Source organism: Arachis stenosperma, chromosome 5 (assembly GCF_014773155.1).
Source record: "Arachis stenosperma cultivar V10309 chromosome 5, arast.V10309.gnm1.PFL2, whole genome shotgun sequence".
NCBI lineage: Eukaryota > Viridiplantae > Streptophyta > Magnoliopsida > Fabales > Fabaceae > Arachis > Arachis stenosperma.
In genome coordinates, this window is record NC_080381.1 from 138,167,555 (window position 1) to 138,239,643 (window position 72,089).

General features: G+C 34.9%; 3 protein-coding genes and 1 pseudogene across 5 annotated transcripts; 3 read left to right on the forward strand and 1 right to left on the reverse strand.

Moving 5' to 3' along the window:
* The first annotated feature begins 348 nt into the window (after nucleotides 1-348).
* Nucleotides 349-6,692, forward strand: LOC130983289 (uncharacterized). Of its 2 annotated transcripts, none has more exons than XM_057907507.1 (7): nucleotides 349-837; nucleotides 923-1,156; nucleotides 3,823-4,400; nucleotides 5,256-5,448; nucleotides 5,708-5,772; nucleotides 5,866-6,076; nucleotides 6,159-6,692. In XM_057907507.1, exons 2-7 carry the CDS (start codon nucleotides 1,010-1,012, stop codon nucleotides 6,510-6,512), a joined length of 1,548 nt encoding a protein of 515 aa, XP_057763490.1. In that variant the 5' UTR covers nucleotides 349-837; nucleotides 923-1,009; the 3' UTR covers nucleotides 6,513-6,692. The 2 variants fall into 2 exon arrangements, with proteins under 2 accessions (XP_057763490.1, XP_057763491.1); XM_057907508.1 differs by having other exon boundaries at nucleotides 353-837; nucleotides 3,826-4,400; nucleotides 6,159-6,688.
* Nucleotides 6,693-12,486: 5,794 nt separating this feature from the next.
* LOC130979792 (uncharacterized) lies at nucleotides 12,487-17,006 on the forward strand. Of its 2 annotated transcripts, none has more exons than XM_057903336.1 (3): nucleotides 12,487-13,118; nucleotides 13,204-13,440; nucleotides 16,078-17,006. In XM_057903336.1, the coding sequence occupies exons 2-3, from the start codon at nucleotides 13,294-13,296 to the stop codon at nucleotides 16,609-16,611; spliced, it is 681 nt and encodes a 226-aa protein (XP_057759319.1). In that variant the 5' UTR covers nucleotides 12,487-13,118; nucleotides 13,204-13,293; the 3' UTR covers nucleotides 16,612-17,006. The 2 variants fall into 2 exon arrangements, with proteins under 2 accessions (XP_057759319.1, XP_057759320.1); XM_057903337.1 differs by having other exon boundaries at nucleotides 12,492-13,118; nucleotides 16,081-17,006.
* A 14,059-nt stretch (nucleotides 17,007-31,065) lies between these two features.
* On the reverse strand, nucleotides 31,066-32,496 carry LOC130979022 (uncharacterized). Its single transcript, XM_057902365.1, has 5 exons — nucleotides 32,246-32,496; nucleotides 31,939-32,185; nucleotides 31,469-31,552; nucleotides 31,326-31,380; nucleotides 31,066-31,222 (listed from the first exon to the last, which is right to left on the reverse strand). Exons 1-5 carry the CDS (start codon nucleotides 32,419-32,421, stop codon nucleotides 31,203-31,205), a joined length of 582 nt encoding a protein of 193 aa, XP_057758348.1. The 5' UTR covers nucleotides 32,422-32,496; the 3' UTR covers nucleotides 31,066-31,202.
* A 39,086-nt stretch (nucleotides 32,497-71,582) lies between these two features.
* Nucleotides 71,583-72,089, forward strand: part of LOC130980006 (receptor-like protein EIX2) — a 2,208-nt pseudogene continuing 1,701 nt past the window's right edge.

Below are 72,089 nucleotides of genomic sequence, written 5' to 3' on the forward strand. Positions count from 1 at the left end.
TTTCCAACACAACCTAGCATACTATAAAACCATTTCAGCTGCTAATTTTTTAGTATAAACAATGTCTCCATACTAATGGAGATAAAAGTCAGTTGTGGCCATAACAGCATAACTAGCCAAATTCCTGAGATGATCATATATATATATATATAACACAGTATAGAACTCTCAGGTCTGCACCGCTAATTCTCCAACTTCTATAACTGTACAGTTCTAAAATTGTGGCCATCAAGTTTAGTTCACAACGCCATCAAAGTCACACGTACCCTTTTGTCCTTTCTTTATTTCACTTCATATATCTATCTATAATTCTATATATCTATCTTTCTATCTATGTCAATATTAATGTTAAGGTGGCCTTTCGTATTCATAATATAAACAACAGAGTAGCCTATCTCATGCACTCCTTTTTCAATTCACACACACCCTTCTCCTTCTTCTCCTTCAACTCTCTTCTCAATGATTTAATCATTTCTTTGAGTCCCTTTCTTTTTGTCACATGTAATTTCCCTTCTCTCCCCCATTTTCTTTTTCTCCTTATCAGTTATGTACATGTGAATCTCGAATCTACCCTCTACTTTGTTAAAAAGTTTTATCACTTTTTTCTTCTCCTTCATATTCTCACACCACACAGCACAAAACAAAGAAAAAGAGGGAGATAAAACCAGTGGTTCTTAAATCTCTCTCTCTGTCATAACGATCAGATAGCGAATTTCCACTACTCAATCATGTACTCAGTTCAATTCCCTATTTCTATTTAATTCTTATTCAGCTACCATTTCCCAAAAGGAAAAAACAGAGGAAGAGAAAAACAGGGCTCCTATTTCAGCTGCAAAGGTATATTTTCCATATCCAATTAGCTTAAACTTCATTGACCCAATTGAAGGTTCATTTCAAAGTTTCCATCTTTGAACCATTTCAGGTACAAGGGAGCTCCAAGCTCGAAATCTCAACATAGGATTGGTGTTGGTGTCTTGTGTTGAGTGTGTGACAAAAAAACAAATAAAACATGAGAGATACCAACATCCTTGTGGTTGGTCAAGACGGGATTTTGCGGCCGTTGATGAAGACCGCAACGAGATCCACGACGGTTCTAGTGTTCTCTATGCTCTTCATATTTGGCGCGTTGGTATACACGCTCCTTCTCCCCTCGCATGTAAGTCTTTGTACTCTTCAAAGGCATATATTTACTTTTCAAAGCTTTTTTTTGTAGTTTTTATTCAGTCATAAGTATATGAAGATATGAATAAATTAACAATTTTAATGGGCAATTAAATAACATCCTTTTACCCTGTTTTGGTGCAAATGCTTTGGTTGGTTGTGATTGTGAGTGAGGTTTGCTATTTTTAACGTTTCTTTTTGTTGAGAACGTTACCCTTGTCTCGTACCAAGATTGTCAAGGGTAGAAATAGTTATTGATTCCCCCTTTCTCACTTTGTCGTTTGCTTCAATATTGGTTTCATCAATAATTGATTGATTAGTGGGATTTATAAGAGGATTTTTCTTTAGATGGGTCATCTATATGTGTTTTGGGGTAACCAAGTTACCATGCACATTGTTTATTGATAATGCATTAATGTTAAAGTTGAGTGAATGATTGAATATAACTTTAAATAATTTGATTGATTTGACTATATTTTTATCTAATAATTCTTAATTATTAATTTTACGTAAAGTTAAATCCAACTGATTTTTATTGTCAACTTGATACACAATAATCTCATCTAAATATTTTGTTAACTTGTATTCTAGAATATATTTTTATTGAAATGATAGTAATTTTAAGTTATTAATATATTTAATATGTTAAAAGTTAAAAAAAAAATTATTTATGGATCGGAGTATTTGTTATTATATTAATAAAAAATTTTACTATAGAAATAAAATTTAAAATAAATTTGACGAGAAATTGTGTATTTAGTGATCACAAACACTTGAGTCTCAAAACAATACATTATTAAATTAGAAATAATGTCCACTCTATTATCGGCTTGTTATAAAGTCGTGAGATTTCAAAATTAAAGCAATACTTTTTCCATACTAGTTTATTATTGGAGTAACAAACTAAGGGAGGTAGTAAATGCTTATATATAGCATATGTAACAAAAAGAGAAAAAGGAGAAAGAGAAGGGAATATACCATATAGAAGTCCTTTAATCTATAAATACTTGTCCTTTTACATGTGTGTAGTTTATGTAGACCCAAGGGCCAACAACCCTGTATCTAGGTTTCTTGTGACTTGTGACCTGTGAATTTGTGATAGAATAAGTGAGGCTCTTACACATAAGTAAAGGTAAGTGTTAAGAATATGATACTTGATTTGTCAAATAAAAAATAATTAGGTGTGGGTTGATACCGGCTGAAAAAGGCAAAAACAAAAGAAAGTTTATTTTTTAAAAAAGTAATTAATTTTGGTGTATGATAATAAAAGAAAGTATATGATTATTCAATTAAATTGTTGTATTTAAATAGTTTTTAAATAATAAATTCAAAAATCATTTACTTTTATTAATGTAATAATATATAATTAATTTTTTTTTACAACGTCTAGTATACAAAAATTAAATTATGAGAATATTAGATTTGTGCATTGTCTGAAAAGCCCATGAGGTAATGTACCTTTCATTAGGCAATTTGATTGAATTATTGTAACACTATGATAATACTAGCTGGTAAGCACTAAGCAATGTAGTTTGACAAATTAGAAAGACTTTTTTTTTTTTGGGTATTGAGAAATTAGAAAGACTTATCAAGATGTTAGAAAACTCCAAGTCCTAATTCCTAACAAGCGCCGCTTTTGTCGGGTAATGTCACAAGGAATTGAATTGAATTCCAACACATGAGAGAGATAGACTTGTATGCCACGTGTCCTTATGTGGGAGCCACTCATGACTTTGATAGTCATGCATGGAATCTATCCTGGATCCATTAACTTACGTTTTAAGTTTTAACCCTAAAAAAATTGTTATTTTTTAACCGCACTGCACCTAACTGGGACAGGTGTTCCCTTCTTATACTACATGTACTTCTTTTCTTGGTTATCTAACATCAAACATAACGTTATGGCGTTTACCTTTGAAACAATTCTCATGCTAACACTTGCATGCAACTTAGGTAGGTGACATTCAACGTTGTTTTCAAGTTGAACTATTTAGTTACGTGTTTGAGCTGTTGTTTGTTTCTTGATTAATAATTTCTAGTTGGCTCTTGGTGTTTGTTTGACTATTTGGTGTTATCATTACTAATTGATTTTCTAGTATTATTTGAGTTATATGCCCATAAATGTAGATAAAAATCAGGGTAGAAGTGTAATTTACTAAAAACAAAAGTTATGTATATGCTTAGAGAAGTATTAATAAGCTAGTACCTAACCTTGACTAATTTGCCTTGTTAATCATCATGATGTATTGAAATTATGCATTGAAATCTAATAGGTATTTCCAATGAGATAGGTACAACATTTGCATGCATTGAGTTGGAAGGAATTATACTTGTCATTGATTAAAATAAAAGAGAGAGCATTTAATTTATTTTTCTTTAAAAAATATATTATTTATATTCGTTTTTATTTCATACACTGAATTAATATAAATTCTTTTGTTATTAGATGGATAGTAAAATTATGTCATATAAATTTTGCATCCTATTCAAAGACAGTAATTTTGTTACTCTCTAATTGATAATGTCATTTTTATTTTTTTAATTTATTTTAAATAAAAATTTTAATTTAAAAAATGCACAAAAAAATCCATTATTAATTTTGTTTTCTTTTGGTTAATCTTAATTTATTTCTTACGATTTGGTGTTGTGAATATTTTTTAGCAGTTAATTTTTGGAGGCACACCTTCCAAATCAATACTAGCCACAACAGAAAACAACAATGTGCCCAAAATGCCCCCAAAGCAAATAGAGATTCCACTAAACTGCACTGCATACAATCTAAACAAAACATGCCCCAACCATGAAGAAATCCCAGACGACAATCAAGACCGTTTACCAAGCTCCACGTGTCCAGATTACTTCCGTTGGATCCACGAGGATCTAAGGCCATGGGCCCACACAGGCATAACAAAGGAGATGGTAGACAAGGCTAGAAAAACAGCAAATTTCAAATTGGTGATTCTCAAAGGGAAGGCTTATTTGGAGACTTATGCAAAAGCGTTTCAGACAAGAGATGTTTTTACAAAGTGGGGGATATTGCAATTGTTAAGGAGGTATCCTGGGATGTTGCCAGATATGGAGTTCATGTTTGATTGTGTTGATTGGCCTGTCATTTTGGCTGAACGTTATGGTGGTTCTAATTCTAATAATGCTAGCAATGTTCCTCCACCACTCTTTAGATATTGTGCTAATGATGCTACATTGGACATTGTCTTCCCTGATTGGTCCTTTTGGGGTTGGTAAGCACATTTCACTTCATTTTGAGGTGGAAACTCAGGTGTAGTCGATTTCACGTGAAATTGATATATGAGAACTGTTAGATGATTTGACTAAATTTTTATCTAACGGCTCTCAGATATCAACTTTACGTGAAGTCGACTTCACCTTATTATTGTTACCATTCAATATGTGTTCAAATTAGTTATATTCGTAATCAAATTCATCATGTTAGGTAGACACTAAAATTAATCACGTTATAAATACATATTTGATGTTTATAAAATAATTCATTTATTTTGCCTTACACAAAAGTTTGTTATAGTATTTTGTTGTGAAATATCTAATTCTTTTGGTGGTGGTTGATTATTTTATTAGTATGAAAATAACATGTATGAATCTATATATAGATACTAGTAGTTAATTTTTGGTATTTATTGAACATTTTTTATTTGTAATTCAACTATATTATGTATACACAAAAAATAAGTTATTAAATAAGTTATCTATATATAATATACTATGAAATACAAAATACACATTGAAAATATATGAAACAACACATATTTATACACCTATACAGTCACTGATTTTTTTTATATGCATAGCATTTTTGTTCGCCATTACTGTTACTTCATATATCAAGTAGATACACATTTCTTTATTATTGAATGAAGCGTAGATCCTATCTAATATGAGTGTCAAACCTGATCTAACAGTAATGTAATGTGTATCGACTCAATTTATTAAACAAATCAATGCACTAAGTATTTATATCTGTATACAATTCTAGTATGATGAATTGCTGGTTGTATAGCAGGGGAATGAGATGATGCTAAAGAAACGTTTGAATGTTGATTTGTGTTATGTATGTATAGGGCTGAGATTAACATAAAGCCATGGGAGATTTTGTCAGGAGAGATGAAAGAAGGGAACAAGAGAACAACATGGCTTAAAAGAGAGCCATATGCTTACTGGAAAGGTAATCCTGATGTTGCTGACACAAGAAAAGACCTCATGAAATGCAATGTTACAGATCAACAAGATTGGAATGCTCGTATTTATAAACAGGTATTATTCTTATTATTATTAATCTTACTTAACTAGTGCTGTTTTTTCCTATATGATTTTGTCAGCTAAGTGTTTCAGGATAGAAAATACGAATACAGAAAGGAAAGATATTTTGCTTATTTTTGTATTTGTCTCAATAATATTTCTTTAAAAAAATGAAACTTTTTGTTAAGTTCAGAATCAATAGAGTGATATAGAATTCAGTTTCATCCTCTTTCAATTTCTCATTCAATCTCAAACTTCATCAATTTCGTTTCAGGATTGGATAAAGGAATCAAAAGAAGGGTACAAGCAATCAGATTTGGCAAGCCAATGCATTCATAGGTCGGTATAACATTCATACTTTAGATTCATACTCACACATTTATCACTAAAATGTGTTGTTCTTTCTAATTTCCAAATCATGATTCAATGCAGATATAAGGTGTACATTGAAGGTTCTGCTTGGTCTGTTAGCCAAAAATACATTCTAGCATGTGATTCTGTCACACTGCTTGTAAATCCACACTACTATGATTTTTTCACAAGAGGGTTGGTTCCAATGCAACATTATTGGCCAATTAAGGAAGATGACAAATGCAGATCCATTAAATTTGCTGTGGAATGGGGCAATACTCATCAGAATGAGGTAACTTCAAACTCAAATTCAAAGTTGAACTTGTTCACTAAGAAATACTAATGTCTAAGTCAATAATATAATAATTCATCAGGCTAATAGTATTGGAAAGGCAGCAAGTGATTTCATCTATGATGAATTGAAGATGGATTATGTGTATGACTACATGTTTCATCTCTTAAATAGTTATGGTAAACTATTTAGATATACACCCACTTTAAGTTCTGAAGCAGTTGAGCTATGTGTGGAGTCAATGGTTTGCAATGCTAAAGGAAGAGAAAGGCGATTCATGATGGAATCAATGGTGAAGGGTCCTGCAATCACCAACCCTTGCACCATGCCCCCACCTTTTGACCCTCCATCTTTGCATGAAAACTTGAGGAGAAAAGAAAGTTTAATTCAACAAGTGGATTCATGGGAGAAGAGTTATTGGGGGAAACCAAAATAATAAATCTTGATGTATATCAATTTTTTTTTGCCAATTGAATTCTAAGGCATATAGTTTTAGATTATATATGTATTATTTTTTCTCCCATATATTAGCATCCTCTTTTGGCAGGTATAAATAGAAGGGCAATTTACCCAAATAAATAAAGTAGATAAAATCTTTACTCAAATACACAAAACAGAAACATGTTATGTGTATGTGCAATTTTTCATTTCTATGTAATCCGTGGGAAGCAACCACGATTTTTAATTTTTACATAAACCGTGGCTGCTTTGTGTGTAAACCGTGGCAAGTAGCCACGGATTACGAAGGGAAGAAGGAAGCCATAAACCGTGGCAGGTTCTCACGGTATATGAAGATGGCTAGATGGTGATAAAACGTTGTGGGAGGGAGAGGAAGAGGGACTGATATACTGATCAGTAGTATCTATTAGAAGAGTTTCAGAATTTGAGTGAAAAAAATGAAAAAAAAAATTAATTTTTTTTATATCTTATTGGATAAAAACATATCTAATATTTCTTATTATTTAATTAATGGTTTTAAAATGATTAAAATGAATAATTAAGCTAAATTTTTTAGATCTTATTCAATAAAAATATATCTAACATATTAGTTCAAAATATGATCTCTTGTAGAATTTTAGATGTGTGGGTTAATTATTAAAACCCTTAAGATTTATTTTTTGAATTTTAAAATTAAAATCTTTAATTTTACTGAATATAATTTTTGGATGTATATTTAAATGATAATCTTTTAATAATTAAAAATGCTAGAACTAAAACAGAAATTTTAAATTTTAAATTTCAGTTTTATTTAGTTTGTATTTTGAATATGTATTTAATTTTAAAAAGATACTAAATCTATTTAAATGTATTTATTTCAATTTTTTTAAATTATTATAATAAAAAACTAAATAAAGGATCACATTTAAAAGATTCCTTAGTCTTCAAAAGTCTCTTTTACCTTAATATTTTACGAATTAAAATGCTTCTGAAAAATTACTAGAAGAAAATATATGAATTTAAACTTCTGTAAATATGAAGTTGATATACAATATATTTCATATTCAAGTAATAAAGTTTTAAATCAAGAATCCTTTAAAGATTCATTATTTAGTTACTATTTTTATTTTATACACGAGTTTATATTAAGCAGAATACTCATCCCAATCCAAAATCAAATCATGTCCCCATTGACAATAAATACCATTGGTATTTAAACTTTATAAAAAAAAAATTCCATTCCTCAAGGCTTCTATTCTATGTAAGTAAAAAAAGTGTAGTTCAACTCATGCATATAGCATGCTAATGGTGCTAACTACTAATGCAAATAAACTTCAATCAGAATTATGTTCTTTCACACTATATTAAGCAAACAAAATTTAATAGGAGCCCACTCACTCATCATATGATTGAGATTCTGTCTTTTTTTTTTCACTCAAATTCTGAAACTCTTCTAATGGATACTACTTATCAGTATATCAGTCCCTCTCCCTCTCCCTCCCACAACGTTTTATCACCATCTAGCCATCTTCATAAACAGTGGGAGTCTGCCACGATTTATGGCTTCCTTCTTCCCTTCGTAATCCGTAGCTACTTGCCACGGTTTACACATAACACAAAATAATCATAATCCGTCTTAGGCAACCACGATTTATGTAGAAATTAAAAACCGTAGTTGCTTTCCACGGATTATATAGAAATAGAAATCGCATTATTCCGACCAAAGGATCATCCTCCGAGGTAATGATTTTGGCCATTCCCCTTGTGATCACACTGCAACGGAAAACCAATTAGAACCGAAAAGAAAAACAAAGAACTCTAAAAGAAATATACCTCAACTTCATGTTGAGTTTTGGATGCTTGCGTTTCAAATCTGTTACCACAGTCCCTGCATATGTACATGAACTTATCGTGCTTGTGGCTAGCATGTTGTTCCAAACGATCTTTGCTAGGGAAGTTTGCCTTTCTGTAATTGACACAGGAAAAACGCTGTTCACCTTCATTCATCATCAGACATTGAGAGAGAGAGAGAGAATTTCAAACGGATTTTGAATTTGGCGCTACCGGAAAGAATTAAATAAGGGAGTAGGGAGTATTAGCAAGCAGGACGGTTAACAAAAATCAATTAATAAAAAAGACTAATTATATCATTATTATTAAAAAAAATTATTTAAATAAAATTTATAAAGAAGGACCGATTTATTATTTTAAATGGACAAAAACGTTATTAGTTAATTTCTAATGATATTTTAAATATTAAATAATTTTTTTTAATTTTTTCAGTTTCAGTTTATTATTCATCTGTTTATTTTGTGTAATTTTAATTTTTAATTTTTTTCACAAAAAAATAACATCAAAATTAATTATTAAAGATAATTCAAAGAATAACCACAACCAAGTCTCAAGGCAAAATGAATTTGTATACAAAAAATTATTCTTAGATTCTCTAAATTACGCTATAAAATTTACTTTGCTAATTGGTGATTTCTTTTTTTTTTGGGATAAATTTCTTCAATTAATCCTCTATTTTTAAGTATAAATAGCGTTAGAGATTTAGATAAGTAATATTTTAGATATTAAGATTAAAAATTTAGAGTTATTAAATTTGGGAATTTAGATAGAGTTCTTTTTATATTTTTTAATGTTAAAAATTGATTAAAGGTATTATTGTCTATTTAAAATAATTATTTAATCCTTTTTCTTGAATCGATTTAAATTGGCCTTTTAAAATAATTTTAATGTAATTAGTCATTCTTAATAATTATTTATTATTAGTGGTCCTTTGGATTAATTTTTTTATTAAATAATTCTAGTTCTTGTAAATCGTGGAAGTGGATCTTCTCTGTTGAAAAAAAAAAATGAATGGTGTCAAATGTTTAATCTAATCATTCATTATATAATTTATTAATAAAAATATATCTTCACAAGAAAAATATTGTAATATAAATAATTTATATCTTTTTTAAAAATAAATAAATTCAAAATATAATTATAATATATTCTCTAAAATATTTTAATATAACATTCATTAAAATATAATATATAATATAAATAATCTATATTTTCGTACATTGTGCGAGTGTCACTCTAATTTTATTAAATTATAATCTAATAATTTTTAACTATAAACTTCACAGAAAGGCAATAGTACCTGAAATCTCACCAACAATTAATAAGCACTAGCGTGCAATTTGCTGTTCTTACAAAGAAAAAGAAAATATTATTTTCCATTTTTAGAAAAGAAATACCATGTGGATAAACATAGGAGTTTGTTAAAAGTTTGTATAAGAGTAATACTTGCAAAATAAAGTGTGACGAATAGCAGATTTTTTGCTCCAACTCCTTAATAAAAGTAAAAAGTAAAAAATAAAAGATAAATACTTGTACTTCACACAAATTATTTACATCTACATATTCAGAAGCATTTCAGAGTCATATATGTGATAGATATGTTATAGTCACTTATAGAAGCATTTCACATATAAACTGCACTACACTATTGTGTTAAGCAACTACTATTACTATATAGTATATACAATAATATTCCTCCTGGTTTAGTAATTGATCATGGCATCCCCATATGCAACTCAATCTCTTCTTTCGATTCTGTCATCATTCTAACAACCTTCCTTCACTTCAGTTTATGCATGGCAAAAGGGCAAAACATGACATGAGAAAGAAAGGAATGCACTCCTCAGCTTCAAGCATGGACTCTCAGACCCTTCTAACAGGCTCTCATCATGGTCTAATGGAAAGGACTGCTGCAGATGGCTAGGAGTTCGCTGCGACAACATCACCGGCCTAGTCGTGGGACTCAATCTCAGCACCCCGCTCAACTTGCCTTACATGGAGTTGAGTGGTGAGATTAGTCCTTCCTTGCTTGAACTAGAATCTTTGATGAGCCTGGACTTGAGTTTGAACTATTTTGTTCATACTCAAATACCAAGCTTCTTTGGCTCAATGAAGGGACTAAGATACTTGGACCTTAGCTTAAGTGGATTCATGGGACTAATCCCTTATCAGCTAGGAAATCTTTCAAACCTGCAGCATCTTAATCTTGGATACAACTAGGCTCTTCAAGTTGGTAACCTTAATTGGATTTCAACTCTTTCTTCATTACAATACCTTGATTTGAGTAGTACAGACCTACATAAAGAACTTGATTGGATTTAAGTTTTTGGTGCACTTCCTTCCCTTTCCGAATTGCACTTGGAGAATTGTTAAATTGATAACTTAGCACCATCAAAAGGGAAAGCCAACTTCACAAATCTCCAAGTGCTTGATCTTTCAAACAACAATCTCAATCAAGGGATCCTTTCATGGATTTCTAATTTGAGCTGAACTCTTGTGCAGCTCGATTTGCGCAGTAACTTTCTTCAGGTGAAGTCCCTGAGATGCTATCAAGAATTCAGAACTTACAGAGCCTTGTCTTACAAGGAAACCAACTAAGTGGGGAACTTCCAGATTCATTAGGCAAGCTTGAGCATCTTGAAGTCTTGGATCTCAGTAACAACACCATCACAGGTCCTATTCCAGCATCATTGGCGAATATCATCCTTGAGATCATACCTTATTATTTTAAACTTGAATCATTTAAAGTTTATGAATTATATCATAACTCAATTTAAAACAAATCAATTAGAATCTCAGATAAATTTATAATTCACATTTAAAAATAAAATAACTAATTGTTTTCATTTCTAATTTAATATTATTAATTATCATATTATTATTAATTATATTTTTGGTATTATTAAAAAATTTAATAATATTCTATTTGAATTAATATAATTATTTTCTTGATCAAATTAAAATAATAATTAAATAATTTTTTAGTAAAGTTTACAATATTTGTTGGTGTGCGACGTATAATTTTAATATTAAATGAATAGTAAATTAGTCATACTAAATTTATTAATTAAGGTTGCCATTAATCAACACTTTTCAATGACCCGATAATATGAAATAATATATTTTTTTAAGAATTCGAGAAGAGCAAAATATGATTCATTTTATCTTTTCAACTCTTAGTTAACCTTTAGAGTATAGTTTAATTATCAAATTTTAACTTATTACCATTATTATTATAATAAACTATAAATGATATAAGAAACTCATTTCTTCATTCTTCCATCCCGTTGGCCAATACTTTATTTATTTTAGTCATTATAATCACAAACTCAACTCATTAAGAAAAGTTGACGAATTTTTTATTGACTAGTAATTAATTTAAAAAATAATTAAATCATACACAATATCTATTCAACTAACATTCTAGAGTATTAATTATTCCGAATTAAAGTATTATAAATACATTGTTAATTATTATGATATTCACAAAGCAAAGAAAACTCTATTACAAAGTTAATTTTAAAAATATTCTATTAACAAATATTCAGTAATTATAATAATTAAAAATTTTTAAAATGTGTAATTCAATGATCATATCTTTATATATAACATCTATATATATAATTTATTAAATAAAATTTATTAATTTTTATCCAATAAAAAATATTATATATATTAATCTATTCGAATTATTAATATTTTTTTAATAATTTTATAATAGAAAATAATTTAAATTAAATTATAAAAAATTATTTATTTCTCAATATTATAATTTTTTCGTAATAATAAATCTTTAAATATAATAAATTTTTTATTATATTAATTTTTTATTAAATAATAATAATAATAATAATAATAATAAAATTATTTAACACATAATAAATTAAATCGTAATCGTACAATTTATTTTAAACACAACCTGGCATACTATAAAACCATTTCAGTTGCTAATTTTTTAGTATAAACAATGTCTGCATACTAATGGAGGTAAAAGCCAGTTGTGACCATAACACCATAACTAGCCAAATTCCTGAGATGATCATATATATATATAAAATACAGCATGAGCTCTTAGGTCTGCATCGCTAATTTTCCAAATTCTGTAACTGTACGGTTCCAAAATTGTGGCCATCAAGTTTAGTTCACAACGCCATCAAAGACACACGTACCCTTTTGTCCTTTCCTTATTTCACTTCATATATCTATCTATAATTCTATATATCTATCTTTCTATCTATGTCAATGTTAATGTTAAGGTGGCCTTTCGTATTCATAATATAAACAGTAGAGTAGTCTGTCTCATGCACCCCTTTTTCAATTCACACACCCTTCTCCTTAGCTTCTTCTCTTTCAACTCTCAATCTTCTCAATGATTTAATCATTTCTTAAGTCCCTCTCTTTTTGTCACATGTAATTTCCCTTCTCTCCCCCATTTTCTTTTTCTTCCTTATCAGTTATGTACATGTGAATCTCGAATCTACCCGCTACTTTGTTAAAAAGTTTTATCACTTTTTTCTTCTTCTTCATATTCTCACACCACACAGCACAAAATAAAGGAGAAGAGAGAGAGATAAAACCACTGGTTCTTAAATCTCTCTCTGTGTCATAACGATCAGATAGCGAATTTCCACTGCTCAATCATGTACTCAGTTCAATTCCCTATTATTTCTATTTAATTCTTATTCAGCTACCATTTCCCAAAAGAAAAAAAACAGAGGAAGAGAAAAACAGGGCTCCTATTTCAGCTGCAAAGGTATATTTTCCATATCCAATTGGCTGAAACTTCATTGACCCAATTGAAGGTTCATTTCAAAGTTTCCATCTTTGAACCATTTCAGGTACAAGGGAGCTCCGAGCTCGAAATCTCAACATAGGATAGGTGTCTTGTGTAATTGTGTTGAGTGTGTGACAAAAAAACCAAATAGAACATGAGAGATACCAACATCCTTGTGGTTGGTCAAGACGGGATTTTGCGGCCGTTGATGAAGACCGCGACGAGATCCACGACGGTTCTAGTGTTCTCTATGCTCTTCATATTCGGCGCGTTGGTATACACGCTCCTTCTCCCCTCGCATGTAAGTATTTGTACTTAAATTAACAATTTTAATGGGCAATTAAATAACATCCTTTTACCCTGTTTTGGTGCAAATGCTTTGATTGGTTGTGATTGTGAGTGAGGTTTGCTATTTTTAACGTTTCTTTTTGTTGAGAACGTTACCCTTGTCTCGTACCAAGATTGTCAAGGGTAGAAATGGTTATTGATTTCCCCTTTCTCCCTTTGTCGTTTGCTTCAATATTGGTTTCATCAATAATTGATTGATTAGTGGGATTTATAAGAGGATTTTTCTTTAGATGGATCACCTATATGTGTTTTGGGTTAACCAAGTTACCATGCACATTGTTTATTGATAATGCATTAATGTTGAAGTTGAGTGAAAGATTGAGTCAACTTGTGTACTTAATTTTAAGTGAAGTTGGTAGTTAAGAACGGATAAATAATTAAACTAATTTGATTAAATTTTTATTTAATAATTTTTAATTATTAACTCATGTAAAATTGATTCTAACTGAATTTTTTATCGTCAATTTGATATACAATAATTTCATCAAAATATTTTGTTAACTTGTATTTTAAAATATATTTTTATTGAAATGATAGTAATTTTAAGTTATTAATATATTTAATATGTTAAAAGTTAAAAAAAAATTATTTATGGATCGGAGTATTTGTTATTATATTAATAAAAAATTTTACTATAGAAATAAAATTTAAAATAAATTTGACGAGAAATTGTGTATTTAGTGATCACAAACACTTGAGTCTCAAAACAATACATTATTAAATTAGAAATAATGTCCACTCTATTATTGGCTTGTTATAAAGTCGTGAGATTTCGAAATTAAAGCAATACTTTTTCCATACTAGCTTATTATTGGAGTAACAAACTAAGGGAGGTAGTAAATGCTTATATATAGCATATGTAACAAAAAGAGAAAAAGGAAAGAGAAGAGAATATACCATATAGAAGTCCTTTAATCTATAAATACTTGTCCTTTTACATGTGTGTAGTTTATGTAGACCCAAGGGCCAACAACCATGTAGCTAGCTAGGTTTCTTGTGACTTGTGATCTGTGAATTTGTGATACAATAAATGAGGCTCTTACACATAAGTAAAGGCAAGTGTTAAGAATATGATACTTGATTTGTCAAATAAAAAATAATTAGGTGTGGGTTGATACTGGCTGAAAAAGACAAAACCAAAAGAAAGTTTATTTTTTAAAAAAGTAATTAATTTTGGTGTATGATAATAAAAGAAAGTATATGATTATTCAATTAAATTGTTGTATTTAAATAATAAATTCAAAAATCATTTACTTTTATTAATGTAATAATATATAACTAAATTTTTTTATTATTTTTTTTTTACAACGTCTAGTATACAAAAATTAAATTCTGAGAATATTAGATTTGTGCATTGTCTGAAAAGCCCATGAGGTAATGTACCTTTCATTAGGCAATTTGATTGAATTATTGTAACACTATGATAATACTAGCTGGTAAGCACTAAGCAATGTAGTTTGACAAATTAGAAATACTTTTTTTTTTTTTTGGGTATTGAGAAATTAGAAAGACTTATCAAGATGTTAGAAAACTCCAAGTCCTAATTCCTAACAAGCGCCGCTTTTGTCGGGTAATGTCACAAGGAATTGAATTGAATTCCAACACATGAGAGAGATAGACTTGTATGCCACGTGTCCTTCTGTGGGAGCCACTCATGACTTTGATAGTCATGCATGGAATCTATCTTGGATCCATTAACTTACGTTTTAAGTTTTAACCCTAAAAAAATTGTTATTTTTTTAACCGCGCTGCACCTAACTGGGACACGTGTTCCCTTCTTATACCACATGTACTTCTTTTCTTGGTTATCTAACATCAAACATAACGTTATGGCGTTTACCTTTGAAACAATTCTCATGCTAACACTTGCATGCAACTTAGGTAGGTGACATTCAACGTTGTTTTCAAGTTGAACTATTTAGTTACGTGTTTGAGCTGTTGTTTGTTTCTTGATTAATAATTTCTAGTTGGCTCTTGGTGTTTGTTTGACTATTTGGTGTTATCATTACTAATTGATTTTCTAGTATTATTTGAGTTATATGCCCATAAATGTAGATAAAAATCAGGGTAGAAGTGTAATTTACTAAAAACAAAAGTTATATATATGCTTAGAGAAGTATTAATAAGCTAGTACCTAACCTTGACTAATTTGCCTTGTTAATCATGATGATGTATTGAAATTATGCATTGAAATCTAATAGGTATTTCCAATGAGATAGGTACAACATTTGCATGCATTGAGTTGGAAGGAATTATACTTGTCATTGATTAAAATAAAAGAGAGAGCATTTAATTTATTTTTCTTTAAAAAATATATTATTTATATTCCTTTTTATTTCATACAGTGAATTAATATAAATTCTTTTGTTATTAGATGGATAGTAAAATTATGTCATATAAATTTTGCATCCTATTCAAAGACAGTAATTTTGTTACTCTCTAATTGATAATGTCATTTTTTATTTTTTTAATTTATTTTAAATAAAAATTTTAATTTAAAAAATGCACAAAAAAATCCATTATTAATTTTGTTTTCTTTTGGTTAATCTTAATTTATTTCTTACGATTTGGTGTTGTGAATATTTTTTAGCAGTTAATTTTTGGAGGCACACCTTCCAAATCAATACTAGCCACAACAGAAAACAACAATGTGCCCAAAATGCCCCCAAAGCAAATAGAGATTCCACTAAACTGCACTGCATACAATCTAAACAAAACATGCTCCAACCATGAAGAAATCCCAGCCGACAATCAAGACCGTTTACCAAGTTCCACGTGTCCAGATTACTTCCGTTGGATCCACGAGGATCTAAGACCATGGGCCCACACAGGCATAACAAAGGAGATGGTAGACAAGGCTAGAAAAACAGCAAATTTCAAATTGGTGATTCTTAAAGGGAAGGCTTATTTGGAGACTTATGCAAAAGCGTTTCAGACAAGAGATGTTTTTACAAAGTGGGGGATATTGCAGTTGTTAAGGAGGTATCCTGGGATGTTGCCAGATATGGAGTTCATGTTTGATTGTGTTGATTGGCCTGTCATTTTGGCTGAACGTTATGGTGGTTCTAATTCTAATAATGCTAGCAATGTTCCTCCACCACTCTTCAATGGTTTGCAATGCTAAAGGAAGAGAAAGACAATTCATGATGGAATCAATGGTGAAGGGTCCTGCAATCACCAACCCTTGCACCATGCCCCCACCTTTTGACCCTCCATCTTTGCATGAAAACTTGAGGAGAAAAGAAAGTTTAATTCAACAAGTGGATTCATGGGAGAAGAGTTATTGGGGGAAACCAAAATAATAAATCTTGATGTATATCAATTCTTTTTTTGCCAATTGAATTCTAAGGCATATAGTTTTAGATTATATATGTATTATTTTTTCTCCCATATATTAGCATCCTCTTTTGGCAGGTATAAATAGAAGGGCAATTTACCAAATAAATAAAGTAGATAAAATCTTTACTCAAATACACAAAACAGAAACATGTTATGTGTATGTGCAATTTTTTATTTCTATGTAATCCGTGGGAAGCAACCACGGTTTTTAATTTTTACATAAACCATGGCTGCCTAAGACGGATTATGATTGTTTTGTGTTGTGTGTAAACCGTGGCAAGTAGCCACGGATTACAAAGGGAAGAAGGAAGCCATAAACCGTGGCAGGTTCTCACGGTTTATGAAGATGGCTAGATGGTGATAAAACGTTGTGGGAGGGAGAGGGAGAGGGACTGATATACTGATCAGTAGTATCTATTAGAAGAGTTTCAGAATTTGAGTGAAAAAAAAGAAAAAAAATTAATTTTTTTTATATCTTATGGGATAAAAACGTATCTAATATTTCTTATTTTTTTATTAATGGTTTTAAAATGATTAAAATGAATAATTAAGCTAAATTTTTTAGATCTTATTCAATAAAAATATATCTAACATATTAGTTCAAAATATGATCTCTTTTAGGATTTTAGATGTGTGGGTTAATAATTAAAACCCTTAAGATTTATTTTTTGGATTTTAAAATTAAAATCTTTAATTTTACTGAATATAATTTTTGGATGTATATTTAAATGATAATCTTTTAATAATTAAAAATGCTAGAACTAAAACAGAAATTTTAAATTTTAAATTTCAGTTTTATTTAGTTTGTATTTTGAATATATATTTAATTTTAAAAAGATACTAAATCTATTTAAATGTATTTATTTCAATTTTTTTAAATTATTATAATAAAAAACTAAATAAAGGATCACATTTAAAGGATTCCTTAGTCTTCAAAAGTCTCTTTTATCTTAATATTTTACGAATTAAAATGCTTCTAAAAAATCACTAGAAGAAAATATATAAATTTAAACTTCTGTAAATATGAAGTTGATATACAATATATTTCATATTCAAGTAATAAAGTTTTAAATCAAGAATCCTTTAAAGATTCATTATTTAGTTACTATTTTTATTTTATACACGAGTTTATATTAAGCAGACTCATCCCAATCCAAAATCAAATCATGTCCCCATTGACAATAAATACGCCATTGGTATTTAAACTTTATAAAAAAAATTCCATTCCTCAAGGCTTCTATTCTATGTGTTACCTAGATTATTTTTTTTATTTGTATTTTTTTATATAGTAGGAGTACATAAGGAGTACATAGTATATAAGGGGTTATAACTCAAATATTTTAATAGGGATTTTTCATTCTTTTCAAAATGAGAACAACTTATTCTTTTCCATCTCTTGGTCCCTTCTGGCCATCAACATCACAGCTTGAATAGCTTAGGGCATGAAATTTTCTTCATGGTGCGGTGAGCGTGGAAAGCAATCAAGCTGTGAATCTAGTTGCCAATTTTGCCATTTTCTTTCTTTTCCTAATTTTTCTTTTGAGATTTTCTTTTCCCTTTTCTTACCTCTTCCTTTAGACTCACCCAATAGAGTTTGATGAGAGGCTATTTCACAAGATTCTTTCTTGTTTGAACATAGCTGTTCCGATCAACGAGTTAGAAGGAAGAAGATCTGGATCCCCATTATTGTGTGATTCATTGATTTCTCAACAATGGCTGACAATCAGAGCAACGCAGTACAGATGGATGTAAACGCACTAGCCAATCTCCTCCATCAACTCACTACTCTTCAGTCTCAGATTTCGAAGAACAACACAAGTCCAATTCAAGATCAATCAAGTCCTTATTTTATCCATCCGGGAGAAAATCCAGGTACACCGATTATTTCAATCGTGTTAACACCTAACAATTATGGTAGTTGGAGTCATGCTATGATTAGAGCACTGAGTTCGAAGAACAAATTGAAATTTATTGATGGTACCATAAGAAAACCTGAGAATAATAATGTTGAATCTGAGGCATGGGAAAGATGCAACAATTTGATTGTTTCTTGGATCAATCTTTCATTAAGTCCTGGAATTCGTGATAGTGTTATGTGGAACAATGTTGCTGTTGATTTGTGGGAGGAACTTAAGCACAGGTACTACCAAGGGGACAGGTTCAGAATTGCAGAACTCCAGGAGGAACTTTTTGCCATCAAGCAAGGTGATCTGACCATCACTAATTATTACACAAGGCTCAAACAGATCTGGGAGGAGCTCAACAATTTCAGATCCATTCCAAACTGTGTCGGATGTGCAGAGTCATGCTCTTGCGGACTATCAAAAATAAGAGAATACAGAGATGAAGATCAAGTAGTCAGACTTTTGAGAGGATTGAACGAACAATACTCTACCGTCAGATCACAAATCATGCTCATGTCACCCCTACCAGACCTAAACACAGTATTTTCTATGCTAACACAGCAAGAGAGACAGTTGACAAACATGGACAACAATAAAATTTTGTTCAATTCCACTCAAAATACAACTACATCACAAGTGCTCAATTCCTCATCTAATAGAGGCAAAGGAAGAGGGCGAGGGAGATCAAGTCAAGGTGGTAGAGGGCGTGGAGCTAAGATAGTATGCTCTTATTGCAACAAACTTGGCCACACAGAAGATGTGTGCTATAAGAAACATGGGTACCCCTCCCATTTCCAGCAGCGGCAGCAACATCCCACCACAATTGCTAATGTACTCAATGATAAACACCCCAGCTCAATTGCCTCCAAGAGAACATTGGAATGTCAAGCTCTGAATTCACTCCAGAACAAAAATTTGCCTTGTTGGAGCTGATCAAAGGCAAAAGTGTGCAGCAACAACCTCATAATGCAAATCAGGTTAATTCTATTCAGACCTCCACTCCAGGTAAAATCATTGTATTACAATTTAATACAAGAATTATGAGTATTATAACTCCAAAATCTGCACTATAGGTCATTGACTCTGGTGCGACAGATCATGTGACTTTTGACTTAAAAGATTTTGCAAGTTTTCAAAATATTGCTCCAATAAATGTGATATTGCCAAATGGAACCAAAACTGTGAGCACCATTGTTGGCACAATCATATTTTCTAAAAATTTTTTTCTCAAAAATGTTTTGTACATTCCCTCCTTTGATTTCAAATTGATTTCTGTGTCAAAATTAACCTCAAATTTACATTGTCAAATGTTAATCAATGATAAGTGTTGTGAGATACAGGATCAATCCACATCGAAGATGATTGGCATTGCTAAGTGCGGAGATGGGCTATATACAATGAGTAGAGAAATAGAATGCTTTCACCTTCAATCCCCTTCGATAAAGCAAGCTTCATTGGCAGCAGCTTCTACCACTACTCATAACATAGCATCTTCACAAACTGAGCATAACAAGATTTGGCATCTTAGATTAGGACATATATCTATGCATAGACTAATTTTAATGAAAAAAGATTATCCTTTTATAGATTGCACTGCTTCAACATTTCCTTGTGACTCATGTCATTTTGCAAAACAAAAGAAGCTATCTTTTGATCTTAGCACAACTGAAATAAATAATTGTTTTGATTTAGTTCATATGGATATCTGGGGTCCCATTTCTGTCCCTTCCAATGAAGGACATAGATATTTTTTGACTGTGGTGGATGGCAAGAGTAGATTTACTTGGACTTTTTTTATGAAAACAAAATCTGAGGCATCACAATTGGTTATTAACTTTGTAAATTTTGTCAAAGTACAATTTGAAAAACAAATTAAGTGTATAAGAACTGACAATGGACCAGAATTCACTCTAAAGTCCTATTTTGCATCAACTGGCATTCTACACCAAACTTCTTGTGTAGAAACACCAGAGCAAAATGGAATTGTAGAGAGAAAACACCAGCACATTTTAGGTGTTGCTCGAGCACTGTTATTTCAATCAGGAATTCCACTTTGTTTTTGGCAATACGCAGTTGCTCACGCTATTCACCTAATTAATAGGCTGCCCAGTATTAAATTGGATAATGTCAGTCCTTATAAGGTTTTGTATGGTACATTACCCAATCTTTCAGATTTAAGAGTATTTGGTTCTCTTGCATATGCCTCCACGTTAACAAATTCAAGAACAAAATTGGACCCAAGAGCTAGAAAAGCAGCATTTCTCGGTTTCAAATTTGGAACAAAGGGTTTTCGACTTATTGATTTGAAGTCAAAAGAAATTTTCATATCTAGAAATGTAACTTTCTATGAAACTCATTTTCCATTTTCACATTCCACAAGCACTGAAACTATGAGACCCACTCTTCTTCCACAATGCATTGACATTTTTCAATATGATACACCATCCACACATCATTTGCCATCACCTACACATACCACACTCACAGATTCAACTGTAGATCTCTCAAGCTCAATGCATTCACCTATTTTCTCACATACCATTGCACCCACTAGCACCCCACACACCAACACTGCACCTGCATCACAAAACTACATCATCCCGCATGACTGCATCACTAGAAAATCTGAAAGGGTCAAGAGATCGCCTGCTTATTTGAAGGACTACCATTGTATGATAACCCACACAACGCATCCTAGCAATTTTGCCAATTCTAACACTTTATATCCTATCTCACAATATTTATCATATGATAAACTAAACCCAGAATATAAGTCTCTTTCTCTAGCTATCACCTCAAATTCAGAACCTAGCACCTATGAGGAAGCGGCTGCACATGAATGCTGGAGAAAGGCAATACAAGCTGAATTAGCAGCTCTGGATTAGAATAGAACTTGGTGTCTCACTGAACTCCCAAAAGGCAAGAAGGCTGTGGGTTGCAAATGGATTTTTCGGGTAAAATTCAATCCCGATGGCACCATAGAAAGGCACAAAGCCAGGCTAGTTGCAAAAGGATTCACTCAAGTGCAAGGAGTGGATTATGGTGATACATTTAGTCCAGTTGTCAAAATGACTACTCTACGAGTAATATTGGCATTGGCAGCGGCAAAGAAATGACATTTGAAACAGCTGGACGTCAACACTGCCTTCCTTCATGGAGATTTGGACAAGGAAGTTTACATGCGGATACCACCCAGTTTGGATGTGTCACAACCAGGTTTGGTCTGCAAATTACAAAAGTCTCTATATGGACTTAAGCAAGCTAGCAGGCAATGGAATATTAAGCTCACTCAGACTCTTGTTGATGCTGGTTATAAGCAGTTTTTTGATGATCATTCTCTCTTCATCAAGAAATCTTCTGAAGGCTTCACTGCCATCCTAGTATATGTGGATGATTTGGTTTTAACCGGTGATAACATTGGTGAAATCAATTCCATCAAGCAGATTTTAGATGACAAGTTTAAAATAAAAGACCTTGGTGATCTCAAGTACTTCTTGGGAATGGAAGTCGCACGCTCCAACTCGGGAATTCACATTTATCAACGGAAGTATGCCATGGACCTTCTCAAGGATTTTGGTTATCTAGATTGCAAGCCTCTCTTCACTCCATTTGATTATAGTCAGAAACTCTCGAAGGAGTCGGGTACCATTTTACCAGACAACACTACTTACAGACAACTCATTGGCCGACTCCTTTACCTCATAAACACTAGACCTGATATCTCCTATGCTGTGGGGCGTTTGAGTCAGTTTTTGGACTGTGCAACCACCTCTCACCTGCAGGCTGCTTTCCGTGTGCTCCGATACTTAAAAGGTAGACCTGCAACTGGTTTATTCTTCTCCTCTACTTCTGATATGCATCTCACCGGATTTGCCGATGCTGACTGGGCTACCTGTGCCGATACTCGTCGCTCTGTTTCTGGTTATTGCTTCATGCTTGGAAGCTCTCTTGTCAGTTGGAAGAGTAAGAAACAAACCACTGTGGCCAAGTCCTCTGCAGAAGCTGAATACAGATCTCTTGCAGCTGCCACTTGTGAAGCTAGCTGGTTGTCTTTCTTAATGGATTTTCTTGGTTTGCCGCTTCAAAAATCTATCACCTTATTCTGTGACAACCAGTCAGCTATTCATATTGCCAACAATCCCATCTTCCATGAAAGAACCAAACACATTAAAGTAGACTACCACATTGTTCGTAAAAAACATCTGTCTGGTCTCATTCATCTTATGCCAGTTCGGTCCCAAGACCAACTTGCTGATTTTCTTACTAAAGCTCTACCACCGGGTTCCTTCTCTACTAATGTTTCCAAGCTAGGATTGTTAGATTTATACAATTCTAGCTTGCGGGAGGCTGTTACCTAGATTATTTTTTTTTAGAGGTAATGACCAAATCAGTACCCGAAAGATTAAAACGCTGACATTGCGGTACCTGACTATTGTAATCGACAAAATGGTACTTGGTTAATTTTAAAAACTGACAAGCGTGTCCATAAGCTTGCCGGACCAAAGTTCCGGTGAGGACAATGCTTACCTGGACACTGGATTATGCTGACAAATCATGTTTTAATTGAGTTATAATTTCTAATTAATTAATTTGTTAGCCTAGGTGGAAATTGATTTCATTTTGCCCCAAATCAAAACTCTTTGCCCTAATCCCAAATTAACAAGCTCTCTGAACTTCTGCCACTTGAATCTCTGCTTCTCTACTTCCAACATCTCGATCTGTATCTGTAATTTCTGTTCTCTGCTTCTCTACTTCCACTTCGAAACAGGAAAGGAGAGGAAGAGGAGTGGCCTCGGTTGTTCTAGGTGGAGTCCTAGCGGCGAACAGGGAGGCGAAAGAGAAGCTCGCCGTCGTGTTGGTCCGGTGAAGAGGAAGCTGTTGGTGGCTGGCGTTTAGGGAACTAATGACAGAGGGAGAGAGAGCTTCGCGGAGGTGGTGGGTCTCGCACAGAGCCAAGGAGAACCGGCGGCGATGTGGTTGGAGGTTAGGTTCTGGGCTCGGCGGAGGTGAGGTGCGGCGATGGTGAAATCGCGGAGGTGAGGCGTCGAAACAGTGAAGGTGTAGAGGCGCGTTGGGTGGTCCGCGAAGGTTCGGTGGTTCTGGGCGGCGCTAGGGTACGGACAGAGGAAAGATGGAGAGGCGGAAGAAGAAGAAAGAGAGAGAGATGTGGTGGCTCTGTGTCGGTTGTGGGTACAGACGCCAGCTGCGGTGGTGATGATTGGAGGCTGAGGCGAGGCTAGGGTTCGGACAGGAGGGGAAGAAGACGGAGGCTGGACGCGAGCTGGAGGTGATATCGCGAAGAGGAGGGTCACGGTGGCTCGGCCAGTAAGAGCGAGGGAGGAGAAAGTGGCCGCCGCTGGTTGGTTGGTTTGGGCCTGGGCCTGGTTATGATCTGTTTTTTCTGCATATGATGTTTCCGTGGTTTCGTGTTTGTGGAGGCTGAAATTGAAGGATCTGACTCGTTCCAAAAGCGAGAATGTTCGAACGAGTTGAGGCTGAGTCAACTCGCCGGGTTCGGCAGTACTCGGCGTTGTGTCGTAGGTGTATTGATGAGTGAGTCTGAAGGATCTAACTCGTTGCAGGAGGGAGGGTGAGCGAGTGAAAGGGTGTTGGAGTTCATGTTCTTGAATTCGGTTGTTGTGGGAGGAGGTGAAGCGGGAGGTGATGGCAATGGTGCCAATGACGAGGTTGACAAAGATGAAGAGGGAAGAAGGTGTTAACCAGCTGGCTATGAGAAGCGTCACTGAAGCTGTTGGTTCTGCCATAGAGAGCTTGTTAATTTGGGATTAGGGCAAAGAGTTTTGATTTGGGGCAAAATGAAATCAATTTCCACCTAGGCTAACAAATTAATTAATTAGAAATTACAACTCAATTAAAACATGATTTGTCAGCATAATCCGGTGTCCAGGTAAGCATTGTCCTCACCGGAGCTTTGGTCCGGCAAGCTTATGGACACGCTTGTCAGTTTTTAAAATTAACCAAGTACCATTTTGTCGATTACAATAGTCAGGTACCGCAATGTCAGCGTTTTAATCTTTCGGGTACTGATTTGGTCATTACCTCTTTTTTTTATTTGTATTTTTTTATATAGTAGGAGTACATAAGGAGTACATAGTATATAAGGGGTTATAACTCAAATATTTTAACAGGGATTTTTCATTCTTTTCAAAATGAGAACAACTTATTCTTTTCCATCTCTTGGTCCCTTCTGGCCATCAACATCACAGCTTGAATAGCTTAGGGCATGAAATTTTCTTCACTATGTAAGTAAAAAAAGTGTAGTTCAACTCATGCATATAGCATGCTAATGGTGCTAACTGCTAATGCAAATAAACTTCAATCAGAATTATGTTCTTTCACACTATATTAAGCAAACAAAATTTAATAGGAGCCCACTCACTCATCATATGATTGAGATTCTGTCTTTTTTTTTCACTCAAATTCTGAAACTCTTCTAGTCAGTCCCTCTCCCTGTTACCTAGATTATTTTTTTTATTTGTATTTTTTTATATAGTAGGAGTACATAAGGAGTACATAGTATATAAGGGGTTATTTGTATTTTTTATTTGTATTTGAGTTATAACCCCTTATATACTATGTACTTCTTATGTACTCCTACTATATAAAAAAATACAAATAAAAAAATAATCTAGGTAACACTCCCTCTCCCTCCCACAACGTTTTATCACCATCTAGCCATCTTCATAAACCGTGGGAGTCTGCCACGGTTTATGACTTCCTTCTTCCTTTTTACACACAACACAAAACAATCATAATCCGTCTTAGGCAACCACGGTTTATGTAGAAATTAAAAACCGTAGTTGCTTTCCACGGATTATATAGAAATAGAAAATTGCACATGCACGTAAGATGTTTCTGTTTTGTGTATTTGAGTAAAGATTTCATCTACTTTATTTATTTGGGTAAATTGCCCTAAATAGAATATACCTTGTGTCATAGATGGTTGAATATAGTATATGTATTTATTTGTAGGGTGTCTAAATCCAATATGATTTAAATTGAACCGTTTATTCAATTCAATTCAAATTGAAAACCGATTAAAATTGTATTAATTTGGATTTCATTGGATTCTATAGATCGGATCGGATTTCAGATTTACTTCTCAAAACCGATCCAATCTAATCCAAATCGCACAAAATACTATAATATTATTATTTTATTATTATATTTACAATTTTACTTATAATATGTTCAATTTGTTATACATTTTTATATTATTCATGTATTATTATTATTTAAGAAATATTTTATATTCAAAATATGATTTGTTTATTTATTTTAGTTAACCTATAATTTTATTTCTATTATTATGTTATCGTTAGTTTTTTAAGATATTGTTAAAACTTATTATGTCATTATTGGTTATTTAAAATTTGATATTGAGACTTGTTATATATATTTAATTTTTTAATTTATAAAATTGCAAATCCAATTCAATCTAAACCGCTCAAAATTGAATCGGATTGAAACGGATTTTTTTAAGAAATTATCCGATCCAAATCGTATCGCAAGTAAAATCAGTATTGAGATCAGATGAATCTTTTATTCAAAATCGATCTAAACCGCATTGCAAACACGACTTCTATTTATCCGTATGTGTAATGTTTTGAATCTTTTCTGGACACTAAACGACAACGCATCAAGGTTTGGAGGCCATTTAATCAAAATTGAGTCGTTTTGTTTGTGTGCCACGCTCGCAGTTAACAGAACACGTCAGCGAACATTAGCCACCTCAGTCAAGGAGATGACGGAAGAACGAACCTGAATATGTTGGTTATCTTTCGGGGACGACTTTGATTAATTTTATCTTTCAGTGACGAAAATGGAGATCGAGGTATCTTTCGAGAACTATTTTGACTATTAACTCAATCTACTATATATGATTGATAGCAAGTATGAAGAGGATTTTTAAGCTTTTAACTTCATCTGGAAATAAAAGAAAATATATAAATACAACAAGAATCAAGACAAAATAATGGCAATATTGACTAGAGAGCTGTGTATAAATCCTTTATTCCATAAAATTTGTTGAATATCAGTATGCAAAATTATGTGGTTTATTACAGCTACTACTACTACTAAAAAATAAAAAAGTAAAATAGTTGCATCTAATAATCTTAATCGATCTGCTACTAAATCCAACTGTAATCATTTCATTTTAAATGAAAATTTGTGAGAAAATTTCAATCATATGTGTAAAATCAAGTTAAATTGTAATTAAAAAAAAAAAGCTAAAATGAAACTAGCATCACAAAGACAAAGAAAGGTGTCTGTAGTGGATACAAATGAACAACCAAAGAGAATACTCAAAGTATAACCAGCAACCAAAATACCAAATCCAAATACAAAAACATGCCAACAAAAGATAGTATTTCTGGAAATGCCTTATTTGAATTGAGGTGAAACATTCTAATAAGAGGTAAAAACTAGAAAGCAGGCTTCAGAATATTCATGATGTGCCAATGTCACCCATCAAGGCACTTTCACAGCAACGTGTTCTTCAGTTTTGCTACTTTCAAGCAATTGCAACATAAATTCTGTCTGCTACCTCATCCACATATCCAAAGCAAGCATACCTCCAATTCTTCTTGAGATACAAAACACCAATAATTCCCCAAAAGCCAGTTGCAAAGCCAACGGCTATGACAAAGTAAGATAATATTTTATCTGACTTGTCATATTCTCCAACTTTATCTTCAGAGCCTCCACCATGAGGATCTTGATGAGAATCATCGCCGGGGCAGATTGTTTTAAGTGGAACTCCACAGAGAAATGGATTGCCAGAGTAAACAAGTGGATCATCAAGAACCTGGAACTGGTTACCTCTTGGAATTGGACCTGAAAAGTTGTTGTTTGACAAGTTCAAGTGGCTAAGAAAAGTTAAACTGGACATGCTACTTGGAATAGCACCAAACAAGTGGTTATGAGAGAAATCAAGAGATTCTAGGGACCTCATATCTCCTATCATTGCAGGTATCTCTCCAGACAGATTATTATAAGACAAATTCAGTCCAAGTAATCCTGAAAGTGAAGATAGTTCTTTAGGAATTGGTCCCTCCAATCTATTGTTTGACAAGTCCAAGTTGGTTAAAAGAACCAAATTTTTAGTGTAATCAAGCTCTCTTCCCTTGATGACTTGCTTGACATCCTCTTGATTCCATTGCTTGGTGCCATTGAACAGTGCCCCATTTGGAAGGATTTTGGTTTCTGAAACCATTCCTGTAATATTGCCAATGCAATGAGGTATCGGACCTCTTAAACCATTGTTAGTAAGGTCCAATATTTTCAATTTAGCAAATTGGCACAAGTTTGAAGGGACAGTACCAGTGAACATGTTTCCCCGCAATCTAAGAATTTGAAGCTTGGGAAATGTGTCATTCTTCCACGACGATATGGAACCCGTTAATTGATTCTCACCAATATCCAAGATCAGCAGTTTTTTGAAGTTTAAGGACAGTGGAAGTTCTCCATGAAGACTATTCTTGTTCAAATGCAACCACACCAATGATGACATATTCCAGATAGAGTTTGGAATGACACCTGATAAGTTGTTTGATGACAAATCAATTTCTTCTATAAGTCCATCTCTTTGGCAATCTGGAATTCTACCAGATAATTTATTGTTGGAAATATCAATAGCCACCAATGCTTTGAGTTTGCACAATGAAGTTGGAATTGAACCATTTATATGGTTATTGTCAAGTGACAAGTACCTCAAACTAGGCATTATCTCACCAAGGTTTTTCTGGAATCGATCCATCGATTTGGTTATTGGAGAGAGACAAGGTGCTAAGACTCTTCATTGCAGTCCATCCTTTTAAATAGCTAATTGGTCCTTCCAAAGAGTTAGAAGAAAGATTAAGGGTATACAGATTTTTTAGTTGTCCAAGACTATCTGAAATGTTCCCATACAAATGGTTACTAGCAAGGTTCATAAATTCTGCATTTTCAAGCTTTCCAAGACTCCAAGGAATGACACCAGTAAAGAAGTTGGATGAAAGATCTAGTGTGCCTAGGTTTTCAAGCTTCCCAACACTCCAAGGAATAACACCATTAAATAAGTTAGAAGAAAGGTCCAAGCATGTGAGATTCACCAGTTCTCCAAGACTATGTAGAATGGGGCCAGAAAATGAATTTGAGCTGAGATCAAGGTAATTTAAATTTTTAAATTTCCCCAACCAGCTTGGTAACATACCACTGAAGTTGTTATAACTCAAATCTAACACCTCCAAATCATAGTTGTTGCAGCCAGATATATTTGAATTACTGGAAAATACCTCCCCTTGAAGCTTGTATCCAGGCAAATAAAATTCTTTTAAGTGACACATATTTCCCAAAATTGATGCTAGAGAGCCCTCCTCTACACTAGTGATATCATTGCTTTCAAGAGAGAAATGGATGAGACTCTTTAACTCACCTAACCAAATTGGAATTGAAGTGAGTTTGTTATCAGAGAAGTCAAGAACTGTGAGGGATGTCAAATTTCTTAGAGCATACGGAATTGATCCGTGAAGAAAATTGTGGGCAAGGCCTAACTTCACAAGGCTCTTACATTTACTTAACCATGAAGGTACAGAACAGAGATTGGTATTACTAAGGTCAAGGACTCTAATGAAGGTCGTGTTTTGAAGATTAGGAAAAAACCTATCAGAACATGAATTGGTATTACTATGGTCGGAGTCTCTAATGGTCGTGTTTTGAATATCAGGAAGAAACCGACCAGAAAATCTGTTGTTAGCAAGGAACACACCAACAAGATTATTAAATTTATCCAACCAATGTGGCAGTGAAGTCAAGTTGTTTCTTGAAATATCAAGAACTTCAATGGAAGTCATGTTTCTGAAAGCATCTAGGATTGGATCTTGGATATCATTGGATGCAATATTAAGGACTTCAACATGTGTCAGATTCGTGAGATTAATTGGAAGAAGAGGAATTGGCATGTTTCCAAGCCCACAATCAAATAGTTTTTTTATATATGGATTTTTATTTTCTCTTTAACGGAAGATTATAATTAATGTCGTGTTAAATAAACTATTTCTATTTAGGACTTATAACCATAACAAGTATTTGTGTTTCAATTCAACATATTGTAAAAGCATGTCAATGAAGAAAAACAGAACACTCAGATAATCAAATTTAAAAAACTGAACTGCTACATGATATCACGAAACCATCTCCCTCAAAAACTTAAACTATTTAAGTAGAGGCACATGAATAATTTTATATCCGTCATGTTTGCTTGCACAAGTCCATCCTACCTTATGCTGAAATCCAAATTTTTAATTAGAAGAATTCAGATTACAAAGATCGAACACTAAACTTTTTGATTATTCAGGTTCTGATACCATCTCGAGGAACATCTCTCCCTAAAACTTTAGCTACTGAATTAAGATGCATGAATGGTTTTATATATAAAACAAGAAACTTACCCGGACACTGTGAGAGGTTATCTGGAGCTTTGCAAAGTGAAGAAAGGGCAAGAGCAAGTGTGAGGCTAACCTTCAAGCCAAGGTCAGGACCATCTCTATCTTTGATGATAAGACAAACGCACTTCTTGTTTTTGATGGCTTCTATGACTCCACTGCAGCAATCTGCTGTGGGAGATTTTGCATCACCACCAACATATGGAAGACATGTTGCAATACCATTTAGCTGCTCTACACATTTCTGTTTCTCTTGTGCTGTATCCCCCATTGCATTGTGGATCAGCATCAACATTATTGGTGTTATTAACACTAGCATTGGTGATGTTGAGGCCATTTTCATTTGTTAGGAGTAAAATAGCATATGTAAATTATAATCTATGTGGATCAAAACCTTTTGAGTATTTATATATTGTTGATTATAGAGTATGATGATTATGTTGAAACAAACAAGTAGTGGTTCTACAAGAGAAGCATCTGTCTATTTGAATAACCGATTAATGTCAGGTTTCTCTTTAGAGTTTAGAAGTGGAAGGAATGGCTTGTGAAGTCAAACAAAAACTAAAAGCATATGGTAATTTGTGACGGATGAACATATTTTAAAAGTAGTTTTCTTTGATCATTTTGGTTCTATTTTCGGTTTTAAGCAAATCATATTGCCTTGAAAAATGTATTTTGGGTTCTATTTTTAATATATATTTAACTAGCTTCAATTCTTAAGTGGTGTGTATATATATAATTATATATATCATACCAATTAATTAAAAGTATATAATCAAACTTAAATTTCAAGTAGGGTAAAGTGGTAAAGAGATGAACAATGCATAACTAGAAGATTTATTTTCAAATATCTATATATTGGCCTCTAGAGGACCAAAATGTTTCAGTTTCCAACGTATTTATAAGGTCACTTTCTAAAGTTCCCAAACTTTCTTTATCTACATCTAAATTCAGAACATCCATTTCCAGAGCCTTGTCAGGCTTGAACATTTCCTGTTTGATCCGGCATTTGCAACATCTCCCTCTCAGGGAAGCAATGATTGTCCTTTAAAATCCAAAGAGAAAATCAATAAATAAAACAAATAAGGATGTAATCCGAAATTCATAACAAGTTACAACAACAAATATTAAAAATAAGCATCTCTCACCAATTGTGCATCTAGCTGGTGTGCACTTATCACTACAATCAGTTCTTTTGGTCTCCTGTGAACAATAAATAACACTAAGACTTTAGCCATAAACCAAAAATAACAGGAAAAAGAAACGAAAAGAACAAGAATCACGTAGCTACCTTAGGAAATTCAGTTTCAGCTTTGGAGCAGAAATTTCTACAGCTCTGGCGTCCATCCTCTTCAAATGACGCCTCAGATTCTTGCTGAAGTGCAATCAAATAAGTCAAAAAGCACAATCACTTAGAATTGCACAGAGATATAGTTTCAGAGCAAAAACTATGGTACCGATGATGTAATCCACACAAGGCACAAAATGATTCACTATTGCTCATCAAACTCATGCAGATATAAACAAGCTTCTAAGTTTCAGAGAGGCTCAACTCACCTGGGGATTCCTCAGATTCTTGCTGAAGTGCAATCAAATAAGTCAAAAAGCACAATCACTTAGAATTGCACAGAGATATAGTTTCAGAGCAAAAACTATGGTACCGATGATGTAATCCACACAAGGCACAAAATGATCCACTATTGCTCATCAAACTCATGCAGATATAAACAAGCTTCTAAGTTTCAGAGAGGCTCAACTCACCTGGGGATTCCGATCGAAAAGTTTGAGATGAATTTTGTGAGGTAGCACGGAGGAGGGGAAGGTGGAGAGAGCGGCTGCGATCTGGGAGACAGGGAGCGTGGAGTGCCCGGAGGATATAGGCGGCGCGTGGAGGAACTGTCGCGACGGAGGGAGAGCGAAGTCGTTGTTCAGAAAGCGACTTCGCATTATTCCGGCAAGAAGATCATCCTCCGAGATTATGATTTTGGCCATTCCCCTTGTGATCACACTGCAACGGAAAACCAATTAGAACGGAAAAGAAAATCAAAGAACCCTAAAAGAAATATACCTCAGCTTCATGTTGAGTTTTGGAAGCTTGCGTTTCAAATCTGTTACCACAGTCCTTGCAAATGTACCGGTACTTTGGATGCTTGTTGCCGGAGTGCTGATCCAATCTATCTTTGGAGGGGAATTTTGCATCCCTGCAGTTGACACAGATGAATTCTTGTTCTTGTTCGCCTTCATGATCTGACATTGAAGATGCTAGAGAGAATTTGATATCGAATTTGAATTTCGCGCTAAAATTTTAGTTTGCTAATTGGTGATTTCTTTTTTGGGATAAATTTCTTCAATTAATCCTCTATTTTTAAGTATAAATAGCGTTAGAAATTTAGATGAGTAATATTTTATATAACACAATATTTATAAAAGAAGATTAAAAATTTAGAGTTATTAAATTTAGGAATTTAGAAATTAAAAAAAAATTGAACTAGAGTTCTTTTTATATTTTTTAATGTTAAAAATTGATTAAAGATATTATTGTCTATTTAAAATAATTATTTAATCCTTTTTTTTGAATCGATTTAAATTGGTCTTTTAAAATAATTTTAATGTAATTAGTCCTTCTTAATAATTATTTATTATTTGGTCCTTTGGATTAATTTTTTCATTAAGTAATTATAGCTCTCGGAATCCTCTCTATTAAAAAAAATGAATAGTGTTAAGTGTTTAATCTAATCATTTATTATATAACTTATTAATAAAAATATATCTTCACAAAAAAAACATTGTAATATAAATAACCTAAGTTTTTTTAAAAAATAAATAAATTCAAAATATATTTATAATATATTCTCTAAAATATTTTAATATAACATTCATTAAAATATAATATATAGTATAAATAATCTACCTCTACGTGTATTGTGCGGGTGTCACTCTAATTTTACTAAATTATCATCTAACAATTCTGTTACGGTAGGTAACCGGAGATTAGTCCAAAGGATGGCGTTTGGCGGCCCAAGTGAGTGATGGAGGAGGACTCCGGGTATGTCCGCAACTCGGGAGGCTCCGTCCGACTTGTGCTCGCGTATGAATGGGGGGTGGTACCTGCAAAGACACTCCGATGCCTAAGTTAGCAAGGGTGTAAGCAGGCCTTAGAGAGTATTGGACTTAGAAATACCTGAGGGGTGTCAGTGTACTTATAGTGGTGAGCCAATAACCACCGTTGGAGTAGTGCCGTATCTTTAGGATGATAACCGTCCCATTATCTTAGGGAGGTTAAGATATGGCTTTATGAAGTGGTTAGAGAGATTTCAGGGGCGGTTACTCATTTGAATGAATATTTATCTGCCAGCTAATCTCACAACCGACTTCTTCGTACTAAGTCGGGGTTGACACCGACCTCTAGAGTGGAGGTGGGTGCTTTGCTAGGCTCAATCTATTGGATCAGGCCTTTCGATTGGACCTGGGCCCTTATCATTGGGCCAGGGTATGAACAGTGCCCCTACTTGAGCCCAAATTTTCTTTAAAGTTTGGGTTCAAGTATTCAACTCGGGTTCGTAGTCGATTTGTTTGAGAGAATACGGATCTTGGAAACCGACGTGATTTTCGCGACCTTTGATTTCTGACAGTTACGTCAATTCAAGCGTCGTGTCCGTTGAGGGATCATTTAGGGATTGAGAGCTTTGGTAACGGTGCAGTCTCATTAATGACTGCCTCGCTTTTTACCATTATGCCCCTTAGCCTTTTTTATAAATACTTTCCCTCTCTTTCCATTTTCCGTTTCTGCAATCTTTCAAACTTTCTCCTTATCTTGTTCGTACTGCATCCTTGCGTTCGAAGACTTCTGTTCTTCTCCAACCTCCATTTTCGGATAAAGGTTAGTTTTGCTTTTTTCATGCCATGCTTTATGTTTGCATGTTTTATTTTGCGAGTAGATAGGTTGACCTGTAGATTCTAGTTTCGAATCTCTCTTCTTTAGTGGCCATGTTTTTGATTTTCTTTTTCTTTTTCCCTTTTTGTAGGTTTTCTGCCACTTTTCTTCTTTATATAAAAAATGGCTTCTGTAGACATTCTTTCTCAGTGGGTTGACGATACGGTCCTTGGGGAGGAACCGTTGGTTGACGCTGAGTTCATCACCCACCTTCGTACTCATCATAGGCTCTGTACTTCGGACGAGGACGAGCCCAAATATGAACTGATAATCCCGGGTCCTGAAGACCGGGTCTGTTTTGAGAGAGCTAATGAGGCGGCCCCTCATTTTTTCTTCATGTATGAATGTATGATCACCCGTTTGGGTGTTTTCCTTCCTTTCTCTGATTTCGAGATATCCGTTTTGCACCACTGTAAGGTTGCCCCTACTCAACTCCACCCCAATTCATGGGGTTTTTTGAAGATTTACCAGTTTATAAGCCACGCTCTGGACTTTCCGACTTCCTTGAGAATTTTCTTTTATCTTTTCCATATGACTAAGCCCTTTAGTGGGCTAAACAACAAACAACAATGGGTATCCTTCCGAGCCATTCAAGGTCGGAGGATTTTTACCCTTTTTGACGAATCTTTTCACGACTTCAAAAACTTCTTCTTCAAGGTTCAAGCTGTAGAGGGCCACCACCCCTTTTTTCTGGACGAGCATTCCTCCCCTCGCTTTCCCCTTTATTGGCTGCCGGCCACCCCTTGCGAAAAGATTGGTCTAGATGACCTAGACGAGGTGGAGGCGGCCATTGTGGGGTTTTTCCGAGAAGCGTGGGGGAGGTCCCCATATTTGGATACCAGGAAAATTCTTCAGGGAGCACCGACTTTCGTTCAATCTCAAATAGGTAGTGCATGCATTCTTTATTTCCGAGTAGTTTCCGCCGACTTATATTTTACCGACTTATAACTTTTGTTATTTGTTTTCTTTTGTAGATATGGCAAAAAAGAATGCTCAGGAGGCCTACCAAAGGGTTCGGGAGGCCAAGGCGAAGTCCCGGGCTAGGTCCGGGGCGGTCACCTCTCCTCCCCCTCTACCTCCTCCTCCTAAGAACACTGGCACTCCTACTCAACCTATTGTAATCTCTTCCTCGAGCTTGCCCCGACCACCCCCCTCTGCCCAAATTCTCTCCGAACCCGAGAAGAAGAAGCGCAAGACTTCAGAGTCTGGCTCTTCTTCCTTCGATGGTGGGGTTAAGGCGGATGCTATGGCATTCGTCCGAAAGAACATCTATCCTTTTATACATATGGATGATGTTTCTGTTCGAAACCACCTTACCACCATGGCCGAGGAGAGTTTTAGGACGGCGGGTGTTTGTGGCAAGCTTTTGGATATTTTTGAGAAGGCTCCCCTTAGCTCCTTGGGTGCAACCTCGAGGGTTGAGGAATTGGAGGGGAGACTTCGTATTTTTGAAAGACATGAGAAGGAGCTGAAGGAAGAGAGAGATAAGTTGAGGAAGGAGAGGGATCACCTGAAGGAAGAGGAGGGTAAGCTGAGGGCCCAATGCACCTTGGAGGCGAATCTGAGGAAAACGGCACAAGACAGCTACCACAGCTTATTTCAAGATATTGTGGCCGTGAGGAAAGACTTGCTGAACTCTCGGAACGCATACGCCGAGTTGGAGGACTCTATCGCCGATGGTGCCGAGGAGTCTTGGAGAATTTTCTTGGAACAAGTCAGAGTTATCGCTCCCGACTTGAACCTTTCTCCACTACATCCTGACAAGGTGGTTATTGACGGCGTCATTGTTTATCCTCCCGTCCCCGAGGTCATTTCCGAGTCAGACCTGAAGACTCGGGGACAGAGAATCATCGAGTCTCCTCCTCGTCCTACGGATGCCTCAGGTTCTTCTTCCGTTCCTCCTCTCGGTCCTGGTGGTGTTCCTCCTGGTGGTGGTGATTCCTCTACTCCATCCAAAAAATGACTTCTTTATCTTTGTGGCTATATGGGGGCCCGGCCTGTGGGTCCCCTCTTTTTAAACTTTATTTTTTCGTTGGTGGTTGTGAACAATTTCCTTCCGGCCTTTTAAGGCCGTAAACAAAATATTCTGTTTGCCCTTTTTGGATAAGGGTTTTTTTAAAAATAAATGCCCTTTTTTGGATAAGGGTTTTCTAATCGAAGTAGGCACCCTTTTTTGGATAAGGGTTTAAGTTACTTTGCGTGTGTACATGCTTTTCTGTTTTGAATATGTTTGATCCTTTTGAAGAAACCTTTTGTTAGCTTGCATTGTTTTCTTGAGCCTTTTTCGTGCAAAGGTTTGTCTGCGAACTTTAAACTTTTTCAGGTTTCCATATCTCTTTTGTTATCCTTTATACTCAACTTTGCTGTAGTGAGTTTTTATGACTTAAGTTATTTTTGTGATGCGTTTTTCGTAAACTCGGAATATATTCGAGTTTTTCTACTCGGGTTCTTGTCTTCGACTTATAAGTCGGACTGTTCCTGAGTTTCGTACGATCAACTTATATAACCTCTTTACACCGACTTGTACCTCGTCGTTTTATCCTGACGACCATCTAGGTCGGTTCATGGGATTTTCACGTTTTGTCGAGCTTAAGTCGGCGCGTTTCGTAGAAAGACTTAGAAAAATAAAGGAGGATATTATAAGAGATATTATGAATGAAAAAAGATCTTTATTAATTGGGAAGGTACCTTTTTGCTACTAAGGGTCTTTGACAGCATGTTTTCCCTTAGCCTCTACTATGATGCCTCGTTAAAACCCCTCTCCAGAAAAAACCCTTTTTTGGGAAAAAATCATGGAGCTGGGAAAAGAGTACATCAGGGAGTAGAGTTCGCTTTTAACTGTAGTACCTTTTCATATTACAAGCATGCCACGACCTGGGTAACTCAGTGCCGTCCAGGTTGGTTACTTTATAATAACCTTTCCCTAACACTTCCTTGATTTTGTATGGCCCTTTCCAATTTGCGGCGAGCTTTCCATCTCCCGATTTGTTGACTCCGATGTCGTTTCTGATTAAGACCAAGTCGTCAACGACAAATGTTCTTCGAATGACTTTTTTGTTGTATCTGGTAGTCATCCTTTGCTTTAATGCCGCCTCTCTTATCTGGGCGTTCTCTCGGACTTCGGGGAGTAAGTCGAGTTCCTCTTTGTGCCCCTGTACGTTTCCGACCTCATCGTGGAGAATTACCCTTGGGCTTTGCTCACTGATTTCTATAGGAATCATGGCTTCTACGCCGTAGACTAGTCGGAAAGGTGTTTCTCCTGTGGCGGATTGGGGGGTCGTCCTATAAGCCCACAATACTTGAGGGAGCTCTTCGGCCCAAGCCCCCTTTGCTTCTTGTAGTCTCTTCTTTAAGCCTGCTAGTATGACTTTGTTAGCTGCCTCGGCTTGCCCATTGGCTTGTGGGTGTTCTACCGAGGTAAATTGATGTTTGATTTTCATACTAGCTACCAGGCTTCTAAAGGTGGCGTCGGTGAATTGGGTTCCATTGTCTGTGGTTATGGAATAAGGTATTCCATACCTCGTGATAATGTTTTTGTAGAGGAACCTGCGACTTCTTTGGGCAGTGATAGTGGCTAGTGGTTCTGCTTCTATCCACTTTGTGAAGTAGTCTATTCCCATGATCAAGTATTTGACTTGCCCTGGTGCTTGGGGAAAAGGACCTAACAAGTCCATTCCCCATTTTGCGAAAGGCCAGGGGGAAGTTATACTGATGAGCTCTTCTGGTGGAGCTACGTGGAAATTTGCATGCATCTGGCATGGCTGGCATTTTTTCACAAAGTCTGTGGCATCTTTCTGCAAGGTCGGCCAATAGAATCCTGCTCGGATTACTTTCCTGGCCAGCGATCTTGCTCCGAGATGGTTTCCGCAGATCCCACTATGTACTTCCTCCAACACCTCGGAGGTTCTTGAGGTCGGCACGCACTTCAGCAATGGTGTTGATATCCCTCTTCTGTAAAGGACATTTCTCACCAAAGTATAATGTTGTGCTTCCCTTCGGATCTTTTTAGCTTCTTTTTCCTCTTTGGGGAGGATGTCGAATTTCAGGTATTCGACTAAGGGATTCATCCATCCGAGGTTTAGGCCGGCCACCTCAAGTACTTCTTGTTCATCTTCTGTTTTTGATACCGAGGGTTCTTGGAGGGTTTCTTGGATCAGGCTTCTGTTGTTCCCTCCGGGTTTGGTACTTGCTAACTTGGACAGGGCGTCAGCTCTGCTATTTAGATCCCGAGTTATATGCTTGATCTCGGTTTCCGCAAAGTGCCCAAGGTGTTCCAAGGTTTTTTCCAAGTATCTCTTCATATTGGGGTCCTTTGCCTGATATTCTCCACTTATTTGGGAAGTCACCACTTGTGAGTCACTGTAGATCATCACCTTCGCAGCGCCAACTTCTTCTGCTAATTTTAATCCGGCAATCAAGGCCTCATATTCAGCCTGATTGTTTGAAGCCGGAAATTCAAATTTCAGGGAGACCTCTATCTGGGTTCCTTTTCCATCTACCAATATTATGCCTGCGCCGCTTCCTGTTTTGTTGGAGGATCCGTCTACATAGAGTTCCCATGTAGTCGGTTTTTCCTCTTGTTCACCTGCGTATTCTGCAATGAAGTCGGCGAGGTACTGGGCTTTTAATTGCAGTCCGAGTTTCGTATCTTAAATCAAACTCGGAGAGCTCTATCGCCCATTGAACCATTCTCCCTGCAACATCCGTCTTTTGAAGGATTTGCTTCATGGGCTGGTTCGTGCGGACTTTTATTGTGTGAGCCTGGAAGTAAGGTCGTAGCCTTCGTGAGGCTATCACTAAGGAGTAAACAAACTTCTCTAGTTTGTGGTACCTTAGCTCAGGGCCTTGTAGAACCTTACTGGTAAAGTAGACCGGGTGTTGACCGACCTCGTCTTCTGTGATCAGGGCTGATGAGACAGCCCTGTTTGCGACGGATAGGTATAGGACTAGGTCTTTTCCCGGTATTGGTCGGGTCAAGATAGGAGGTTGGCTTAAGAATTTTTTGAACTCTTGGAACGCCTCCTCACATTCCGGAGTCCATTCAAACTGGCATCCCTTCCTTAACAGGGAGAATAATGGAAGGGATTTTAGTGCCGATCCTGCCATAAATCTGGAGAGGGCTGTAAGTCGGCCATTGAGCTGTTGAACCTCTCTTAAACAAGTCGGGCTCTTCATTTCTATGATGGCTCTGCACTTGTCGGGATTGGCCTCAATCCCTCTTTGTGTTAGCATGAAGCCTAGAAATTTCCCTGCTTCTACTGCGAAGGCGCATTTTGCGGGATTTAATCTCATCCCATGCAACCTTATAGTGTCGAAGACTTGTGAGAGATCGGTTAAGAGGTCGACTTCTTGCTGGGTTTTCACTAACATGTCGTCGACGTATACCTCCATTAGGCTCCCTAAATGGGAGGAAAACACTTTGTTCATCAGCCTTTGGTACGTGGCTCCTGCATTCTTCAGTCCGAATGGCATGACCACGTAGCAATAGTTGGCTTTTGGTGTGATGAACGATGTTTTCTCCTGGTCGGGTTCATGCATCGGGATTTGGTTATATCCCGAGTAGGCGTCCATGAATGATAGGTATTGGTACCCTGAGTTGGAGTCTACCAGGGTGTCAATACTCGGTAGAGGATAAGGGTCCTTAGGACAGGCCTTATTCAGGTCGGTATAGTCGACGCACATCCTCCATTTACCATTTTGTTTTTTGACTAGTACTACATTGGCTAGCCATGTTGGGTATTTGACCTCTCTGATAAAGCCGGCTTCCAGGAGCGCCTGTACTTGCTCTTCTACTATTGAGGCTCGTTCTGGGCCGAGCTTGCGCCTTCTTTGCTGTATAGGTCGGGACCCTGGGTAAACCGAGAGCTTATGGGACATGAGCTCGGGATCAATCCCGGGCATGTCGGAAGCCTTCCATGCGAAGAGGTCGGAATTAGCTCTTAGGAGTTCACCCAACCTTTGTTTCAGGGCTTCCCCCAGGTTGGCTCCTATGTAGGTGTTTTTTCCTTCCTCCTCACCGACTTGAATCTCCTCGGTTTTTCCTCCCGGCTGGGGTCGTAGTTCTTCTCTGGTTCTTGCCCCACCCAACTCTATGGTGTGGACTTCTTTGCCTTTTCCTCTCAGATTTAGGCTTTCGTTATAGCACTTCCTCGCCAATTTCTGATCTCCCCTCACCGTTGCTATTCCCCCTGGAGTTGGGAATTTCATGCAGAGGTGAGGAGTTGATACCACTGCTCCAAGGCGATTAAGGGTAATCCTGCCAATTAAGGCGTTGTAGGCTGACCCTTCATCGATGACTATAAAGTCTATGCTTAGAGTCCTTGATTTTTCCCCTTTTCCGAAGGTGGTGTGAAGGGGTAAAAATCCCAGTGGCTTTATTGGCGTATCCCCTAACCCGTATAGAGTGTCGGGGTAAGCTTTCAGCTCTTTTTCATCTAACCCTAGCTTGTCGAAGGCGGGCTTGAAAAGGATGTCCGCCGAGCTTCCTTGATCTACTAGGGTTCTGTGGAGATGGGCATTAGCTAGGATCATAGTTATCACCACGGGGTCATCATGCCCGGGTACTATCCCTTGCCCATCTTCTTTTGTAAATGAGATAGTGGGGAAGTCGGGGGTCTCTTCCTCGACTTGGTAGACTCTTTTGAGATGTCTTTTGCGAGAAGATTTGGTGATCCCGCCTCCCGCAAATCCTCCCGAGATCATATGGATATGTCTCTCTGGGGTCTGTGGTGGCGGATCTCTCCTGTCCATATCATCTCGCTTTCTCTTTCCATGGGTGTCCGACCTCTCCATGAGATATCTGTCAAGCCGACCTTCTCTAGCCAGCTTTTCAATAACATTTTTGAGGTCGTAACAGTCGTTGGTGGAGTGACCATATATTTTATGGTACTCGCAGTACTCGCTGCGACTTCCCCCTTTTTTATTTTTAATAGGCCTTGGAGGTGGTAGCGTTTCAGTGTTGCATATCTCTCTGTATACGTCCACTATAGAAGTCTTTAGAGGAGTATAAGAGTGATATTTCCTGGGCCTCTCGAGACTAGGTTCTTCCTTCTTCCTGACTTCCCTTTCCCTCTCCTTAGAGGAGGAAGTAGGTCCCTGTCGTGAACTCAGGTCTCTAAGTTTTGCGTTCTCTTCCATGTTGATGTACTTCTCGGCCCTTTCTTGTACATCACTTAGAGAAACGGGGTGTCTTTTAGATATGGACTGTGAGAAAGGGCCTTCTCTGAGTCCGTTGACTAACCCCATTATCACTGCCTCTGTGGGCAGGTCTTGGATCTCTAAACATGCCTTGTTGAACCTTTCCATATAGGCTCGTAAAGACTCTCCGACCTCCTGTTTTATTCCCAGGAGGCTCGGTGCATGTTTTACCTTATCTTTTTGGATTGAGAACCTCATCAAGAATTTCCTCGAGAGGTCTTCAAAACTAGTGATGGATCTTGGGGGAAGGCTATCGAACCACTTCATCGCTGCTTTTGATAAAGTGGTCGGAAAAGCCTTGCATCTCGTAGCGTCGGAGGCATCAGCTAGATACATCCGACTTTTGAAGTTGCTAAGATGATGCTTAGGATCCGTAGTTCCATCATAGAGGTCCATATCAGGGCTTTTGAAGTTCCTTGGAACTTTTGCCCTCATTATGTCCTCGCTGAAGGGATCTTCTCCGCCTGGGAGTTGATCTTCTCCTTCATCGCGGGAGTTCTTGAGAGAGGATTCTAGCTGCAAGAGTTTTCTTTCTAACTCTTTTCGCCGTTCCATCTCTTCTTTAAGGTACCTTTCGGTTTCCTTTTGTCTCTCCCGTTCTTGTTCCAATTGCTCCAGGCGGCTATGGACTAATCCCATTAGTTCAGCTACGTGAGCTGGTCCGCCTTTTTCTGATTCACGCCCATCTGAGGAATTTACCTTCGGATTCTTTACTCCGGAGGTACCCTCTCTGTGTTGATCATTGTCTTGATGTTGGGCTGTGTCTTCATTGTCATTGCCCATGTCTAGATTCTCTTGCTCAGAATCCGTTTCGACATGGCCTTCTTCATGGGATCTTTCTGCCATCGAGGGATGATCTCGCGGGTCCCCGGCAACGGCGCCAATGTTACGGTAGGTAATCGGAGATTAGTCCAAAGGATGGCGTTTGGCGGCCCAAGTGAGTGATGGAGGAGGACTCTGGGTATGTCCGCAACTCGGGAGGCTCCGTCCGACTTGTGCTCGCGTATGAATGGGGGGTGGTACCTGCAAAGACACTCCGATGCCTAAGTTAACAAGGGTGTAAGCAGGCCTTAGAGAGTATTGGACTTAGAAATACCTGAGGGGTGTCAGTGTACTTATAGTGGTGAGCCAATAACCACCGTTGGAGTAGTGCCGTATCTTTAGGATGATAACCGTCCCATTATCTTAGGGAGGTTAAGATATGGCTTTATGAAGTGGTTAGAGAGATTTCAGGGGCGGTTACTCATTTGAATGAATATTTATCTGCCAGCTAATCTCACAACCGACTTCTTCGTACTAAGTCGGGGTTGACACCGACCTCTAGAGTGGAGGTGGGTGCTTTGCTAGGCTCAATCTATTGGATCAGGCCTTTCGATTGGACCTGGGCCCTTATCATTGGGCCAGGGTATGAACAAATTCTTAACTATAAACTTCACAAAAAAACAACAGTACGTGAAATTTCACCAACAATTAATAAGTACTAGCGTGCAATTTGCTGTTCTTACAAAGAAAAATAAAATATATTTTCCATTTTTAGAAAAGAAATACCATGTGGATAAACATAGGAGTTAGTTAAAAGTTTGTATAAGAGTAATACTTGCAAAATAAAGTGAGACGAATAACAGATTTTTGGCTCCAACTCAATAATAAAAGCAAAAAGTAAAAAATAAAAGATAAATACTAATATTTCACACAAATTATTCCCATCTACATATTCAGAAGCATTTCAGAGTCATATATGTGATAGATATGTTATAGTCACTAGGCAGTGTTTGGTTGTTGTCTCGAAAAAATAAAGATATAGACACAAAAATATAAATACACACGAACACAAAGATATACAAATTTTATAACATGTTTGGTGATAATACACAAGACACATGTATTTAATTTAAAAGTCTATTTTATTCCCAAACTAAAATAACTCAAGTGTTAAAGATAAAAGATAATGGTTGAAATTTTAAAAAATAATTAGGAATAGAATTGGAAAAATCTGTGTCTCATGGGTTGTGTCTTAGTGTCACAATTTGAAAGAAATACACTAAATACATGTCTTTTATGTGCATCTATGTGTAACCGTGTCATTTAAAATTTTATGTCTCAGCAAACAAACGGTGTAATGTACCACCGTGTCCATGTCTCTGATGGACATAGACATTAACCAAACGGATATAGACTAATAACAAGTATAATAACTCGTGTCATGCACGTGATAAGATTGAAATTATAATTTTAAATTAATTTATTAAAATTAATTTAAATTGTAATAATTTAATCAATAAATAAATAATATGATGTGCATTGTTCATTTTTTTATATGGTATTGAGTGTATTAATTTGAATGTAGCTATTAAATGTATAAAAATTATGTTTGAATTATGAATTCTCTAAATAAAATTATCCCGTTTAAAATATTTAAATTATGATTTCAATCATAAATTACAATTATGATTTAAAAAAAATTTTGATATGATATTATTTTTTTTCTCCACTTCACTATTAATGGTATTTTAAAAAAAATATATTGATAAAAATAGATATAATATGATTATAAATTAAATATAACATAAATAAATAAAATATATAAATAAATAATAAATCAATATGTTTATTAATACTTTTGTTAAATTTTGTAAATTAGAAAATAATTATGTATTTAGTTGTTTGGTGATCACATAGATAATCAAGTAATTAGATTATAAATTGATCCCACAGTGGGCATCTTATTTTTTTTCTCATTTTTGAATAAAAGCGAGCATTAAAAAAAAATAAGTAGTAATACATAAAGTCACAAAAAAAAGTAGTAATACATAAAAAAAAAAATTTACACCGCAACAAATAATTATTACCAAAAGATATTTTTTATATTAAAATACTAAAATTTTACATACGACAAATCATGAATATCAATCACAATGTATTAGTCATTTCTCTCTATTTTTGACCATGATATAAATTTTTCTTTTCTAGTTAAGAGTCTAATAACATCTAATTGAACAAAAAAATTGAATTAAAAATACCAAATTAAGGACAAATGAATGAACAATATAAGAAATTATAACTTTGTATATGTATAAAATAAAGAGAATTTACTCATTTATTTTATGATAAATGATAAAATTAATAGTAGTATATTAATAAAAGGATATACCTTTAAAAAAGTCATAATACAATTTCAAATATTTTTATAAATATATTGTTAAAATTTTTGTTATCAATAAAATAATGCTATTATACAATTTCTTGACGAAATTTAAAATTAAAAGAAAAACAGTGTTGTGTGAGTTAATATAAATTAACTATGTATCAAATAAGTAGAATCGTTCATTTGTTTGTTTCAGTATATCAGCATGGGCAAGCAAATTAAAATATATTATCCGGAATTTTACTATTGTCGACCGTATGTACTATACATGACTCATTCTTAAAAGATATTTTGCACGTGTGTGCAGTCGAAATATATATTCCACTTGATTCCTCAATCTCAAAATTTGAGAAGAAATAGAACTTCCTTTCTACCAATTCATTTTCAAACATTTTTATCAAATAATTATTAATTGAACAATGAATTTATTGTACTGCAAAACAAATTAAATATAAAAGCTATTAGCATCTACAAAGTTATTAAAAAGAATTGTCTTTGACATGTGAAATGGTGCACTTATAAAATTAACTTAAAGTACGAATTACAAAGATTTATAAGAATTTAATTGTGATGCACTAACAGTGTAAAGTAGTTTTACACGTGCATCTAATTACGTAATGATATATCACTAAAAATAACTATTTTTCATATTGACCGCGTGAATGGTCATCTAAAAGATGCACGACTGTGTAAAACACTTTACACTGTCAATGCATCAAATTTAAACTCTATTTATAAACTAAACTTGAAAACAATTGCTCAATCAAAGAAGAATAACAAATTAGAAAAAAAGAATACTTTACCTCTTAGATTTAGACTTACAAATCATAAAAGAAACACTATATCTAGCCTTTAATAGTACAAAAATAATTATAGAAATTAATTATTGATATCAATATCAATTAACCACTATTAACATTAGTATCATATTTGTGGCAATTAAAATTATAAATTTATGTTTATTTTTTTATTTTTAATTATTGATATCTTAATCTTTTTAAAAATATATTTTGTTTTTTTAAAATATAACGTGTGTGCTACTTACACATTTTCTATTATTATTATTATTATTATTATTATTATTATTATTATTATTATTATTATTAATGTATGTATTAATTGTCACTAATTATACTTGATTAAAAATAATAATTAAAAAATAATAATTAAAAATTATTAATGATTGATAATTAGTATTATATAATTAATATAATAATTAGTATCAATTTGTATTAATGTATGTTTCAAGTTGCATAATGATTGAAAATTAAAATTATATAAATTAATATAATAATTAGAATGATTAAAGATATGTAATAATTGATAATTATCATAATAATATATTAAATATTACTTTTTATATAATTATAAAAAAGATATTTTTCACTACAAAAAAAAATTATTTTTAGCAACAAACTTTTACCGGCCATAATATAATAGTCACTATTTCTTTTATTTAATATATCTTTTTATGGCAATAATATATTTACTATTATTGCTATATGTTATAATGGCAATTATTACTATTGCCACTAAATTATTATATTTTTATATTTTTAATCCTACTTTTTTTTAATTAGTAGTGGCAATTATTAATATTGTCGTTAATTTTTTATTATATTTTTTTAATCTTATCTTCTATTCTTTTTAATTCAGATGACTCACAAACTGTGTTCCCTAAATCAAATAACCTAAAGAGAAACTCCTCAAGCTTTTTTCATGGCCGCTGACCATCGCCGCAGGCCTTACCATCGCTGACGACCATCCATCATCCTTCACTGATTCACACTCATTCAAATTGATCGTTCTTCATGTTTCCATCCTCTCCTTTCAGATCCAAATTGCTATTCTTGCTCGTTCATGTCTCAGATCTCCATTGTTAGGTTCGGTTCCTATCTTAAAAGCATCGTTAATGGTGGCAGGAAAGTCCAACGTAGAGGTTGAGAAGGTTCTTGATCAGATGCTCACTCGTTTGGCTCTCTGTAATGATTCCAAGCTTGAGCCCTTACTCTCCAAGCTTCTCCCTCTCTGCATACCTTCACTCTCCTTAGATGTTGTAACAAGGTTTGCCAATTCTCCTCTCTCTCTTTCTAGCTCAATTTTATTTATCAGCAATTTCAAGTGTTGTTTTCAAATTTGAAGATGCTACTGCTGATGTTTCATTTTTGATTTTGTGAATACTTGTGTTAATTCTGCAAATGTCATAGGATTTCAAATTTGTAGTTACTAGCGACTTAGGGCACATTGGAGTTAGAATATAAGAGAGAAGATAATTTCGGCATTGAATTCATGGATCTTCAATCCAAAGAGGTAATAGTAATAAATTGTACAATTTTGAGTTCTACCAATGTTGCTTCTATGATCTATAATTCACCTTTTGGTCTTCATTACAGTTTTCACAGTTTCACACTGTTCTAATTGTGACACTAAATAGTTTTAGGTTGTATATTCTATGAATAGAATTCGCATCTTCATTTGTTTCGTGAGAATATAGTTGGTGACAATCTCGTCCCATGTTTGAAGGTGAGAACAAATTCTGAGGGGACGGCCACTTCTTTGGTTGTGGATGAATTTGATGAATCCATGAAGAAATAGATATCATCCTTCTGCGGGTTACGAGTTTAGTTAAATTATTTAGAGAGGATAATACAAACAACAACAATAACAAAGCCTTGTCCCACTAAGTGGGGTCAGCTACATGAATCAAACGACGCCATTGTGCTCTGTCATGTATCATGTCTACAGAGAGACCGTTTACATGTAGATCTTGTTTGACCACCTCATGGATGGTCTTCTTAGGTCTTCCTCTGCCTTTCGCCCTTTGTCCATCTTCTATCTCATTCACCCTCCTGACTGGATGTTCTATCGGTCTTCTTCTCACATGTCTAAACCACCTGAGACGCGATTCAACCATCTTTTCCACAATGGGTGCTACTCCAACTCTCTCCCTTATATCTTCATTCCTTATTTTATCCAATCGCGTATGACCACTCATCCATCTCAACATCTTCATCTCTGCCACACTCAGCTTATGTTCGTGCTCCCCTTTAGCCGCCCAACACTCCGTACCATACAGCATAGCCGGTCTTATAGAGGTGCGATAGAATTTACCTTTAAGTTTTAAAGGCACTTTTTTGTCGCATATAAAACCAGATGCACTCCGCCATTTTGACCAACCTGCTTGGATCTTATGATTTACATCCTGTTCAATCTCTCCATTATCCTGTATGATGCACCCAAGATACTTAAAACTTTTAACTTTTCGTAGGATGTTTTCTCCAATCTTCACCTCTATATTGGAATTTTCCCTTCTCAGACTGAACTTACATTTCATATATTCCGTCTTGCTATGGCTTATGCGCAGACCATACACTTCTAGAGCTTCTCTCCATAACTCCAACTTCTTATTTAGGTCTTCCCTTGACTCTCCCATAAGGACGATATCATCGGCAAAAAGCATGCACCATGGCACAGGCTCTTGGATATGCTCTGTGAGTACTTCCAAGACTAATGTGAAAAGGTATGGACTTAAGGATGATCCCTGGTGTAATCCTATACCAATAGGGAATTCCTCTGTGACACCACCTTGAGTCTTCACACTAGTTGTGGCCCCATCATATATGTCTTTAATTGTCCGAATATATGCGATCCTTACTCTCCTCTTTTCTAACACCTTCCATAAGACCTCCCTTGGTACCCTATCATACGCTTTTTCCAAATCAATAAACACCATATGTAGATCCCTTTTATTACTACGATACATCTCCATCATCCTTCTTAACAGGTATATCACTTCAGTGGTAGATCTGCCTGGCATAAATCCAAATTGGTTCTCTGTTACTTGTGTCTTTTTTCTCAACCTCCGTTCTATCACCCTTTCCTATAACTTCATAGTATGACTCATAAGCTTAATCCCTCTATAGTTTTCGCAACTTTGTATATCCCCCTTATTCTTATAGATAGGTACCAAGGTGCTCTTTCTCCACTCATCAGGCATCTTCTTTGACCTTAAAATCTCATTAAAAAGCATGGTTAACCAGCTGATGCCTTTTTTCTCCAAGACCCTTCCAAACCTCAATCGGAATATTATCAGGTCCTACTGCTGATGAGCGGATGATTTGTATGCTTTTTGGCACTGTTTTTAGTATGTTTTTAGTATCTTTTAGTTAGTTTTTAGTATATTTTTATTAGTTTTTAATTAAAATTCACTTTTCTGGACTTTACTATGAGTTTGTGTGTTTTTCTGTGATTTCAGGTATTTTCTGACTGAAATTGAGGGTCCTGAGCAAAAATCTGATCCAGAGATTGAAAAGGACTGCAGATGCTGTTGGATTCTGACCTCCCTGCATTCAAAGTGGATTTTCTGGAGCTACAGAAGCCCAATTGGCGCGCTCTCAACGGCATTGGAAAGTAGACATCCTGGGCTTTCCAGCAATATATAATAGTCCATACTTTGCCCAAGATTTGATGGCCCAAACCGGCGCTCAAAGTCACCTACAGAAATTCCAGCGTTAAACGCCGGAACTGGCATAAAATTTGGAGTTAAACGCCCAAACTGGCATGAAAGCTGGCGTTTAACTCCAGAAAAGGTCTCTACACGAAATTCCTTCATTGCTCAGCCCAAGCACACACCAAGTGGGCCCGGAAGTGGATTTTTCTGTCATTTACTCAATTCTGTAAACCTTAGGACACTAGTTTACTACTTATAGGATCTTTTGACATTGTATCCGTACCTTATGACCCCATAACATTTTGTAAACGGTTCTTTCCACAGTATGAGCCTCTAAACCCCATGGTTGGGGGTGAGGAGCTCTGCTGTGTCTTGTTGGATTAATGCAATTACTACTGTTTCTTATTCAATCATGCTTGCTTCGATTCTAAGATAACACTTGTTCTTAATCCGGATGGATGTGATGATCCGTGACAATCATCATCATTCTCAACTATGAACACGTGCCTGACAACCACCTCTGTTCTATCTTAGATTGAGTAGTTATCTCTTGGGTTCTTTAATCGGAATCTTCGTGGTATAGGCAGGACCTGATGGCAGCATTCAAGAGAATCCGGAAGGTCTAAACCTTGTCTGTGGTATTCTGAGTAGGATTCAATGATTGAATGACTGTGACGTGCTTCAAACCTGTAACCTACTGGGCGTTAGTGACAGACGCAAAAGAGTGATTCTATTCCGGTAGGGGAGGGAACCAAACCGGTGATTGGCAGTACTGTGACAGAGTGCGTGCATTAGCTTTCACTGCGAGGATGGGAGGTAGCTGTTGACAACAGTGAAACCCTACACGAGCTTGCCATGGAAGGAGACTTGCGTGTTTGAAGAAGAAGACAGTAGGAAAGCAGAGATTCAGAAGGTGGAGCATCTCCAAACCTCAACCTATTCTCCATTACTGCAATACAAGTAACCATTTCATGTTCTATTACTTTTTACAATCAATCCTGATAATTTCTGATATCCTGACTAAGATTTACAAGATAACCATAGCTTGCTTCAAGCCGACAATCTCCGTGGGATCGACCCTTGCTCACGCAAGGTATTACTTGGACGACCCAGTGCACTTGCTGGTTAGTTGTGCGGGATTGCAAAAGTGTTATTGCAATTTCGTGCACCAAGTTTTTGGCGCCGTTGCCGGGGATTGTTCGAGTTTGGACAACTGACGGCTTATCTTGTTGCTTAGATTAGGACTGTTTTATTTTTGTTGGTTTAGAGTCTTTTAGTTGAGTCTAGTTTCATATTCTAAGTTTGGTGTCAATTGCATGCTTTTATTTTTCTTTTAAAATTTTCGTTCTTGCATAGTCTCAGTCCCTTTTTGATTCATAAAAATTCTAAGTTTGGTGTCCTCTTTGTGTTTTTCTCTTAAAATTTTCGAAAAAAATTAGTGTTTGATTTCTAAAAATTTTAAGTTTGGTGTCTTTTTGCTGTTTTTCTCTTTCCTCTTTTTAAAAATCAAATCTTTTTCATAAAAATTTTTCAATCATATCTTCTTAATTGCTGTTTTCAAAATCTTTTTTTCACTAATTGATTCAGTTCTCAATTTGCTTTGATCTTATTTTATTTTTAATTTTCGAATTTTATTTTATTTTCCTTTTATTTTGTTTTATTGTATTTTATTTTTTTCGGTTATTTCAAAAAAAAAAAAATTTAAAAGTAAACAAAATTTATCTCTTTGCAATCATTCTCATTTCCCTTTTGTCCATTATGGACTTAAGTGGAATTAATCAGTCCAAGAGGACTCTGGGGTCTTATGCTAACCCCATTACAGCTGCATATGGGAGTAGCATCTGTATACCTCCCATCAAAGCAAGCAGCTTTGAGCTAAATCCTCAACTCATTATCATAGTGCAGCAAAATTGCCAGTATTCCGGTCTTCCACAGGAAGAACCCACTGAGTTTCTGGCACAGTTCTTACAAATTGCTGACACAGTACATGATAAAGAGGTAGATCAGGATGTCTACAGACTATTACTGTTTCCATTTGCTGTAAAAGATCAAGCTAAAAGGTGGTTAAATAACCAACCTACAGCAAGCATAAAGACATGGAAACAGTTATCAGACAAATTCCTGAATCATTTTTACCCTCCAAAGAGGATGACACAGCTAAGGCTGGACATCCAAAGCTTTAAACAAGAGGATCATGAATCCCTTTATAATGCCTGGGAGAGGTATAGAGGTATGCTAAGAAAATGTCCCTCTGAAATGTTTTCAGAGTGGGTACAGTTAGACATTTTCTACTATGGGCTTACAGAAAAAGCTCAGATGTCTTTAGACCACTCAGCTGGTGGATCTATACACATGAGGAAAACAATTGAAGAAGCTCAAGAGCTTATAGACACTGTTGCTAGAAACCAATATCTGTACTCTAGTAATGAGTTCTCTCCAGAAGAGGAAGTCATGACTGTAGTCACTGACTCTAATCCTCAAGAACAGATAATGGAGCTTAATCAACAACTACTCCTGATGACAGAACAGTTAGCAGAATTTAAAGAGATGCTCAATGAAACTAAAGTTGCTAATAAGAGCATAGAACTACAGTTGAATCAAGCAAAACAGCAAATATCTAAACAGATAACAGAAGAGTGTCAAGCAGTTCAATTGAGGAGTGAGAAGACCTTGAATAACACTGCTCAAAAGAGCAAAAAGTCAAACAAGGAACAAATGACAGAGGACAACCAACCCACTGTTCAAAATCCCTCTGAGGACAGTAAGAGCCCAGAGAGGAATATTGGCGTTCAAACGCCAGAAAGGGAAGGAAAGCTGGCGTTAAACGCCCATTCCTTGCCCAGTTCTGGCGTTCAAACGCCAGAAAAGGGGAAAAAGTTGGCGTTAAACGCCCATTTTCCACCCATTCCTGGCGTCCAAACGCCAAGGGAAAATCAGACACCTGAGAGTGCTGACAGTAATCCCTCTAACAAGGCTTCTTCAACCACTTCTGTAAGGAATAATCCTGCAGCATCTAAGGTTGAAGAATATCAAGCCAAGATGCCTTATCCTCAGAAACTCCGCAAGGCGGAATAGGATAAGCAATTTGCCCGCTTTGCAGATTATTTAAGGACTCTTGAAATAAAGATTCCATTTGCAGAGGCACTTGAGCAAATACCTTCTTATGCTAAGTTCATGAAGGAAATCTTAAGTCATAAGAAGGATTGGAGAGAAACTGAAAAAGTGTTTCTCACTGAAGAATGCAGTGCAGTCATTCTAAAAAGCTTACCAGAAAAGCTTCAAGATCCTGGAAGCTTTCTAATACCATGCACATTAGAAGGCACTTGCACCAAGACAGCTTTATGTGATCTTGGAGCAAGCATCAATCTAATACCCGCATCCACTATCAGAAAGCTTGGGTTGATTGGAGAAGTCAAACCAACCAGGATATGCCTCCAACTTGCTGATGGCTCCATTAAACACCCATCAGGCATAATAGAGGACATGATTGTAAAGGTTGGGCCATTTGCCTTTCCAACTGACTTTGTGGTGCTGGAAATGGAGGAGCACAAGAGTGCAACTTTCATTCTAGGAAGACCTTTCCTAGCAACTGGACGAACTCTCATTGATGTACAAAAAGGGGAAGTAACCCTGAGAGTCAATGAGGATGAGTTCAAGTTGAATGCTGTAAAAGCTATGCAGCATCCAGACACACCAGAGGACTGCATGGACGCTGACATTATTGACTCTCTGGTAGAAGAGATCAATATGGCTGAAAGCCTAGAATCAGAGCTTGAGGACATCTTCAAAGATGCTCAAACTGATCAGGAAGAGCCAGAGGAGGCAAAGGAATTTTCGAAAATTCCTCAGGAGGAGGATAAGCCTCCTAAGCCTGAACTCAAACCACTACCATCATCCCTGAAATATGCATTTCTAGGAGAAGGTGACACTTTTCCAGTGATTATAAGCTCTGCTTTAAATCCACAGGAAGAGGAAGCACTGATCAAAGTGCTAAGGACACACAAGACAGCTCTTGGGTGGTCCATAAGTGATCTCAAGGGCATTAGTCCAGCTAGATGCATGCACAAGATCCTGTTGGAGGATAATGCCAAACCAGTGGTTCAACCACAGAGGAGGCTAAATCCAGCCATGAAGGAGGTGGTGCAGAAAGAGGTCACTAAATTACTAGAGGCTGGGATTATTTATCCTATTTCTGATAGCCCCTGGGTGAGCCCTGTCCAAGTTGTTCCCAAAAAGGGAGGCATGACAGTGGTTCATAATGAAAAAAATGAACTGGTTCCTACAAGAACAGTCACAGGGTGGCGCATGTGTATTGACTACAGAAGGCTCAATACAGCCACCAGAAAGGATCATTTTCCTTTACCATTCATAGACCAAATGCTAGAAAGATTAGCTGGTCATGATTATTACTGCTTTTTGGATGGCTATTCAGGCTATAACCAAATTGCAGTAGATCCCCAGGACCAAGAGAAAACAGCATTCACCTGCCCTTCAGGCGTGTTTGCCTACAGGAGGATGCCTTTTGGTCTGTGCAATGCACCTGCAACCTTTCAGAGGTGCATGCTCTCTATCTTCTCAGATATGGTAGAGAAATTTCTGGAAGTCTTCATGGATGACTTCTCAGTGTATGGAGACTCATTCAGCTCCTGTCTTAACCACCTATCACTTGTCCTGAAAAGATGCCAAGAGACTAACCTGGTTTTAAACTGGGAGAAATGTCACTTTATGGTGACTGAAGGAATTGTCCTTGGGCACAAAATTTCAAGCAGGGGAATAGAGGTGGATAAGGCAAAGGTAGAGGTAATTGAAAAATTACCACCACCTGCCAATGTTAAGGCAATCAGAAGCTTTCTGGGGCATGCAGGATTCTATAGAAGGTTTATCAAGGATTTTTCGAAAATTGCAAAACCTTTAAGTAACCTGCTAGCTGCTGACACGCCATTTGTGTTTGACACACAGTGTTTGCAGGCATTTGAGACCCTGAAAGCTAAGCTGGTCACAGCACCAGTCATCTCTGCACCAGATTGGGCATTACCATTTGAATTAATGTGTGATGCCAGTGATCATGCCATTGGTGCAGTGTTGGGACAGAGGCATAACAAACTTCTGCATGTCATTTATTATGCTAGCCGTGTTCTAAATGATGCACAGAAGAATTACACAACCACAGAAAAAGAGTTGCTTGCAGTGGTTTATGCCATTGACAAGTTTAGATCCTACTTAGTGGGATCAAAGGTGATTGTGTACACTGACCATGCTGCTCTTAAATACTTACTCACAAAGCAGGATTCAAAACCCAGGCTTATAAGATGGGTGTTGCTTCTGCAAGAGTTTGATATAGAAATAAGAGACAGAAAAGGGACAGAGAACCAAGTAGCTGATCATCTGTCCAGAATAGAACCAGTAGCTGGGGCGTCCCTCCCTTCTACTGAGATCTCTGAGACTTTTCCAGATGAGCAACTCTTTGCCATTCAGGAAGCTCCATGGTTTGCAGATATTGCAAACTATAAAGCTGTGAGGTTCATACCCAAAGAGTACAGTTATGTGCAGAGAAAGAAACTAATTTCAGATGCCAAGTACTACCTTTGGGATGAACCATATCTCTTTAAGAGATGTGCTGACGGAGTGATCCGCAGGTGTGTACCCAGAGAGGAAGCACGAAGGATCCTATGGCACTGCCACGGATCACAGTATGGAGGGCATTTTAGAAGTGAGCGAACAGCCACTAAAGTTCTCCAGTGCGGCTTCTACTGGCCTACTCTCTATAAAGATTCCCGAGAGTTTGTGCGTAACTGTGACAGTTGCCAAAGAGCTGGTAACCTGCCTCACGGATATGCCATGCCTCAACAAGGGATATTAGAGATAGAATTGTTTGATGTATGGGGAATTGACTTCATGGGGCCATTCCCACCATCATACTCAAACACTTACATTCTGGTGGCAGTGGACTATGTATCTAAGTGGGTAGAAGCAATTGCTACACCCACTAATGATACCAAGACCGTGCTGAAATTCCTCCAGAAAAATATTTTCAGCAGGTTTGGCGTCCCCAGAGTGCTAATCAGTGATGGGGGCACTCATTTCTGCAATAAACAGCTATACTCTGCTATGGTTAGATATGGAATCAGCCATAAAGTGGCAACTCCGTATCATCCACAGACAAATGGGCAAGCTGAGGTCTCTAACAGAGAGCTAAAAAGAATCCTGGAACGGACTGTGATGGCCCGAAGAAAGGATTGGGCAAAGAGCTTGGATGATGCTCTGTGGGCATACAGAACAGCATTCAAGACTCCTATAGGCACCTCTCCATACCAACTGGTGTATGGGAAGGCCTGTCATTTGCCTGTGGAACTGGAACACAAAGCCTACTGGGCAACCAGATTCCTAAACATGGATGCACAGTTAGCTGGTGAGAAAAGACTGCTCCAGCTAAATGAGCTAGAGGAGTTCAGACTCAATGCCTTTGAAAATGCAAAAATTTATAAGGAAAAGGCAAAGAAGTGGCATGACAAGAGATTGTCAACCAGAGTCTTTGAGCCAGGACAAAAAGTTCTGCTCTTCAACTCCAGGCTCAAACTGTTTCCAGGAAAACTCAAATCCGGTGGAGGGGTCCGTATGTGATTACAGGAGTATCACCATATGGATATGTTGAGCTTCAGGATATTGATTCTGACAAGAAGTTCATTGTTAATGGACAGAGGATCAAGCACTATCTTGAAGGAAATTTTGAGCAGGAATGCTCAAAACTGAGACTTGAGTGATTCTCAGTGAAAGTCCAGCTAAAGACAGTAAAGAAGCGCTTGCTGGGAGGCAACCCAGTCATTAGGAAGGTGTATGATTAGTTCTTATAGAGGCAAGTATCAAAAATGAAGGAATTCACAGAGTTACAGAAGGATTCAGCTCAAAAAGCAGAGAAAATGAGCTTACTGGCGAAAAAACGCCAGTAAGGGGCATTTTGGGCGTTAAACGCCAGAATGGGCACTATTCTGGGCGTTTAACGCCAGTAATGGTACCATTTTGGGTGTTAAACGCCAGAATGGGCACCATTCTGGGCGTTTAACGCCAGGTGTGCAGCATCTTGGGCGTTTTGGAAAAACGCCCAGTGATAAAGGATTTCTGGCGTTTAACGCCAGCCAGGGCACCTGGCTGGGCGTTAAACGCCCAAAAGGGGTAGCAAATGGGCGTTAAACGCCAGAAAGGTGGGGGGACCACATTTTTGTTTTCAACTCAATTTTTTTCAAACTTTCCTCTTTTTAACCATACTCTTCTACATAAATGCACTTCAACCTTTCATTATTCACTTTCAAATCTTCACAAATCAAAACCACTCTTCAAATCTATTTCAAATTAATCCCAAATCTTCTTCAAAAACTCACCCTTTTCTCAATTTCTTTTCATATCTTCTCAAATCTCCTTTCAAATTTTTATTTTTTTCGAAATCTCTTCTCCCCTCCCTTATAAATTCACGTTTGGAACCCCCTTTTGCCCACACCATTCGAATTTTCTCTTCCTCCCCCTCTCTTCTCTCTTTCCTTTTGCTTGAGGACAAGCAAACCTCTAAGTTTGGTGTGCTTTTCCGTGATCACTAAGCCAAGATTCATCAATATCATGGCTCCTAAGGGAAAACAAACCAATTTAAGAGGCAAGAAAGAGAATAATCCAAAGAATCTTTGGAATGAAGAGAAGTTCTTAACCAAAGAACATGAAGACCATTATCATAAAATAATGGGTCTGAGGTCAGTGATCCCGGAAGTTAAATTTGATCTGAAAGAAGATGAATATCCGGGGATCCAAGAACAAATTCGAAACAGAGGATGGGAAGTTCTAACCAACCCTGAAACAAAGGTTGGAAGGAACATGGTTCAGGAATTCTACTCAAATCTGTGGCTAACAGATAAGCAGAGAATGACTGGAACTGCTTACCATACCTACAGAACCATGGTCAGAGGGAAAGTTATATACTTCCATCTGGACAAAATAAGAGAAATCTTCAAGTTGCCTCAACTGCAAGATGATCCTGATTCCTTTAATAGGAGGATGGTGAGAGTAGATAAGGGGTTGGATCAAGTTCTAGAGGACATATGCCTCCCTGGAACTAAGTGGATAACCAATTCTAAGGGTGTCCCAAACCAACTCAAGAGAGAAAACCTCAAACCAATTACAAGAGGTTGGCTAGACTTCATTGGGCGTTCCATATTGCCCACTAGCAACCGTTCTGAGGTCACCATCAAGAGAGCAGTGATGATTCATTGCATTATGCTTGGAAAATAGGTGGAGGTCCATCATGTGATTGCTTGTGAGATCTACACAATTGCAAATAAGAATTCCACTGTAACCAAATTGGCTTACCCAAGCTTGATCTCCTTGCTCTGTAAAGAGGCTGGGGTGAAGATAGAAGAAGATGAACTCATACCCATTGAACATCCAATCACCAAGAAGACAATGGAAGGAGCAAGAGAAGCAGGGGTGTGAAATTCAAGAGATGAAACGCCAAAAGTTCTCCTCTCAAGCTGAGGGAGCATCCACTTCTCAAAATCAAGGTTGTTGAGTCCTAACTCTGTGAAAACCTCTATCATTAGGAGCCTATGTTTGCATTTTTTTTGTTTTATTTTCTATTTATATTTTTTTAGTTTCATCTTATATCTATATTTGAGTCTTATTCTTAGTTCATAATTAATAAAATTTAAGTTTATGCCTTAAAGCTATGAATGTCCTATGAATCCATCACCTCTCTTAAAAGAAAAATGCTTTAATCACAAAAGAACAAGAAGTACAGGGTTTCAAAATTTATCTCTGAAACTGGTTGAATTAGTTTGATGTGGTGACAATACTTTTTGTTTTCTGAATGAATGCTTGAACAGTGCATATGTCTTTTGAATTTGTTGTTTTGAGAATGTTAAAATTGTTGGCTCTTGAAAGAATGAGGAGAAAGAGAACTGTTATTGAGGATCTGAAAAATCATCAAATTGATTCTTGAAGCAAGAAAAGCAGTGAAAACAGTGAAAAAAAAAATTTCGAAAAAAAAAAGAGAAAAGAAGAAAAGAAAAAAAAAGAAAGGAATAAAGTTGTGATCCAAGGCAAAAGAGTGTGCTTAAGAACCCTGGACACCTCTAATTGGGGACTTTAGCAAAGCTGAGTCACAATCTAAAGAGGTTCACCCAATTATGTGTCTGTGGCATGTATGTATCCGGTGGTAATACTGGAAGACAGAGTGCTTTGGGCCACAGCCAAGACTCATACACTGGCCATGTTCAAGAATCAATATACTTAACTAGGAGAATCAATAACACTATCTGAGTTCTGAGTTCTTATAGATGCTAATCATTCTGAACTTCAAAGGATAGAGTGAGATGCCAAAACTGTTCGGAGGCAAAAAGCTACTAGTCCCGCTCATCTAATTGGAGCTATGTTTCTTTGATATTTTGAAATCTATAGTATGTTCTCTTCTTTTTATCCTATTTTGATTTTCAGTTGCTTGGGGACAAGCAACAATTTAAGTTTGGTGTTGTGATGAGCGGATGATTTGTATGCTTTTTGGCACTGTTTTTAGTATGTTTTTAGTATCTTTTAGTTAGTTTTTAGTATATTTTTATTAGTTTTTAATTAAAATTCACTTTTCTGGACTTTACTATGAGTTTGTGTATTTTTCTGTGATTTCAGGTATTTTCTGACTGAAATTGAGGGTCCTGAGCAAAAATCTGATCCAGAGACTGAAAAGGACTGCAGATGCTGTTGGATTCTGACCTCCCTGCATTCAAAGTGGATTTTCTGGAGCTACAGAAGCCCAATTGGCGCGCTCTCAACGGCATTGGAAAGTAGACATCCTGGGCTTTCCAGCAATATATAATAGTCCATACTTTGCCCAAGATTTGATGGCCCAAACCGGCGCTCAAAGTCACCTACAGAAATTCCAGCGTTAAACGCCGGAACTGGCATAAAATTTGGAGTTAAACGCCCAAACTGGCATGAAAGCTGGCGTTTAACTCCAGAAAAGGTCTCTACACGAAATTCCTTCATTGCTCAGCCCAAGCACACACCAAGTGGGCCCGGAAGTGGATTTTTCTGTCATTTACTCAATTCTGTAAACCTTAGGACACTAGTTTACTACTTATAGGATCTTTTGACATTGTATCCGTACCTTATGACCCCATAACATTTTGTAAACGGTTCTTTCCACAGTATGAGCCTCTAAACCCCATGGTTGGGGGTGAGGAGCTCTGCTGTGTCTTGTTGGATTAATGCAATTACTACTGTTTCTTATTCAATCATGCTTGCTTCGATTCTAAGATAACACTTGTTCTTAATCCGGATGGATGTGATGATCCGTGACAATCATCATCATTCTCAACTATGAACACGTGCCTGACAACCACCTCTGTTCTATCTTAGATTGAGTAGTTATCTCTTGGGTTCTTTAATCGGAATCTTCGTGGTATAGGCAGGACCTGATGGCAGCATTCAAGAGAATTCGGAAGGTCTAAACCTTGTCTGTGGTATTCTGAGTAGGATTCAATGATTGAATGACTGTGACGTGCTTCAAACCTGTAACCTACTGGGCGTTAGTGACAGACGCAAAAGAGTGATTCTATTCCGGTAGGGGAGGGAACCAAACCGGTGATTGGCAGTACTGTGATAGAGTGCGTGCATTAGCTTTCACTGCGAGGATGGGAGGTAGCTGCTGACAACAGTGAAACCCTACACGAGCTTGCCATGGAAGGAGACTTGCGTGTTTGAAGAAGAAGACAGTAGGAAAGCAGAGATTCAGAAGGTGGAGCATCTCCAAACCTCAACCTATTCTCCATTACTGCAATACAAGTAACCATTTCATGTTCTTTTACTTTTTACAATCAATCCTGATAATTTCTGATATCCTGACTAAGATTTACAAGATAACCATAGCTTGCTTCAAGCCGACAATCTCCGTGGGATCGACCCTTGCTCACGCAAGGTATTACTTGGACGACCCAGTGCACTTGCTGGTTAGTTGTGCGGGATTGCAAAAGTGTTATTGCAATTTCGTGCACCAACTGCCCTGCCATTTTTCATCTGCTTTAGAGCCTCTTTTACCTCAAAGTCTCGAATCCTTCGATAGTAGTCAAAATTTTGATCTTCTTCCCTTGTGCATAATCGACCAAGGCTCGGAAGAGTCTTCTGTCCCTCATTAAATAACTCGTAGAAGTAGCTCTTCCACCTTTCATTAATCTTCTCCTCTTGAGCCAACACCTCTCCATCCTTATCCTTTATGCACTTAACCTGATCCAAATCTCTCGTTCTTCTTTCCCGGCTCTTTGCGATTCTATATATACATTTTTCTCCTTCTTTCGTACCCAAAGACTGGTAGAGACCCTCATATGCTCTTGTTCTTGCTTCACTTACAACCACTTTTGTCTCTTTCTTAGCCACCTTATATTTTTCCCAGTTATCTGCATTGCGGCATAGAGACCACTCTTTAAAGCATTCCTTTTTTATCTTTATCTTTTCTTGTATACTCGCATCCCACCACTAGGGCTCCTTGTCTCTTGGTCCTATTCCTTTAGATTCACCAAAACTTTCTTTTGCTGTTCTTCTAATAACTTCTGCCATCTCCCTCCACATCTCGTCCGCGCTTCCACTCCCATCCCACTTTGCCTCTTCTCCTACCCGTCTTAGGAAGCTTCTTTGTTCCTCACCTTTCATCCGCCACCACCTCGTCCTTGGGTTCTTCGCATGATGTCTTTTCCTCAATTTTTGCTCAACGCGAAAATCCATGACGAGCACCCTATGTTGTGTTATCAAACTCTCTCCCGGGATAATTTTACAGTTAATGCAAAGTTTCCGGTCGACTCTCCTCAACAAGAAGAAGTCGATTTGAGAGCTTGTCATGCCACTCTTATAGGTTATAAGATATTCGTCTCTCTTTTTAAAACATGTATTTGCGATGAGAAGATCAAAGGTTGAGGAAAAGTCCAAAATAGTTTTACCCTCGGTATTGATCACCTCGAAACCATGGCCTCCGTGAATACTCCCATATCCAGTCACTTCTCTCCCAACGTGGCCATTTAAATCTCTTCCTAACAAAATCTTATCTCCCAAAGGTATGCCTTGAACCAAACTCTCTAGATCCTCCCAAAACCTTATCTTGTGTTGTTCGTCCGAACCCACTTGCGGTGCGCTAATCATATGGAAAGCACCTCCCTCCACCACAAGTTTGATAGAGATGATTCGATCTCCCACCCTCTTGACATCCACTACGTCCTTCTTCCACTGCTTATCCACAATTATTCCCACCTCATTCCTATTCTTCACATTTCCTATATACCAAAGTTTGAAACCAGAAGTATCCAACTCCCTAGCCTTTGCACCAACCCATTTTGTTTCTTGTAGGCACATAATGTTAATCTTCCTCCTTGTCATGGTGTCCACCACCTCCATGGACTTTGCTGTTAGAGTGCCTATGTTCCATGTCCCAAATCTCAACCTTCTGTCGCTTCGACCTTTACTTTTTACTTTGTGAACTAGCTTATTTACCCTCGTCCGTTTACGAAAACGCGAGAACCCTTGCTCATTTAACACTACATCCGGGTACCGATGCAGCGGCTCTTGCTTTGACACCGTACTCGAGCCATACGGTGCGTTGCTTCCGGGCAACGACCTAGCTTTAGCGCAATAATGTCTTTGATTTATGTCATGGGGTTCGGCTATATTTTTATGTTGGTTGCCGAAAACCTAACACAACCCTCCTCCTTTATCCGGGCTTGGGACAGGCTATGTACCGCAAGTGTAACATAGGCGGATTTTGTTTATTTATTTACTAAATAGTTTCCCGCTAATTTAATATCCGTGCAGATTTTGTTATGAATTGTTATGAATTGCTAAAAAATTGTTATGAATTGCTATGTGGTGAATGTAAATGTAGAAGATGGTGCTATGAAAGGGGTGGTATTTACTTTTCATCGTGAAAGTATGAATAGTAAGACTGGTTTTAATTAGCTTTCATTTTGTTATCTTGTTGCACTTGAGGCAGAAAGATCTATATAATAAGTTCATTGTTTATTAATCTTTGATTCAATTCCATTTTGAATTCCTAAATTATAGGCATAGTATTTGTGCTCTTCTTTTGTTGAGCAGAGGTTGCTATTTCCAGGTTAAAAGGTCTCTGAAACTTGGGATGTCGATTTCTGCTGCCTTTAAAATAGCACTTGAAACTTGGGTATGGCCCCGAAGATTCGCACTTTGTTATTGAACTCACCTACATTAAGACTCTACTGAATAATCATGTCCTTTCATGTTATTGAACTGCAATTCTAGAAAGTTCTTATTTACGTTTGACTACATTTCAGATTATGGAGTTGACAAGTATGAACATTGGATATGGATTTGGACATTTCGGCATTGCTGTTGATGATGTAAGTTTGTTCAACATTTGTACCCAATTTAAACTGTATTCACTGTGCGCGGTTGGGCTGCCTCTTATTCTTTATTAGGTTGCAAAAATAGTGGAACTAATAAGAGCGAAGGGTGGCAAGATAACTAGAGAGCCTGGTCCTGTCAAGGGAGGCAGCACGGTCATTGCATTCATTGAAGATGCTGATGGCTACAAATTTGAACTTTTGGAAAGAGGCCCCATTCCCGAGCCCTTATGCCAAGTGATGCTTCGAGTTGGTGATCTTTAAGCGTTCGTTCCATAGAATTTTATGAGAAGGTAACAATCGATGCTATTATATGTCTACTATTTTGGTATCCTGTGCCCATCTTTCAGAGATCTTTGTGGTTGCATGCTGTTTAGGCTTTTGGTATGGAGCTCCTTCGCACTCGAGATAATCCAGAATACAAGGTACATCGAAATCTTTTTGCTATTTATTATTTTCTTTCTACTGTAACATATTTAGAAATAATTTGCCTAATTCTCAACATATAAGATGATTTGAAGGTAAATTAGGATCATGGGAAATTTCATTCGTATAGTTGTATCAATTAATCTGTATGGATGAATTAAGCTTAGGGATAAGAAGTAAAGTTCATTCTACTCAATCCTCTTAATATTTGATGATCCTTTAGATGGAGCTGTACTGCAAAGGTAACATTCAGTGTGGCGTGTAGTGTGGATGTCTAGTTGCTATTGAATACCTGCAGTTTTAAACTTGATTCTCACAAAATATGCTGTTTTTGGTTTCTTATGCTATTGAATTCCTTTTGAAGTGCTGTATGCCTCGAGCGCCTCGGGCTGGCCGTAGCTTCTCGCTTTTCTTCCTAGTTCCTATCAATGATGTTTGTCTCCGGCTTTGTTCTCTTGTCTTCTCGCTATCACTCTTGCGCTTTTCTTATGGCCCTGTTTCTTAATCCTCTATTTGCTTTTTTTTGTTTATGGGGTGGTGTTGTTTTTCCTTACCATTTGTTTCTTACTTTTATCAAGCTGGTGATGACTATTGAGGCGACAACTCATTATGGTACGTGAATTAGAATTTTAAGGTTATTATTGAAAAGATGGTCAGTGTTGTGTGATTTGAACATATAGAAAGAAGAATAGCAGAGTACATAATGAAAAAGGTACACTAGATAAAAGATGGACCCAAGTGATTAGAGAAAGAAAAAGAAAGACTAAAACTACAATGCATTAAGTAGTCAGGCGAGATTTTGTGTAAGTAATTTCATGACTGACATGATACATGATGCATTATTTGTTCCTTGTAGTCGATCTTATTTAGTAAGGTGAGAGTTTTTTGTTGTTTTTGATCTATTGTTCTCTTCTCTATATTCTGGGGCTTTGGATTTGGTGTTATAATAAGTTTTGGATCAATTGTAATTAGATCTATGATGAGTTCAAACTAATCAATAACCAGGGTCTAGGAGCTCACATTAATCAATCATATCTTTCTGAATGCCTCCATTTGTTCTTGGTATTTGGGATCCCATCTTCTCTTGCCAATTCACTGTTTCATTAAAATCTCCTCCTATCACCCATGTGATATTTGTCTATTGATTCATCATTTCTATGAGAGAAATCCAACCCATGTACCTTTCTATAGCCTTTGGTTCGCCATATAATCCTGAAAATCTAAATGCTTGTCCATCCTCTTTGGATTTAATAATTGTATCTAAACAATATTTGCTTCTTGAAATAATCATTGTATACCATTTCCCTGCTTATAATGATGTGCTACCTCCTCTTCTATTTTCTGATCTAATACAACAACTATTTTAGCTTGAGGATTACGAAATCTACCTTAGTTGTTCCTATGAGATACACCAAATCAGGAGACTCTTGCTTGCGTAGCAAGCAGAAGGCAGCGCTTGCCTGGAGTTCCCTAGCTCTCAAAAGTTCTGAGTTAGAATCTTCATGACCCAAAACAAGCTAATAATTGTAATTTTAAAGTACTGTGTTTGAAAATTTAATTAGAATTTTTGAACTTATTACTACAAGCTTGATTATAATATCTTCTAGTGTTCTTCTCACAGGGGCCACCGCTGCCTTCTTCTTTTGCACCGTCGAGCGCCGTATCAAACGTGCCAAAGAATTGGTACTCCTTTATTTCTCTCGAGACTTAATTCTAATTGTATATGCAACCAGTGTTTGTATTGTACTGTTCATGTTCTATACCATTTAATGGTGAGCAACTCTCTCTGACAGTGACATTATTGTTGTTTATAAAGAATAAAGAAATGGAAACTAAAACAGAGTACAAAATGTTATTAAGGTCCCTTCCATCCTAGCCCTGGCTGCTATCCATTTTAAGTGTTGCCTAACATGCATTATATGAAGCTTTTATACCTATAAAAAAACCCCTCTATATATTGCATAAATCAAAATTCAAACATTTAAACATACAATGCAAAAGGTTGAAAAATTTTGGCTCTATTTTAACCCAAGTGTCTGTATTAGTTACATGTCTACAATACCAGAAAGTGGTTGGGACTGTAGATGAGTAGAAATAAGTTCTTGAGCGAAACTTCCATGCAATATGATAATCCAAATCCTGTGTTGCTTTAGTAGTTATTCGAATTAGAAAAGTTAGAATTAATGTATACTAGTTTGTCTAATACTAGACCAAATATATTAAAAATTTTAAATTAATTAAATTAGACGACTTGTCAGACAAAAGTTTAAATAAAAAAAAAAAGAATTTAGGCTATTATTGAACGGAGATGGTACTAATACTGTAACACTAATTGAGTTACTAATAAAAAAATTTACCGCATTAAATAATATGGTTCCACTATCTGAGAGCCCTTTTGTCCCGTAGATATTATAGGAGCAGGTAAAGAATGTATCACAGTATATGATGCCCTATAGCTAGAATATTTATGGAGGTAATAAATCTCTGATCTCAAGAAAATTATACTCATCAGCCAGTTTATATATAATAGATTTTTGTCCAAATCTAAGTTATATATACAATTAACCTTTTAATTATAATGTGCCAAAGAATACTATGGGAAGATTTTTTCTTTATTTCTCACTAGGAGGACAAGAGTTCAATTGAGTTTGGTATGGCTTGCCCCACAACCCATATTTAAACCTATTCAATTCTTGATTTTAACTCCACCAAACTTTCAGTACAGAGCAAATATATTCTGTCTTATCATTTTTTATTATTTTTTAAAATTTTAGAATGCAGTATCTAGTTTAAAGAATGAGTTAGCAAAATGTCTTCTAAACTTGAATATTTCATGCTTTAGTATGGCTCTGGTAAAGAAGTGTAATGTTAATAATGTTCATATACTAAACAATTATTATTTAGTTTTAGCAAGGTAGCTGTTTTTTTATGTGCAGTGCTCCGGAACTTCTTCTGATTAAAAGAAAGATTAAGGGACCTTGCGGCTACAGGTTTCAAACTTTTCAAAGTAAGAGCAAAGACCAACTTCAAAGTTAGGAGAACTGTGTCATTGGTGTCAAGGCGAAAAATATTGTCAAACTATCAATTCCTTGAAAAGTAGCCAAAGGTTTATAGTTTTAGATTCTTTAGTATTATGATTCATGTTTTTCCTTCTAAATTCTTAGATCAATTACTAAAAACAAAAGGTAGGCTACTTTAAGGTACAATTTTAAATCATTGCTAATACTTGTATTGCTACATTGATGTAACATAGTTATAGGCTTGTAGCATTTTTTGTTATTTAGATTTGTAACATGATTTATTACTTTTTAAGATAAATTTGTGTATCAATATTTTGAGTTTAATGAAATATCTCATTTTGTAGTAATTAATTTTAGTATATTTATATTATGCATAACAATAATAATTGTTGGCAAAAATAATTGAGATTCTAGAAAAAAAAATAGTTCGTTGCTTCTAAGAAAATGAGTATAATATAATTAAAAAAAATCTTAAGATTTTAGCGGCAATAGTAATGGCCAGTAAAAGCGAATAACATTACAATTTTAGAAGTATTTTTAGTGGCTATATAAATTGCCGGTAAAATGAGTTTTAGCGGCAATAGTAATGGCCGCTAAAAAAGAATAAAATTGCATTTTTAGAATTACTTTTGGTGGCCATATAAATTGCCAAGAAAATGGCCGCTAAAAATTATATATTTTTTGCGGCCATTAAAAAGTCTTTACCGGTAAATGTTATAATTGCCGCTAAAACCTTTTAGCGACAAAGCATAAGACGGCTAATGTCTAATTGCTGGTAAATGTATTAACGGCTATTTTTATTGCTGCTAAAAACAAAATAAATGGCCGCTAAAAGTAATTTTTTTTGTAGTGTTCTTAAAACAGATTGAGAAGAGAGTAAATATAATTAAATATATTGAAAATAGTGTTTTTATTTAAAAAAATATTGATGAGAAATTAATATCTTACCTTCAATATTTCTAAAAATACACTAATATACTAATAATACTAATAGTTAAAAAATAATTGTGGAGACTTATTAATAATTAATATCTAAAATAAGTAAATTAAATAACAATAATTGAAACAAATATTTAACAAATGTGCGAAATAAAAAAAATGGTAAATAATAAATATAAATATATTAAAGAATGTATTAAATATGATCGATTTAATATAACTATAATAAAAATATTTTCTTAAATTAATATAGTTATGTATCATTCATTAAATACTAATCGTAATATTATAATATAATTATAATAAAAATATTTTTTTTAAAATAAATTTATTTAGAAAAATATAAATTGGTTATTAATAACTGATGCTATTATCATATAATTATCGTATCATATATTATTATTATTATTATTATTATTATTATTATTATTATTATTATTATATAATTAAAATTATTAAAAATATTTTTAATTGATAATTGATAAGTAGTTTAATAATACATTAAATATTGATTTTATATAACTATATAATAAAGATATTTTCTTAAATTAGTATAATCATGCATTATTATTTAAATGCTAATTATAATATAATTATAATAAAGATATTTTTTAAAATAAATTTAGAAGAGAAAATAGTGTATCTATTTTGACGGAAAAATGAATTCATGAGAAATTGACACATCACTTTCATTAGTTGAAAAAAATTCAGTTTTAGTATATTAAGTGAATAGTTATACTTGAATCATTGTTAATATATATGTAGCATTTAATAAATCTGATGAAATAATGTGTAGCAAAGTAAAATATACAGGAGTATATATGCGTTGTGATATGTTGTCAAAAGCAAAGAAGGGAAAAAAAAAGGAACGGGATGAGCCAACCGCAGAAAAAAGGTAACACCATAAATGGACTAAAAGCCAATCGTTCAGTTGAAATAATAATGTTGCATTGTTTTGCATCTTCGTTATATTATTTGCTAATAAATAAAATGTTCCTCATTTTTCAGGTAACAATAGAGTACACGAGACAGAAATTCAAATACAAATAATTAAAGAAAAAAATTTTGTTGAGGAAAAAATGAAAGACACACACACACACACACACACACACACACACACACACACACACACACACACACACACACACACACACACACACACACACACACACACACACACACACACACACACACACACACACACACACACACACACACACACACACACACACACACACACACACACACACACACACACACACACACACACACACACACACACACACACACACACACACACACACACACACACATTATTGGTCACAAATACAATATGATGATTGACTTAACCAAAAATTGATTTATTGTATAATCAAATAAGAAAAGGAAGAAGAAGAGAAGATGGTAATGAAAATTGAAGAGTAAAATAAACAACTTTGTATACAACTATTATTATAGTTTGTTAAATTGTTTAGGACAAAGAAATAAAAAAGGTAAAACTAAAAACCACCTTCAAAAAAATATGAAGAACCACCGTTAGGAGGCTTTAGGTATTTATATGTTCGATATAAGAAGGGGCATGTCTAAATCGAGCTCAACAATTATGTGTTTATTGAATGAGCCACACTTATATAGGTCATTAGATTTTATTAGATAAAAATCAAAGGCTAATATAAAAGAAGAACATTGATGGACTCTAATAATAAATATAGAATATCCTTGTACATAAATAAATATTTTAAATGATAATAATTTAATACACAATACTTTAAACGGCAACAGAATTTTTTATTCTTAAATAATTAAATATAAAATATATGAATATTTTTATTTATTAAAATTAATTATTATGCAAAATTTTTTTATAATATTAAAAAATATATTAAAATAATATTTTAAACTATAACTAACATAAAAATATAAAATAATTAAAATTTTATTTTATATTACTTGACAAATAATTAGATTATTATATTTAAAATTTATTAACTAACTATATTTATTAAAGATATTATTATATAATATAATTTTTTATAAAAATATTTTAAAATATAATTTATTTAAAATATTATATATAATACATGAAAATATTAATCTTTTTTATTTTTTTATTTAAAAAAAACAGAATAAATAATATAATTTTAAATACATACCTAAATAAAAAAGTTAATATTTTCATGTATTATATATAACTTTTTAAATACATTTTACTTCTACAAATATTTTGATAAAAAATTATATGATATAATAATATATTTAACAAAGTAATTAGTTAATAAATTTTAAACATAATAATCTAATTATTTATCAAATAATATAAAATAAATTTTAATGATTTTATATTTTGATGTTAAAGTTTAAAATATTATTTTAATATAATTTTTTAATATTATGAAAAATTTTTGCATAATAATTAATTTTATTAAATAAAAAATACTCATATATTTTATATTTATATATTTTATATTTAATTATTTAAGAATCAAAGATTCTATTGCCATTTAAAATATTGTGTATTAAAATATTACTATTTAAAGCATTTATTTATGTACTAAGATATTCTATATTTGTTAGAGTCCATCAATGCTCTTCTTTTATATTAGCATTTCATTTTTATCTAATAAAATCTTATAGTCTATATAAATATGGCTCATTCAATAAGCACATAATTGTTAAGCTTGTTTTAGACATACCCGGCCTGTCAAGGTAATTTATTATTCACATTATAATTTCTTCCCATGATTTTTGTATGATAATTTATTCTATTAAATTACATTCATTATTCCCATGTCTTTTCTTTCTATTATTATTTACGAAAGTCAAATATAAGTATGAATTTTTAGATAATTATGATATTTTAAAATATTATATTTACAATACTAAATTAATAATTTTATATATATTTTTATATATATTGATTAACTTATTTTTAATATATATTTATATTTTAATATATATATATATATTTTATACAAATTAATCTCTTATATTTATATAATATTATTAATATTTTGTCTTTGAATATTTTTTTCTATTTTTTATTAACATCATTATAATATCTTTTTATTTTTGCTACTAAATGTCATGGTTATTAATTATGTATATGTAGTAAGATGATCAAAAACTGACATACAGTTGATAATTTAATAATATTTAATAATTTTTAATTATTAATTTTATATAAAAACATCTATAATAAATTATACAGTAGAAAGTAATTTTTTAATTAAATTAATATGTATTTTATTGTTTTATTACATTCAATTAGAATAAATAATAAATCATCTATTTTGTTATGCGTTTTATAAAGTAATAAATTAAAGTAATTGATAATAATTAATTGATATAAATTATAATGAATTGTGTGATATTTAAATATCTAAACAAATTAATTAGTTGATATAATTAATTTATCGTAATGAATTGAATTTAATGAGTTAAAAGAAATAAATTAAGAAACATTTTCAGAAACATGTCACGTCAACTTCATCGTTAAGTATAAAAACTCAATTTTATATAATAGAATAGATAAATTATTATTATTATTATTAATTGATATCAATATCAATTTTTCACCATTAATGTATGTATCAATTCGCCATTAATTATGCTTGATTAAAAATAATAATTGAAAAATAATAATTAAAAAATATTAATAATTGACAATTAGTATTATATAATTAATATAATAATTTAATCATTAATATTAATATTCTTATTGATAATTAATTTAATAATGTGTTAAATATTAATTTTATATAATTATAATAAAGATATTTTTTAAAATTAGTATAATGATGCATTTTTTATTAAATGCTAATTGTAATATAATTATAATAAAGATATTTTTTTATAAAATAAATTTAGAAGAGAAAATATTACATTTATTTTGGAGGAAAAAAACTCACGAGGAGACACCTCACCTTCATTAGTTGGGGAGAAAACTCAGTTTTAGTATATTAAGTAGATAGAATTTTAATAATAATACACGGGTAATAATTGAAATAGTTTATATACGATTTTTCAAGTTATTATTATTATTATTGGATAATGAATAAGAATTAGAATTATATCAATATTTTTAAAATCAATATAATTTAAATAACTAAAAATATTTAAAATCAATGTGCATTATTAATATCATAAGATTTGATCATTTTATGATTAGAATCAAATATTCTTATCACGATTACCACGACCGGTGCAATTATCATATCATTATCATATATTATTATCATTATTATTATTATTAAAATGATTAAAAGTATTTTCAATTGATAATTGATAAGTAGTTTAATAATGCATTAAATATTGATTTGATATAATTATAATGAAGATATCTTCCTAAATTAGTATAATTATGTATTATTCATTAAATATTAGTTATAATATAATTATAATAAAAATATTTTTTTATAAAATAATTTAGAATAGAGAATAGTATATTCATTTTGGAGGGAAAACGAAATCACGAGAGATCGACACCTCACCTTTGTTAGTTAGAGAAAAACCCAATTTTAGTATATTAAGTAGATAGATAGATAAAAAATTATACTTTATCCTCTAAAACGAAATCTAGAGGATCCAAATTTTTACTTCGGTATAACAAAAGTTTTAATATTCACCGATAATAATGACATATACTCACGTATAAATGAAGATCAGAAATGCTAGACAAATAATTTTTTTAAAATCAAGTTTAACGAAGTTAAATTTATATATGTGTTATTTATATATGTTTTTGTTTTCGTTCTTTTTTTTTTTATGATCTTATTCCTTCGGTTTTGTTATTTTGTTGATCTTTATAAATTCATCAAATTTTTAATTAGTTTCGTATATTTTTTTTTAATTGAATTCTTACACTACTTTTAAATTTATAATTATGTCATTTTATGTTAAAAATATTATGACATGCAATGAGAAAGAAAGGAATGCACTCCTCAGCTTCAAGCATGGACTCTCAGACCCTTCTAACAGGCTCTCATCATGGTCTAATGAAAAGGACTGCTGCAGATGGCTAAGAGTTCGCTGCGACAACATCACCGGCCGAGTGGTGGGACTCAATCTCAGCACCCTGCTCAACTCGCCTTACATGGAGTTGAGTGGTGAGATTAGTCCTTCCTTGCTTGAACTAGAATCTTTGATTAGCCTGGACTTGAGTTTGAAGTATTTTGTTCATACTCAAATACCAAGCTTCTTTGTCTCAATGAAGGGACTAAGATACTTGGACCTTAGCTTAAGTGGATTCATGGGACTAATCCCATATCAGCTAGGAAACCTTTCAAACCTGCAGCATCTTAATCTTGGATACAACTATGCTCTTCAAGTTGGTAACCTTAATTGGATTTCAACCCTTTCTTCATTACAATACCTTGATTTGAGTAGTACAGACCTACATAAAGAACTTGATTGG

Coding starts and splice junctions, on each gene's coding strand:
- LOC130979022 (XM_057902365.1), bottom strand. CDS start 32,421: ATGAAGGCGAACAAGAACAAGAATTCATCTGTGTCAACTGCAGGGATG. Junction 31,553..31,938: donor TTTTCGATCGGAATCCCCAG/GTGAGTTGAGCC, acceptor ATTGCACTTCAG/CAAGAATCTGAGGCGTCATT. Junction 31,381..31,468: donor CTGAAACTGAATTTCCTAAG/GTAGCTACGTGA, acceptor TATTGTTCACAG/GAGACCAAAAGAACTGATTG.
- LOC130979792 (XM_057903336.1), top strand. CDS start 13,294: ATGAGAGATACCAACATCCTTGTGGTTGGTCAAGACGGGATTTTGCGG. Junction 13,441..16,077: donor CGCTCCTTCTCCCCTCGCAT/GTAAGTATTTGT, acceptor AATATTTTTTAG/CAGTTAATTTTTGGAGGCAC.
- LOC130983289 (XM_057907507.1), top strand. CDS start 1,010: ATGAGAGATACCAACATCCTTGTGGTTGGTCAAGACGGGATTTTGCGG. Junction 5,449..5,707: donor ATGCTCGTATTTATAAACAG/GTATTATTCTTA, acceptor ATTTCGTTTCAG/GATTGGATAAAGGAATCAAA. Junction 5,773..5,865: donor GCAAGCCAATGCATTCATAG/GTCGGTATAACA, acceptor GATTCAATGCAG/ATATAAGGTGTACATTGAAG.